Source organism: Symphalangus syndactylus, chromosome X (assembly GCF_028878055.3).
Source record: "Symphalangus syndactylus isolate Jambi chromosome X, NHGRI_mSymSyn1-v2.1_pri, whole genome shotgun sequence".
NCBI lineage: Eukaryota > Metazoa > Chordata > Mammalia > Primates > Hylobatidae > Symphalangus > Symphalangus syndactylus.
Genome location: NC_072447.2, coordinates 155,503,381 through 155,574,380, shown reverse-complemented (window position 1 = coordinate 155,574,380; position 71,000 = coordinate 155,503,381). Strand labels below are relative to the sequence as shown.

The 71,000-nt window shown below is 49.6% G+C and overlaps 3 protein-coding genes and 1 long non-coding RNA gene across 5 annotated transcripts in view; 1 reads left to right on the top strand and 3 right to left on the bottom strand.

The window, feature by feature from the left end:
* Nucleotides 1-5,080, top strand: part of LOC129475440 (PWWP domain-containing DNA repair factor 4-like) — a 5,604-nt gene extending 524 nt beyond the window's left edge. The window contains 2 exon segments of the mRNA XM_055267479.2: nt 1-958; nt 1,187-5,080. The exon segment at nt 1-958 is cut by the window's left edge and continues 524 nt beyond it. Coding sequence (XP_055123454.1) covers nt 1-958; nt 1,187-4,625 — 4,397 coding nt within the window. The 3' untranslated portion in view covers nt 4,626-5,080.
* Nucleotides 5,081-42,094: 37,014 nt separating this feature from the next.
* LOC134736023 (uncharacterized) lies at nt 42,095-50,343 on the bottom strand. Its single transcript, XR_010119683.1, has 5 exons — nt 50,095-50,343; nt 47,871-47,947; nt 45,098-45,285; nt 42,617-44,607; nt 42,095-42,467 (listed from the first exon to the last, which is right to left on the bottom strand). It is a non-coding gene; the product is annotated as an uncharacterized lncRNA (long non-coding RNA).
* A 60-nt stretch (nt 50,344-50,403) lies between these two features.
* Nucleotides 50,404-53,850, bottom strand: PNMA6A (PNMA family member 6A). Its single transcript, XM_055267924.2, is given in 5 exon segments — nt 50,404-52,274; nt 52,276-52,484; nt 52,487-52,996; nt 52,999-53,286; nt 53,598-53,850. Coding segments are annotated over 4 exon segments (1,194 nt in total). The 5' UTR covers nt 53,159-53,286; nt 53,598-53,850; the 3' UTR covers nt 50,404-51,959.
* Nucleotides 53,851-62,219: 8,369 nt separating this feature from the next.
* PNMA3 (PNMA family member 3) lies at nt 62,220-66,324 on the bottom strand. Of its 2 annotated transcripts, XM_055268576.2 has the most exons (3): nt 66,014-66,290; nt 64,316-65,726; nt 62,220-64,194 (listed from the first exon to the last, which is right to left on the bottom strand). In XM_055268576.2, the coding sequence occupies exons 2-3, from the start codon at nt 65,618-65,620 to the stop codon at nt 64,132-64,134; spliced, it is 1,368 nt and encodes a 455-aa protein (XP_055124551.1). In that variant the 5' UTR covers nt 65,621-65,726; nt 66,014-66,290; the 3' UTR covers nt 62,220-64,131. The 2 variants fall into 2 exon arrangements, with proteins under 2 accessions (XP_055124551.1, XP_055124550.1); XM_055268575.2 differs by having other exon boundaries at nt 62,220-65,726; nt 66,014-66,324.
* Nucleotides 66,325-71,000: the final 4,676 nt, after the last annotated feature.

Below are 71,000 nucleotides of genomic sequence, written 5' to 3'. Positions count from 1 at the left end.
CACAGGAGCCCACAGCCATTGCCCCTACTCCAGGCACCCTGCCCGGGGACAGGTCAGGGGCGCCCAGGGCCATTGCCCCTACTCCAGGAGCCACGCTCAGTGGCAGGTCACAGGCACGCAGGGCCATTGCCCATACTCCAAGTGCCCTGCGAGGTTACAGGTCTTGGGTGCACAGGGCCATTGCCCCTACCCCAGGCTGCCTGGACAGTGACAGGTCACAGGCGCACAGGGCCATTGCCCCTGCTCGAGGCACCAAGCGTGGTGGTAGGTCACGGGCATGCAGGTCCATTGCCCCTAAACCAGGCTCCCTGTGCAAGGACAGGTCACAGGCGAGCAGGGCCATTGACCCTACTTTAGGCGCCAGGCGCGGTGGCAGGTCACGGGCTTGCAGAGCCATTGCCCTTACTCCAGGTGTCCTGCGTGGTGTCAGGTCACGGGTGCCAAGGGACATTGCCCCTACTCCAGGCGCCCTGCGAGGTTACAAGTCATGGGTGTGCAGGGCCATTGCCCCTACTCCGGGTGCCCTGCGTGAAGACAGGTCAGCAGCACGCACGGCCATTGCCCCTACTCCAGGTGCCCTTCACAGGGACAGGTCACGGGCCCGCAGCGCCATTACTTCTATTCCAGGGACCCTGCGGGGAAACACGTCATCTGCGTGCAAGGCCATTGCCCCTACTCCAGGCGCCCTGCGAGGTTACAAGTCATGAGTGCGCAGGGCCATTGCACCTAACCCAGGCGCCCGGCGCGGTTACAGGCCAACGGCAGGCACCGCCATTGCACCTAATCCGGGCGCCCTGGGCGGGAACATGTCAGCGGCTCGCACGGCCATTGCCCCTACTCCAGGCGCCCTGCGAGGTTACAGGTCATGGGCGCGCAGGGCCATCGCCCCTACTCCAGGCACTCTGTGCAGTTACAGGTCACGGGCACGCACGACCATTGCCCCTACTGCAGGCGCCCTGTGAGGTTACAAACCACGGTCCCGCAGGGCCATCGCCTCCACTCCAGGCACCCTGCGTGGTGAAAAGTCACGTGGGCACACCAGCCTTGCCCCCACCCCAGGTGCTTTGCGAGGTGACAGTTCACGAGCACGCAGGGCCGTTGTCCCTACTACATGCGCATTGTGCGAGTTAGGGTCACGGGTGGGCATAGGCATTGCCCCTACTGCAGACACCCTGCGTGGTGACAGGTCACTGGTGCGCAGGGCCATTGCTCCTACTCCAGGTGCCTTGCACTGTGACAGGTCACGAAAACGCACGGCCATTGGTTCTACTCCAGGAGCCCTGCCCGGTGACAGATCAGGGGCCAGCAGGGCTACTGCCCCTGCTCCAGGCGCCTTGTGCAGTGAAAGGTCCCACGCACGCAGGAGCATTGCCCCTACTCCATGTTTACTGTGCGGGGACAGGTCACGGGTGGGTATGGGCATTGCACCTACTCCAGGCGCCCTGCTTGGTGGCAAATCAAGGAAATGCAGGGCCATTGCTATTACTCCCGGCGCCCTGCATGGTGGCAGGTCACAGAAACGCAGGGCCATTGCTCCTACTCCAGAGGCCCTGCACGGTGACGGGTCACGGACTTATATGGCCATTGCTCCTACTCCAGGTGCCCTGCACGGTGACAGCTCACCAGCGCACACGTCCATTATTCATTCTCCAGGCGCCCTGCATGGTGACAGGTCACCAGCGCACACGGCCTTTCCTTCTACTCCAGGCACCCTGCATGGTGACGGCTCTCAGGCACACATGGCCATTGCTCCTACTCCAGGCACGATGCACGGTGACAGCTCAACAGCGTGCACGGCCATTGCCCCATCTCCAGGGGCCCTGCGAGGTGGCAGGTCATGGAAATGCAAGGCCACTGCTTCTACTCCAGGTGCCCTGCACGTTGAGAGGTCACCAGCACTCAGGGCCATTATTCCAACTCCAGGCACCCTGGGCCGTGACAGCTCACCAGGGCGCACGTCCATTATTCCTTCTCCAGGTGCCCTGCATGGTGACAGGTCACCAGCGCACACGGCCATTGCTTCTACTCCGGGCGCCCTGCACGGTGACAGCTCTCAGGCGCACACGGCCATTGCCCCTACTCCAGGCATCATGCGCGGTGACAGCTCAACAGCTCGCATGGCCATTGCCCCATCTGCAGGGGCCCTGAGAGGTGACAGGTCATGGAAACGCAAGGCCATTGCTTCTACTCCAGGTGCCCTGCGTGGTAACAGGTCTGACAGGTCACAGAAACGCAAGGCCATTGCTCCTACTCCAGGCGCCCTGGGTGATGACAGCTCAACGGCCATTGCCCCTACTCCAGGGACCCTGCGAGGTGACAGTTCGCCAGCAAACACGGCCATTGCTTCTACTCCAGGCACCCTGCGCAGTGACACCTCTCAGACACACAAGGCCATTGCTCCTACTCCAGGTGACCTGGGCGGTGACAGCTCATCAGCGCACAGGGCCATCGCTCCTTCTCCAGGTGCCCTGCATGGTGACAGGTCACCAGCACACACGGCCATTGCTTCCACTCCAGGAGCCCTGCATGGTGACGGCTCCCAGGTGCACACGACCATTGCTCCTACTGCAGGCGCCCTGCGCAATGACAAGTCATGGAAACGCAAGGCCATTGCTCCCACTCCAGGCACCCTGCACTGTGACAGCTCACGAACGTGCACCGCCTTTGCTCCTACTCCAGGCGCCCTGCATGCTGACAGGTCACCAGCGCACCAGGCCGTTACTCCTACTTCAGGCGTCCTGCACTGTGACAGCTCAAGAGAAAGCAGGGCCGTTGCTCCTATTCTAGGCGCCCTGCACCGTGTCGGCTCTCAGGCACACAAGGCTATTGCTTCTAATCCAGGCTCTCTGCGCAGTGACAGCTCACCATTTCACACAGCCATTGCACCTATGCCAGGGGCCCTGCGGGGTACCAGGTCACGGAAACGCAAAGCCATTTCTCAGACTCCAGGCACCCTGCGTGGTGACAGCTCAGGAGAACGCACGGCCATTGCTCCTAGTCCAGGCGCCCTGCACGGTGACAGGTCACAGACACATATGGCCATCGATCCTACTCCAAGCGTCCTGCGCTGTGACGGCTCACCAGCGTGCATGGCCATTGCTCCTACTCCAGGTGCCCTGGGCAGGGACAGGTCACGGGCGCTCATGGCCATTGCTCCTACTCCAGTTGGAATGCAAGCACATGTGTTGCAAAGCCCCCGAGCCTGCCAGGATTCCCTGACACTTTCGCGGCATGTTTGTGAGAAAAAGGGGAAGAAAAGGGCAAACGCCTCAACTCTTATGTCCCTGCCTCCCGCAGTAACGGAGGAGGGTGCATCTCGGCCCCCAGGTCTCACCAGGCCTGCGCCCCCCGCTCTGAAGGAAGAGACACTGGACGACCGCCCGAAGAAAACCCTGACTGCTTCCCCGGAATGTTCTCCCTTCTCGGGGAGCATTCAGGACCCTGGAGAGGGTGCCTGGAAGCCAGGCTGGGCAGGTATGGCCGCATCCTCTGTGTCCCGTCAGCACAGGCTGCCTTCTTCACTCCGGCTTGCCAATAGAAAAAGGAAGCGTCCAGGTCCAGATTTTCAGAGGAGACCTCAAGGACCTCAGACGCCTGGTGACGCTAAGCTTGCTAATCCTGTCACCACCGTTCAAAGGGCTGACGGTAAACAGGATGGGCAGCCCGCCAGCCTTGCTTTTCCACAGGAGCCACGTCCCATTGAAAGGGGCACGATGGTCTGGTTCAAATTTCAAGATCATCCGTTTTGGCCAGCAGTGGTCAAGAGTGTCAGCAACACAGACAAGACCGCGAGGGTGCTCCTGCTTGAGGCCAACCTGCAGCACGGAAAGCAGGGCATTCGAGTTCCTCTTCGAAGGCTGAAGCACCTGGATTGTAAGGAGAAAGAGAAACTGCTGAAGAGAGCCCAGAAGGCCTACAAGCAAAGCGTCAACTGGTGCTTCTCACTGATTTCCCACTACAGAGAAGGACTGGTCCGGGGTTCTTTCCAGGGCTCTTTCCTGGACTATTATGCCGCAGACATCAGCTACCCAATCAGGAGAGCCATCCAAGAGGGAGACCTGCAGATTGACTTTCCAAAGGTGAATTATGGCGACCTGGAAGACTGGGAGGAGGAGACCTCCCTGGGCGGGAAGAGGCCTTGCAGGAAAATCCTCCCGGACCGGATGAGGGCCGCTCGGGACCGAGGCAACCAGAAGCTGGTGGACTTCATCGTGAAGAGAAAGGGGGCCGACCCCCACCTTCTGGACATCTTGCAAGGCAGGAAGCAGTCCAGGTGGCTGACCGAGTTTCTGAAGCCACGCAAGGACTTGCGCTGCATTGAAACATACCTGGAGGATGACGATCAATTGGAAGTCGTGGCCAAGCATTTACAAGAAATCTACAAGCAAATTGACAAGACCATGCTGACTCTGATAAGGGATGACAAAGTCAATTTTGTGCTGGAAGTTCTTCTGCCGGAAGCCATGATTTGTGCCATCGCCGCGCTTGATGGGCTGGATTACAAGGCAGCAGAGGAGAAGTATCTGCGAGGACCACCTGTGCATTACCGGGAGAAAGAGCTGTTTGACAGAAATATCTTAAAGAAGGCAAGAAGGGAACCAGCAACCACGCGTAAAGCTAATTAGCTCCCCCCTCCCCACTCCCTCCCGCACCCATACCTTTGCAGGGAGCTGCCTCCTTTCTAGAATTAATGAGAAAGCCTCCTCCCTTCCCCAACGCGTGTAAGTATGTTCTGGATATTCGAGACTTTGGGAACGTGAGGAATTCATTTGGGGCCCATCTCTCGCATGTGGTGGTGGCACATTCGTCACCATGTCTTCATCGCAAACTCGTGAAGAGCTATTTTGTTAAACGATTGCAAACCCTTGCGATTCCCTCAGCGCCTTTGGATGTGTAGTTGTCCCGATAGGTTTGAAAGACAAGAGCATTGATTTTCATAACATGTCTTTTGACTGGACTTGGTACTTTCATTTAGGACCTATATCCTTTTACACAAAAAGCCACTGGTATCAGCTTTTAAACAACAATAATTTTTAAAGCCTAATGTATATTTTTATGGAAACATCGGTGAGACTTTTCATTCTTTTGGCGATACGGGGATAGAAACTATCAGATCCCTTTTTTGGATAATTCCTGCCTTTTCCCTGCTATGCCTGTTTATTTTTTGAAAAGTAGCCCCAAGAGTTGAATCCCATGAGAGAGACATTTTCTCCTATGTTAACACGACCTTCCGATACTTTTTCAAAAAGCAAACTGCAGGCCAAACATGAAGTTACCGAATGGCTTGCACGTAGTCCATATGTGCATGAGTGAAATCTCAGTGTGCAGTGAGCGTCTTGTCAGCTTCACGCAAGATTGTCGCTCTGCATTTCCCTGAAATTCCACACCCTCCTTCAACAGCTGAACTGTTTCCTAGAACAGGCTTCAGGCTGTCTTCACAACTGACAGTGATGGATCTTCTCCCTCTAACTGTCGGTCCCCTGTGGAGGGCAGCTAGAGCCATCTCCTTCTTGGCCTGGCTTCTCTCCACCTATGTGGCTGGCCCAGCTGCTTAGGAGCCCATCTACCTGCCCATAAATTGGAGGAAAGCCAGCTCCTTGTTCTGGATCCAGAGTCCCCCAAGACCTGGCCATTTGTCTCAGTGCCACTGAGCTTCATCTTCCGACTTATTCACGGGCTAGCTCCAACAGGTCCCAGCAATCTAGACACAGGCTGGTAAGCCATTCCGGGCTGCTAGAGAAGGAGAGGTGCCAGGGCTGGGAGTTGGAAAAATGGGTCACAGAGGCAGCCTTCATTCCGTTAAGTGGGGCCGGCCCTTGGTGGAATAATATTAAACAGATGCAATTCAGACCTAAGTTGTGAAGCCCACCGATTGCTAGGCTAACTTGAAACAAGATGGTTTTTGAGGATAAATGCTATGGAAAAGCCAGTTTGTTTTTCAAACTTGATGTTAAAATAAACGTGAAGGCCTTACCATGAACCTGAGTCCTTTTTTAGTTCTTAGAGGAAGTCACCCGTTCTCATGAGACCATGTTATGTGTTCACATGGCCATGTGTTTGGGTAACATTGGCACAGGAGCTGTTTGGAGTCACCTTAAAACCACTGTGTCTCTCACCTTGAACTTCAGCTGTGTCATGCTTGAGACTGTCCAGCTCCATAGGTGGAGTGTCTAGGAAATACATAGACACACTTCCAAAGCAATAATAGCTTGGAAATTCTGACGAAATTTCAGAAGAGAGACTTCCAAGTGGCGTATACATCAGTCCCGACGGAACCCTCTCTAGACTCTGCCTGAGTGTGACCAAGACTCCTGGACACACTGCCTGGACAGTCCATGTGACATCCTCATAGCCCCGGCAATTATTTGGAAACAGACCGTCACCGTGCTCTGTGTGGACCACACACACCGAGACAACACACTTTAGTTACTCCACAACACTGTGTCTCCAACACATCACCTGCGTTCAGCTTTCTCGTGGAGCCACGTTTATCCCTAGGTTCTAATATTACTTTACTACCCCATTCATTCATTCCTGACCTCATGCTAGATCGGGAGAGCAAGTGAGGCGTGGTTGAAGGCTCTGCTCTGAAGACCGACTTCAGGTGACATAGAAACAGATGGGAATGTGGTGATTCAGGCGACAACCTAATCTTTAAGGTAACAAGGATGCACTGCTTCCTCCTGTCGGTGAGAAATTCTCACCAGTGTCATGGGCCGACAGCCTGTTTTTGAGAGCACAGCCCCAGGTTCACCCAACTATGTGAGGTCATAGGTGCCTGTTGGCTTGGGGCGAAGGGAGGAGACCTGGTCTCTCTTGGATGTCACTGACACCTGGGGCATCCACTGAAGAGAGCCAGACGTGCCTCGGACATGCATCTATTCTCCTCCTCCTTGAATCAGGGTCACTGAAAGGCATCCGGGGCATGTGGGTGGGTTGAGGGATATATAGACTCTGAGATCCTTTCCAGCCTGAGCAGATGCTGCGGCCCCTCCATGATTGCCCTGAGCTGGATCTCCATCACATGTGCCTGTGTGTTTGATGACAGAGCCCAGCCTGTCACTCATCCTGACCCGCTAGGTTCAGGAGAATGGAGAATGGAGAATGCCTTCTCCATTCAGAAGGCAGACTGCTGCACATCAGGCCCTGATCTTAACTGTTGCTTGGCAGAGCTGCACACACAGAGACGGCTCACACCACATTCCTAGGTCTCTATGTCCAAGTAAGCAACTGACGGGGAAAGAGGGGAACCCTCAGATTTGTAAGGGTGACGACCATGAGAATTTTGAATACCTAGAATCTCCTGAAGCCTCACCCTGGCCTTAGCAACCACCTAACCCTTGCTAATTGGGGAGTGATCCCCTTATTCACGGAGGCTCTGTAAAGACCTCGTCCAAGGGAGCTGCTGTAAAAGAAGTTGCCTTCGAGCCTGTAATTCCAGCACATTGAGAGGCTGAAGCAGGAGCATCGCTTGGGTCCAGGAGCTGGAGACCAGTCTGGGCAACATAGTGAGACTCTGTCTGTACAATAATAAACATTTAAAAACTACACAGGCGTGGTGGTATGTGCCTATAGTCCCAGCTACTCGGAAGGCTGAGGTGGGAGGATTGCTTGAGCTCAGGAGGTTGAGGCTGCAGTGAGGTATGATGGCACCCTCGCACTCCAGCCTGGGAGACAGAGCAAGACCCAGTCTCTAACAAAAAAATTGCTTGTCTTACCTAACATCCATCCCGCTAACTTTCATCGCTCTGAGAAGCGCAAAGTTTGAATAGGAAAGATCACAGCACAGAAGAGAAATACGGTTTCTGTTTGGGTGGGAAATACCTCATATTCAGATAAGCTGCAGAAGCTGGCTAGTTCGCCCTGGCATGACCTGGGACAGCATAGGTGGGAATGGATTTTGAGCATGTGGAACCAGCAAGACAGCAGACAGAATACAGTTCAATATGGGGGAGTGTGTATTTACATGGGAGCACAGAGCTATAAGGTGGGGTTCCCTGTCTTGGGGCCGGCCTCAGATCCTGCTGGGCTGGCAGCTTCACGTTTGGGCAACAACAGCCTACAGTAAATGACATGGAGTTGTGGGAACTGCCTTGGCAGAATATTGACCAATTGGTGAAATGGTTGAGCGGAGAGCAGTATTAGATGTGATTCATTATGTGAGACCAGTGGCCCTACCTGTGAATGTTGTCCCCTTCGAGGGCTGAGAAGACACTCTAAAATGAGGAATTTGCTAGTGGGGTGGCCCCGGCATCTTTGAGAACCTCTGCTTTGACTCCTCTCAAAACAATGGTTGGAAGCAAGCGACGCCGCCGTGGAACTGGCAGGCAATGGGAGGATTCTCAAATGGCAGGGGCCAGACGGTGACACAAAATTATCAGGGCTCAGTTGGGCACCATTGTCGTACTGGGCGGCACAATCAGGGTGGGGTCAGGCTCATTTGATGAACAGGGACCTGTGGCAACGTTACAGATTGTAGTATCTCAGGGTCTGCATGTAGGGACAGCTGACTGGACTATTACTTGATTTTTATTAAAAGACTAACATGAGCTGGCAAGCAGAAGGCTGATGTTAGCAGCTGCAGTGGAAAACTGTGGTCCCCCACCAAGGGTCCAGATCTGTCAGTTCATAGGCCCAGAGCTTATTGATGGAAGTGGAGGTCAGAAACACTCAGCCACACATTCTCCCAGAAAACCTGTAGCTATTTACCAAAATAAATAATGCAGTTCTGTCTAAAGTTCTTCTAACCGGGGATCCAATAGTTCTTTGGACCCATCCCAAGTTTGTTCCCCTCAGGACCCAGTTGTCAATGATGTACTTTGGATGTTGCATCAACTTCATGTTGGTTCAAGCAACATTACATAGAAAGGTACATATGGGAGCCTACTAAGCTGCTCCCTCTTTACAATACAGGAACATAGAAGTAATACCACTTCTATAGTGAAAACAAAGAGAAGACCCAAATTTCTAAATCTGAAATGAAAGCAAGGACATTACTACTTACCTTACAGGGATTTAAAAAAAGACTCTAAGAGTATATCATGAGCAATTTTACATTAAGAATGAATCTAGAGGAAATAGACAAATTATTAGAAGCACACAACTAACAAACTGGCTCGTAAACAAAGAGAAATTCTCTATAGACCTATGACAAGTAAAGTAAAGAGATTGGTTTTGTTATCAAAAATCTCAGAACAAATAAAAGCCCAGCACCAGGTGGCTTCACCAGTAAACTCTACCACACCTTTAAAGAAGAATTAACATAACTCCTTCTCAAACTCTTCCAAAAAATAAAAGAGGAGGGGAGTCTTCCCAACTCCTTCTATGAGGCCAACATTACCATGACACCAAAGGAAGAAAAAGACACCATAGGAAAACTACAGACAATAACCCTTATGAAAACAACGTTTAAAAATCCTCCAAAAAATGCTAGCAAATACAGGAGGCTGAGGCAGGGGGATCTCTTGAGCCCAGGAGTTTAAGACTGCAGTAAGCTATGATGGTACCACTGCAGTCCAGCCTGGGTGACGGAGTTAAATGCCATCTCCAGAGAAAAGAAAAGTAGTAGCAAACAAAACTTGGCAGCATAGTGACAGGGTTATGCACCATGACCAAGTGAGATTTATTGCAAGTGAGATCAGTGTGAGGGTGGTCCAACACAAAAATTAGACAATGTAATACACCACATTAATCAAATGAAGGAAGCAAACCATGTGATTATCTCAAATGACGTGGAAAAAGCATCTGAGAAAATCAAACACTCCTTCATGATAAGGACACTCAGAAAAATAAGAAGAGAATTTCCTAAACATGAAAAGGGTCATTCATGAAAAATCCACAGCTAAAATCACACTCAATGGTGAAAAAATAAAAGCTTTCTCCCTAAGATCATGACCAAGAAAGATGTTCACTTTCACCACTTCTAGTCAACAGTTTACTTGAAGTTATAGCCAACGCAATTAGGCAAAAAAAAAAAAAAAAAAAAAAAAAAAAAAAAAAAAAAAAAAAAAAACAAGAAAAAAGAAAAGAAAAAGAAACAAAAGACATCCAGTTTGGAAAAGGGGAAATAGAATGACCTAGACTCGTAGATGGCATGATCTTATATATAGAAACTCCTCAAGAATCCACCAAACAAAGCCATCAGAGCTAATGACAAAGTCAGCAAAGTTATAGGATACCAGATCAATACACAAGATCCATTTGCATTTCCACACATTATGAACAATTTGAATAGGAAATTAAGAAAACACTTCTATTTACGATAGCCTTAAAGAGAACAAAATACCCAGGAATAAATTTAGCCAAGGAGATGTACACTGAAAACCACAAAACACTATTGAAAGAAATGAAAGACCTAAACAAATGGAAAGCCATACTGTGTCCATGGATTGGAAGATGTAATGTTGCTATAATATAAAATTGCTATTGTTTAGGGAGATGAAAATACTCCCCCAATTTACCTAACTATTCCATGCAATCCCTCTCAAAATCCCAACAGCCCTTTGCAGAAATGGAAACGCAGACCCCAAATTCCTATGGGATTGCAAGGGACTCTGAAACCAAAACAATCTTAGAAACAAACAACAAAGTTGGAGGACTCGCACTTCCCGATTTCAAAACTTACTATGAGGGTATGGCAGTCAAGACAGTGTGGCACTGCCATAAATCTAGGCATATAAATCAATGGCATAGAATTGAGAGTGCAGAAATAAACACATCCATGTGTGATCATTGATTTTCAGTAAGGCTGGCAAGGCTACTCAGTGGGGCAAAGGGTTTACGTGTGTGATGAGCAATAAGGTTTCATAGCAGGCAACTGGGCAGGGCAATGACATTCAGTGGAAGCCTGTCAACATTTGGTAGCCACTGTCTTGAGTAGGCACCCTCCTGAGGCTGCAGGGGAGGAATAGTTCTCCTCCTTGAGCTGAAGTGGAGTCCATGCATCCTCCAGATGAGACAGCCTCCCAGTCTCATTTTGGAGAAGCCCAACAGAGCTCAGCATCCTGTTGCTGAGAGCCCCGTGTCCTGCCACAGACTGGCCCCCCAGCCTTGGCACCTGCCAACATTCCTGGAAACTCCTTTCTGTACCTCCCTTGCATGCTGTCATGGAAGCAGGACTTCCCCACCCCCACCCCCGGATACCGCATCCTCTGAGCCCTTTCCAGCAGGGCGATTCTTGTCCACCCTCCTTGGAGCACAGGGCCTGGAGGTGGCATAGGTGACCTCCTTGCTTCTCACAGTGGCTTCCACATCATTCTCCCTCAATCCTCCCTGAAAAATACCCAGTCCCTTTGAAGTGCATGCTCTCAGACTACACTGCTAGGATTACCAGATTTAGCAAATAAAAACACTGCAAGCCCAGTTAAACTCGAACAACCCATTAAGGATGGCTATCTTGAGTAGAAGGGGTCCCATGCGTTTGCAAATTTAACTGGGCATGACCACTGCCCCTCCTCACCCAGGCCAGGCTCCTCAGCCCAGAGCATGGATGGCCCTTGCCCGTCTCCTTACGGTATGCTCACCTAGTTCAGCCTCCACTTTGCAGATGCAATGAGACATTCAGGACCTGCACCAGAGTTGAAAATGGGACCCACTTTTCGTCCGGTCCTGTGTTTTGAGCCATCTGCCGGGATGCTCTCTGTGAACTGGAACCCAGTCAGTATAACTCAACCATTCCTTCTTTTTTAAACCATATAAATCATAGAGACCTCCCTTCTCCCGGCCCTTGACCCCATCAACAGCAGAGAGCGATACATCCAGCTGGTTGTCCACCTCTTCCAGGAGAAGGTTCAGGCTAAGGTCGTTGTATGTTAGATACCCATGCGTCATAGAAACCCAACACCCGCAGCCTGTTCTTCATCACCCAGACTCTTTTCTGCATAAAGCACCGCATATGCTGCCCTTAATCTGGCTGAGATTCCCACTGCCCCTTGCTCAGGCATGTGCTGGGAAATGCTAGAGCCTGCCAGCCACAAACGCCTCTGTCGTCACCTTCCACTGCGCCCTTCACCTGCCTCCATGCCTTGACTGTGTCGTCCCCACTGCAGCTCTCTTGGGCCCACTAATAGCTAGAGTGGCCTAAGTGGCTTCTGAAGGGGAGGGGAATGCTGGGGGGCGGCGGGGCTGGACGGTGAAGCCACAGAGGTCAGAAAGGCCTGGGGGCAGAGAGGGAGGGAGAGGGAGGGAAGGAGAAGCAAGTGCCACACTCCCTTGCCTGCAGGTGGGCCCCATGGTGACTTGGGCCCCCAGCAGGCCTCGTGACAAAAGGCCTTCCAGGGCTCTTGGATAAACCTGCTCAGGGGTCGGGGAGCAGAGGGTCAAGGAGACCTCGGGGAGGTGGGGGAGGCCTGTTTCTCTCATTTGTTACCAAGGAGGGGCCCCTGGCTTGAACGAGCCCTTGCTCCAGGAGACAGGCACGTGGTGAGTGGGGCTGGTGGGCCAGTGTCTTCACAGACATCTCAGGGTGGGATCAGCCCCTGTGCCAGCCACCGGGCACACAGAGAGGTAGGGGCCAATGCCCCCACTATCCAGGAGCCCACAGTCTCCCAGAGGAGGCGCAAGGGAGGGCTCACCATCACCCTGAAGGTCTAAAGGCGCTGAAACAGACTGGACCCAATTAAGTCTCAAATCTTCCCTCCAGGACAAAGGCCCCCACAGAGCAGAAACTTCTGGGAATAGAAGACCCATAAAGCAAGACAGGCACAATAGGGGCAAAGAAAAGAGAAAGTCCAAATCCCAATGGAGAGGGAGAACAAACGGAGAACGTATAATAGAAAGGAAACAGACAGATGGTCACAGTTCTCACAGTCACCAGAAGAGAGTGCCCTTCATACTTGAAATCAGAAAACCTAGCCTCTCCCACCCTCCCACAAGTGCAGAAGGACTAATTTCATGGGAAAACCAGTTGACAAGAGGATCAAAGGCAAATTTCGTACAAAGTCACTAAAAGAAAGAAGAGAATAAGGAGCGGAATAACATCCCTCCAGACGAAAAAAGCATCCCGGAAAGACGTGCACAGAACAGGTGAAACTGAAATCCTTTATTTTAAAGCACGCTAAGGACCTTCAGAAAATGATTCAACACATGAAAGAGAAACGTAAATCAGAATGATAAAAACAACTCAGAAATGAGGCGACAGACTCGGGAAAGCATGGTAAATTTGAAAAGGCCTGGGAAAGAATTATAAATAAAAGATTCTTGAAATGTTCACACATTAAGACCTTTTTGTAAAAGGCCCCCAAGAATGACTACATATGGCATATAATGCCCTAAGATAAATAGAAAAAGAAAAGAAGGGCATATGTTTAAATAAAAAGATGAATGAATAAAGAGGCGAAGAAGATTTGAGAGAAAACGACAAATATAGAAGGCAGGCAACATAAATTTAGGGTGCATGTAATAGGAGTCCCCAAAGATAAAAGCCAAAGCAAAGGAAAAGAGGAAGGGCTAAAATGCGTAATTCAAAATAAATAAATGAATAAATGAAAACACCTTCCTGGGGAAAAAGGATGAAACCCCAAATTGAAGTAGCACACGATGCACATGGGGAAACCAGCCTAGAACAAGCAAAACCAAAACATGTTCTAGCACAATGATTGAAATTTAAAGAAAAAAAAAACTCTGTGGATAGTCAGCCACAGAGAATATGTGTATAATAGAAAGAAACTTAGATTATCCCCAAACTGTTTGTCAGAAAGCCTTCTTCTAGAAGAAAATGTAAGATAATAAAGAAAGAAAATCTGAGCAAAGGATTTTGTACCCAACCAAGCTGACTTTCAAAGTGTAAGTGCAGCAAGTTCTGACCGACGTGCAAAAACTTGAAGAACGGTGCTGCAATGACTCCATTCTTAGGAATCTCCTAGAGCAAAATGACTGGAGGGGCATCAGTGAAGGCTGGTGGTGAGTGTGAAATACGTGTTTCCATGCAGGATCAAAGAGGACCCAGGGCCACAAGGGGGTGAGGGGAGACTTGAGCAGCGATCCGTTCCTCAGCCAGGCGCCGTACAGTGCAACTGGACAATGAAAGGGGACAGGGAAAGAGCAGATGCATCTCTTTAATTATTTTTCAAACTCTCCTCTGTAATCACATTCATGAAAGGCTGGTTTTGTTGCTTTTTTAAATCGACGCATCATAATTGAACATTATTATGGGCACAGAGTGATGTTTCGATACACATAACTTATAGTAGTGATTAGATCAGGGTCGTTAGCATACTGGTCATCTCAAGCATGTATCATTTCTTTGTGTTGGGAACATTCCATGTCCTCCTTCTAACTATTTGAAACTCTCCATCACTGTTGACTACTGTCATTCTACATTCCTGTACAATGGCTCTTGCCCATCTCCTTACGGTGTACTAGAGCACTAGAACTTTTTCATCCTATCTGGCTTTAATTTTGTGTTCTTTAACAAATGTCTGCCTATCTCCCACTTCCCCCTACCCTTCTCAGCCTCCAGTACTCTCTTTTTTACTCTTTACTTCTAGGACATCAACTTTTTTTAGCTTCCACATAAGAGTGAGCACATGTGGGGTTTATTCTTTCTGCTCCCGGCTTATTTCACATAACATAGTGTCCTCCAGGTCTATTGACGTTGCCACAGATGATAGGATCTCTTTCTTTTTATGGCAGGATAGTACTCCATTGTGTGTAAGTACCACATTTTCTTCAGCCCTTCATCTGACCTTGGCTATTGTGAACAGTGCTGCAACCAACATGGGAGTGGAGATATCTCTTCGATATCTTGATTTCCATTCCTTTGGATATATGCCCAGTGGCGGGATTGCTGGTCATTCTAGTTTTAGTTTTTAGTTTTTTGAGGAATCTCCGTACTGTTCTCCATAGCAGCCATACTAATTTACATTCCACCAACAGTGTACCAAGGTTCCCCTTTCTCAACATCCTCGCCAGCATCTGTTATTGCCTATCTTTTCGATACAAGCCATTTTAGCCGGGAAGAGATATGAGCATGAGGTTTTGATTCACATTTCCCTGATGATTAGTGACGTTGGGCATTTTTTCATATATTTGTGGGCCATCTGTATGTCTTTTTTTGAGAAACGTCTGTTCAGATCTTCCGCCTGCTGTTAAATCAGATTGCTTTGTTGTTGCTGTTGTTGTTGTTGTTGTTTTTCGCTATTGAAATATTCGCGTTCTTCATGTATTCTGGATACGAATCCCCTGTCAGATGAGTGGTTTGCAAATATTTTCTCCCATTTTGTGGGTTGTCTCTTCATTCTGTTGATTATTTCCTTTGCTGTGCAGAAGCTTTTTAGTTTGATACGCTCTCAGTTGTTTATTTTTGCTTTGGTGGCCTGTGGTTTTGTGTTTTCATTCATAAAATCTTTACCCAGAGCAATGTCCTGAAGTGTTCACCCTATGTTTTCTCCTAAGAGTTTTAGAGTTTCAGATCTTACATTTTGTTGTTCTGAGAATGTTTTGTGTATAGTGTGGGGTACAACAAATGAGGATGTTGTATTCTGATGCATATATAACATATGTAAAATAGATAAACTCACCGTGTAGTCTTGAACATTGTTGGAATTATCATCTCTATAGATTATGAGACATTTTATCTTTAATGTGCACGCATGCCCAGGTGTGTGTCTGTGTATAATTCCTAGTGCTGAACGCTGAAGAGGTCTAGAAATAATGATCAAATCAGCCGCAGTCAGCCTCCATGGCCTCCAGATTGTCCCTGAAATTCCACTCTTTACTTAAGAAAAAAATTTCTCAGAAAACCAACAAGAGTCCTTGGGAAAACGAGCGTACCACAAGACGAGGAAGCTCAAAGTCTGCCCGGCTGGCCTTAAAAGGTCTTGGGAACCAACCTGAAGGGGCTCCCGCTGGCCACAGATGAGGCCGTTTCAGCATCAGTAAGAATAAGAACTGAAATTGATTAAAACACATAAATAGGTCTAAATCCACACATTCCAAGTGATAAGAAAGAAAAACAACATCTGGTCACTTTTGGAAAATGCTGGGGCATCAGCGCCTCCGTTTGAAAATTGGTAAATAGAGGGAAAGGCTCCAGCACGCATCAGGCTGTCTCTGACCATTTGGGCTGCAATACCAAAATACCATGAGCCGGGTGACCTATGCAGAACAGAAATTTACTCTTCACAGTCTGCGGGCTCCAAAGTCCAATCTGAAGGACTGTGCCAGCCAAGATCTGCGCCAGCGGACTCTGTGTCTGGTGAGGAGGGCCTGCTTGTCATAGATGGTGCCTTCCTGCTGTGGCCTCACAGAGTGGAAGGGACAAGCAGGCTCTCTGAGGCTTTGTTTATGAGGGCACTGATCCCATTCATGAGGGTGGAGCCCTCCTCACATAATCACCTCCCAAAGGCCCCACCTCCTAACACCACCTCTTTGAGGGTTAAGATTTTAACATAGGAATCGGAGGGGGACACAGACATTCAGACCATAGCACAGACCTTTCCCATACAAGTTGTAGGTGAGGGGAAGAGTCCTCTATAAACCTATTCCACGAATAAATGAAGAAGGGGATAGCCCTGAGTTATTAACATTTGCAACCTCTAGTGAATTAAGAAGGGAAGCATTAAGAATGAGTGGCTGATTTCTGTTGCTCTCTCATGACTTAGGCCACCTTTGTTTAAGCAAAAGATTCAAGCAGAAACGCAAAAACCCAACTATAGTGGGAAGGAGGACTTGTATCGTGAAAGTGTCAAGGAAATTAGAGAGTGAGTGCCTTAAGAGTCAGAATGGGGGCTGTCCTGGGGTGGAGGGGTGATGCAGACAGATTCGTGTCCGGGGGAGCACGGGAGGATTTCTGGAGTGGCTGGCAAGCTTCTAGTTCCTTCCATGGAGCCACGATGTTTCCAAGGGTGTTTGACCTAAAACGATTTTTAAAATGTACCTTTATCAGATTCTGTTTTCTCTCCGTATTACTTTAACAATATGAAGGGGGTGTTTTAAGGACGAATGAAAGGAGATGGATTGGAGGCAGTGCATCTACTGAGAATTTTTGCTGTAGAGGGAAGAGAGAAAGAGGACAGTTGCCAGAGAGGAAGGTGAGATCAAGAGAAAAATTGTTTTTTGTGGTTTTAGATGGAAAAAGTCACAGCATGTTTGTGTGTAGCAGGAAATTTTCCAATGAAGGGGGATGATGCCGGGAGAAGAGGGAAGAAGTGCCAGAACAATCTCTGAGTAGGTAAAGGGGGATGGGATCGCGCAACCAAGTGGCAGCACTGACCTTGGATCCCAATGCAGTTGTTTGTCGTGGTAACTGGAGAGGCTGAGGATATGGCAGGTGCAGGTAGGCGGGGAGACACGAGGGTTGGAGGCAGTGAGAGAAGCAAGGCAGGCCGGGGTATGCACAAGGACGCAGCGGTAATGACGGAGCAGAACGTTTCACCTGGGTAATCAGAGGACAGAGGACTTGAGGGGATCATGGGGGGTGAACAGATGATAGAGCCTGGAGAGAGGATGGGGTGGCCCGAGGGTAAAGTCATGCACTTGAGCCTAAGCTGGGCTCATGTCTAGGACTAGGGCATGGCCACTGGAAGGACTGGCTGAGGTATGAGGGACAGGGCAAGGTCATTGGAAGAGAGGAGGGCAAGCATCTGACAGGCCAGGCTTTAGAAGGCCCTACTGTGTGTGTATCTGTGTGTGTGTGTGTGTGTCGGTGTGTGTGTCTGTGTGCATGTGTGTGTCTCTGTGTTTGTGCATGCATGTGTGTGTGTGTGCATGTGTCTGTGTGTATGGGTGTGTCTGCCTGTGTGTGCACATGTGTGTGTGTCTGTGTGTGTGTTTGTGTGTGTGTGTCTGTGTGCATGTGTGTGTCTCTGTGTTTCTGTGTGTGTGCATGTGTGTGTCTGTGTGTATGGGTGTGTCTGCCTGTGAGTGTGTGCACATGCGTGTGAGTCTGTGTGTGTGTGTCTGTGTGCATGTGTGTGTCTCTGTGTTTCTGTGTGTGTGCATGTGTGAGTCTGTGTGCATGTGTCTGTGTGTATAGATGTGTCGGCCTGTGTGTGTGTGCACATGCGTGTGTGTCTGTGTGTGTGTGTTTGTATCTGTGTCTGTGTGCATGTGTGTGTCTCTGTGTTTCTGTGTGTGTGCATGTATGTGTCTGTGTGCATGTGTCTGTGTGTATGGGTGTGTCTGCCTGTGTGTGTGTGCACATGCGTGTGTGTCTGTGTGTGTGCTGAAATCACCAGCAGCACAGAGATAGCAAGCAGGAGCTAAGATCATCAAGAAACGATGGTGAGTAGTCCAGGCTTCATTACTCAGCATTAACAACCACTGGGAGTGGCCGATGCCGTGGGAAGCCTTTCAAAACTGGGCTTTGTGTTTTCGTTTCGGGGAGGAGGAAGGGGAACCGTCTGGAGCCTGCAATGAGGAGCATGGACAGGACGTACCCCACCTCCAGGGCCTGTCAGAATAAGTTACATGAAAAGTTTGCACTTGTTTGTAGGTGCAAAGTGATCCCAAGCTTGAAACTATTTTTTTCACAAAGCATCGGTCCGCAACCGTCTTTCCTTCCCGCGAGGCAGCGGCCTAACGGATCGCCTCAGCACTGCTCCGTCACCACACCCTTTTCTTGTCTTTAGCCTTAACGTTAGCCTATGGAGTCGAGTTTGGTACGTGACCAGGGCAATCCTCCACTTCCTAACATGACTGACGTAAAGGTCGAATGCTGGGTTTCACTTCATGTCAACTGGAAAACCACCACCTTTGCCCAAAAGCCATCCTTGATGCTGCCGCCCAAAGGTGGACTTCTAGTCGACTGAAATCGTGTGATCTGTGAGAGTACGGTGGGTTTCCCATCTTTTCCTTCAAGAAACACAAAGATCATTCAGGGTCCAGAAAGTGTCGTAGGGGTGGTCAGTAGAATAATGTTCCCCACCCACGCTCAAAGGTGTCTATGTCCGATGCCTGTTACCTGACATAGCAAAAGAGGTTTTGCAGGTGTGATTAAGTTAAAGATCTCCAGATGGGTGCTTCTCCTGGAGCATCCAGGTGGGCCCAGAATCATCACGAGGGTCCTCAAATGATGAAGAGGGAGGCAGAAAGCTCAGAGTCAGATATGTGACCACAAAAGGACAGGTTGGAATGATGAGGCCATGGGTCAAGGACTACAGCAGGAATCTAGAAACTGGGAAAGGCAAGGAACAGAGTCTCCTCCAGGGCCTCCGGAAGGAACGCAGCCCTGCCCATAGCTTGATGGTGGCCCAGTGAGACCCATGCGGGACTCTGGCCTCAAGAACCGTAAGATTTTACATTGGTGTCATCTTAAGACACTCTATCTGTGGCAATTTGTGACAGCAGTGACAGAAAACTAATACAGGGTCTCTTCAGAGAAGTGATTATTGATCTTCTACTTATCTCAAGATGTATCAGGTGATCCTGAGGGCAGAAGCAAATCCATGGTGCCAGCCTTTCCCTGGCACCCGGCACAGGGCCTTACACATTACCAGCCTGAATCAAGTGCTGAGAGTATTCTAATGAAGGTGAGTGGAGATTGCATTAGAATAAAGCGATAGGTATCAATGGGAAACATTCCTCTATTTTCCCTAGATGTATTGTATTGTCATCATCATTATTATTATTGTATACTGCCTTGTGGGCTTCCCTCTCGTATCACGACTTACCTTGGATAATGTGGTTTAGTTTCCTTTATGTCCATCTTACATCCCCAGTGAATTGCTCGCTACTCCCTGGGTGGGGCAAGAATTCTTACCTGCACTTCTCAGCACCTCGCAGTATGGAAGCATCGTGCTCCGTAAGCTCCTGTACGGGCTTCCCGGGGCTGCCATAACAAAGTACCAAAAACCGGGGGACCCCACAGAAACAGATGGCCTCGCCGTTGTGGATGCCAGAAGCCTGAGGTCCAGATGACGGCAGGGTGGGTTCCTTCTGAGGTCCAGATGACGGCAGGGTGGGTTCCTTCCGGGGGATGTGAGGGCAGCATGTGCCCCAGGCCTCTCTCCTTGGCTGGTAGGTGGCCATCTTCTCCCTGTGTCTCTTCGCATCATCGTCCCTCTTTCTGTGTCTGTGTCCAAGTGTCCCCTTTTTCTCAGGACGCCAGTCATATTAGATCGGGGCCCACCCTAACGGCCTCATCTTAATTAGTTACACTGGCAATGACCCTATTTCCAAATAAGGCCACTTTCTGAGATACTGGGGATTAGGACTCCAGCATATCTTTTGCAAGGGAGGATGTGTGGGGGTGGGGGTGGGGGGGTTGCACAATTACACCCACAACAGCCACCAAACAGTTGCTGATTGTAGTCACTACATCAGCAGTGCGGGGATATAATTATTGCCTTCCATATTGGAAATCCAGTCTAATTCCCAACCAGTGCACTTCCTTTTCCTGGAACATGGGTCATGTTGAGGGAAAAGGGGAGTCCTCACCAGATCTCACCCCCTCACACACACACACATACACACACTGTGCAGGGGCTCAAGGAATGGCTGGCAAATACATGAATGAAGTCTGTCGTGTTCAAACAGTGGTGACTGCACACCCAGGGTCACTGACAGGCTGAGAGGCGAGAAGCTTATCAGGATGTCGGGCCCTGAGAGTTGAGCAGCCGTGGCTCTGACACAAGGCCAGGCCTTGGGGCAGATGGGAGGGACCCCAAGCCTGGGCCTGACGGAGGCGTCCCTTAGCCCAGCACGTCCTCAGCCTTGGGGATCATGAACCCCTTTGAGAACCAGAAGGGGGCAAGGGCCCTTCCCTGGAAACAGACATGTATGCACAAGACCCCTAGAAGGGTGCCTTCTCTGGCCGGGCAGTCACAGGCACCCTGGCCCCATCTGTGGTCCCAGCTGGAGCCTGACTTCTGAAGGTGAGCTCTATGTTATTTCCATGATGATACCTTGTCCTTGTAATAGGACCTGGGGAAGAATCAGAGCAAAACAATCAATCACTTTGTTCAGTAAAATAATTTTATTTTCTATTTCAAAGTTGGGGAGGGATTTGGTTATTTTTATTTTATTTTTTTTAAAAAAAGCAAGCAAATATTATGATGGCTCCTCAAAAAATGAAACATAAAATTACCCAGCAACCCCACTTTTAGGTAATACCCTCCAAAATTGAAAGCAGAGTCAAAGGGGTTTTTGAACATCCATTTTGACAGCATTTATTATTATTGTTATTATTATTATTGTTATTATTATTATTTGAGACAAGCTCTCACTCTATTGCCCAGGCCCAAGTGCAGTGGTGTGGTCATGGCTAATTGCAGCCTCCACCTCCTGGGCTCAGGTGATCCTCCTGCCTCAGCCTCTCAAGTAGCTGGGACTACAGGCACACATCACCACACCTAGCTACCCGTTTTATTTTTTGTAGAGAGGATGTCTCAGTATGTTGCCCAGGCTGGTCTTGAACTCCTGGGCTCGAGGGATCCTCCCACCTCAGCCTCCCACAGTGCTGGGATGACAGGCGTGAGCCACCGTACCTGGCCGATAGCAGCACTATTCGCAGTAGCCAAAAGGTGAAAGCAGCCCAAGCTCCCATCCATGGATGGATATGCAAACGTGCTCCACACACGCAACAGAATACGATTCAGCCTTCGAAAGGTAGGAAATTCTGAGCCAAGCTACGAGATGGATGACCCTTGAGGACATTATGCTATGTGAAGTCGGCCAGATACAAAAAGACAAATACTGTAAGATTCCACTTCCATGAGGCCCTTAGGGTAGTCAAATTCATAGAGACAGGAAGTAGAATGGTGGTTGCCTTGGGCTCAGGGGTGCGGGGAGTTGGTGCTGAATGGGGACAGGGCTCTAGTTTGGGAGGACAAAGATCTCCGGTGACAGATGGTGGTGATGGCTGCACAACACCGTGAATCTGCTGTACGCCTCCTAACTGTCCATTTCAAAACGGTTAAAGTGGTATATTAAAGTGGTATGTTTTGTGTGATGTGTATTTTACCACAATTAAAATTGTAGAAAGGAAAAGAAAAGCTGGCCAAGCATCTTAGTTTCGGCACACTGACACTCATGTCACAGCCAGAACGAGGGACTTCCACCACTGGGATTTCAGACCCTGAAGACGCTGGCCACCAGAGAGAGTCACCAGGCGCCAATGTCTGTGGCCCACAGCCCATCCCAGAGGCGAGGCCCTCGGTATCCAGGGCCGGCTCCACCAGTGGCCCGCAGCCAGCCCCCTGCAACCACAGGGAGGAACCGAGAGAGGCGAGAGGGCCTTCGGAAACAGGCACCTCGCTGACCTGCTAGAAGTTACTTGAGCACATCCATTCCTTGGCAATCACGGAGAAGAAAGTATTTTCTTCTAGCGTACCCAGAATGCTCAGCTGAGCTATCTGACCTGACCTGGCCCGGCTCACGGCCCCAGCGTGTGGATTTGGAACCTACAAGCACACTGGCTCTGTTGGCAGCCCCAACTCGCACACCCAGTCTCGTCTCCCCGGCGGAGCTCAGCGCTGCTGCGTGGGCCTGTGGGGACTCCTCTCTGCTCTCCCTCTGGCTGCAGTGTTAATAAATCCCCCTTCCCCCAACGCGGTGCTCGGTGCTGAGTAAAAATATACACACGCACGTGGAGCCCAAAAGCATATTTGTCCTGGGGATTGGCTCATGCTAGATGGGAAGAATAATCGGAGCGTACACAAGCAGGAGCATCTGCTATTTCTTTTCCAGTCTATGATGAAGCAGCAACGTAAACTGAGTTACTCTAGTCGGCCACAACGTGGAGTTCTGGTGTTTATCTAGCTGAAAGCCTATGTAATGTGAGCACAGAGACACATTCAGTCATTCAAGAAGCACTTTGGGAGCACCCACGCTACGCCAATAAGACGGCTGGCAGCCGGGATTACAAAACACCCCCAGTCAAGGTGTGCCACAAAAGATGACAGCCCCCCAGAGGGGATCCCGAAAGCAGCAGCCCGAAGTCAGTGGGATGCGTGCTAAGATCCCAAACGGGGGAAGCCACGGGACTACAGGAGGCAATGGCAAGGGCGCCTGCCCCTACCGAGTGGGCAGGGAAGGTGTCCCGTGGGAACCGTTTAAGCGAGAAAGGCACTACGAGTAGGAGTTACCCAGGCTGAGGACAGGGGTGGGCAGGGAATACCAGGCAGGGACAAGCACTTCCAGACAAAAAGGAGCAGAGTCATTGGAAGGCGGGGGATGGCAAACATTTTCTGGGCAGGGCCGGAGGGTCAATATTTTCAGCTTTGCGACCTCAGCTCTGCCGTTGTGGCACGAAAGCCGCCCCGCAGGCGCAACGCAGAGATGAAGGATCATGGCAACTTGATTCCTGGACAGTGACATCTGCATTTCCACCACTGTTGCCTGTCCTGAGACAATATCACTCTCCCTTTGGTCATTTAACTAGTCTCCCTGGGCTGGACACTTGGAACTTTCCCAGTCTTATGCTATCACTAGCTATGCTGCACTGAAGAAGATCTTAAACATATTTCTTTCATCTATGAGAGGGTTCATCTGTCGGCTGGATATTCCTCCCACACAGTGGAGGGATCAAAGGCTCTGTGCATCTGAATTTTTAATAGATCTTGCCAAACTGCCCTCCATGGGAGGTGTGCCAGTGTCTACTCCTGCCAACAGCCAGTGGGGGCATCTATGTCCCATCAGGCTCACCAACACTGTGTGACCTGACATTTACAATTTAGCCCATTGAATCAGTGAAAACAAACAAACCAACAAACAAAAAGTGATTATCTCAGTGTCTTTTTGATGTGCATGTCTGGGGCTGTGCATCTTTTCATAGGTTCAGGAGCCTCTTGTATTTCCTTTCTTGTTAACGGTCTGTTCACATCCTTTACCCATTGTTCCCACTGGGTGGTTCATCCTTTTCTCTAGGTAAGAGTTCATTGGGTATTGAGATAGGAGTTGGAGATATTTTTCCCTAGTGTGTCATTTGTCCTTTGACTTTGCTGATTGTATTAGTCTGTTCTCACATTGCTATAAGGAAATGCCTGAGACGACTGGGTAATTTATAGAGAAAAGAGGTTTAATTGGCTCATGGTTCCGCAGGCTGTACAGGAAGCATGGTGTTGGCATCTACTCTGCTTCTGGGGAGGCCTCAGGAAACTTGCAATCATGGCAGAAGGCAAAGGGGGAGCAGGCACGTCACCTGGCCGGAGCGGGAGCAAGAGAGAGAGTGTGAGGTGCCACACACTTTCAAACAGCCGATCTCACAAGAACTCATCACTATCACGAGGACAGCACCAGGGGGATGGTGTTAAACCATCCATGGAAAATCCACCCCCAGGATCCAATCGCCTCCCACCAGGCCCCACCTCCAATACTGCAGATGATAATTCAATATGAGTTTGGGAGGGGACACAGATCCAAACTACATCACTGATGATGGATCGCTTTGCCACTCACAAGGTTGGGCTTGGCTTTGTACCTTTCTGTTACAGAAGAGACTTTCTAAATCTCATGAAGGAACGGGTGTCAGCGGTGGCAGAGATCCGAGTTACCCCGAGTTACTGGTGGCCAATCTGTACGCGTCTGCGGTAACTGCAATTCTTGCCTCCTCAGAAGAAAGCATTCAACTGAGGGGTATAGGGCAGAAAAGGGGACCAAGGTGAGTTCCAGAGCAGGAGTGTAAGTTTATTAAAATAAGGTTTTAGAATAGGAAAGAACCCTTGGAAGAGATCCAAGTGGGCACCTGAAGGTCAAAGAGAAAGAGAAAAAAGGGCCTTTCCCCTTGACCCTGGGACTTTATAGGCTCACATCTTTCCCATGATTCTTCCCTTAGGGTGGGCTTTCTGCACGCACCATGTCCTCCTTACCCCTGAGAACTGCGCCTGCCCAGTGTGTTTAGGGGTTTGTACGCATGCCCACTCAGGCTTTTTCCCTTTTTCCGGTGGCGTGCATCCGCAAGATCATAAAATACTTCAGCATTTTTGTCTCTTAATGTGCGTGCCCAGGAAGTTGCTTCTCCCTTGGGGCCTGCCTTTAATCGACACTTTAATGTTAACAGGTGCGGACCATCAGGAACTGGCCTCTCCCTGGCGCCGGCACTACTTTTAGAGAGGCGATGTGAGAACTGCTGAACCATAACCCAACATTTCCAGGGGGTAGGGGGAAGAGCCCTCACCTGCCCCACTCATGGCTAGCTACCTGTATAACACAGGGACTTGACCCTAAAGGCAATGGAGGGCTGACACACGGAGGTGTTTTCAGCAAGGAAGTGACCCGGTCATGGGTCCATGTTATTTATGAAGCTCATTCTGGCTACAGGGTGGTGGAGGGACTGGAAAGGGACTGAAATGGCCCCAAAGAGACCAGCTGGTGGCCAGGACCAGGGTGTGGAAGTTGGGGCGGGCCAAGAAGCATTTCTGAGTGGAGCTATGTGATGGGAAGAGGGTGCAGTCCAGGAGCAGGCCAGGCTTTGGGCTTGTCCAGCTGGGTCACTGTATGGATGCCCACGATGAAGCCATGGAATGCAGAAGGAAGAGCACAGCTTCCTTTTCCTTCCTTCTTTTATTGGGATGCAGGGGAGACAATGAGTTCTGCATCCTACAGGGACCCTTTTCTTAAACCCCACAAGGAGCTGAGTGCCACACCTCTGTGCTCCAGGGCAATGGCCTGTGCAGTGCCTGTTTCCCTCAAGAGCCTCCCCCAGGGGCAGGGACGATGCTTTAGCCGTATGTGGATCCCTAGTGCCTAGCACAGTGCCAAGCACTGAAAAAATACTAAAAAATAATGCTTACACCAGAGGAAGAGAGCTCCCCAGGGGAAGATAAATCCAAGTCATTAACAACAGCTCAGGCGACGGGATACATGCTCTGGAGGTGGCACCATAGGCCCACAGGCGGAGCTGGGCCTGGAGAATGAATGAACAGATAAGTGACTGAATGAGGTACCAGGCAGAGAGGAGCCCTTTCTCCACCCCCTGCCAGTGTCTCTCGGGCTTCCATCCTTCCTTGGCCCTGCTCTTCTCAACAGGCCACGTCCCACCCTCAGTTCCAAAGGCCACTTGCTCGTTCTGTGTTCAAACTTCAAGGTCAGTGGTCCACAGAAAGGAATGGCGGGTGATGCATGGGTTGGGGGCAGGAGAAGAAGGGCCATAGAACATCCGTTATTCCAACACCACTTTCTGAGTGTCTCGTTTGTGGATGTTTCATAGAATAGTAAGTACCATATTACAGCAGTGACGCGTGTGATTTAGACATATCTAGGTGTGCACTTCTTTGTGGGGGAGGTGTCTGTTGGGTCCTCTAGGGATGCCAAAAGAGGCTTAGGAGTGCCAGTGTCTGCCAGCCCACAGCGGGAGATGGAAGCAAAGACGGCCCCTTGGAGGGGTCCCGTGGTGAGCAGAGATAAGAGGTGCAGGCTGGGTTGGGGGGATGTTTTGTGGCAGGCAGCATCATTGATATATGATGAGCTGGGCAAGGAGGAGCTAGGCCATCTCCTTCCTCCCGGGGAGGAAGGAGGGGCAACCATGGTGCAAATGTGAGAGAGACTTAGTACTAACCAGGCCTGCGGTTAGATTGGGTGAGGGTGGGAGAGTGGGGAGGAAGGATGGAATCTGAGAAACAGCAAGGGCCCATTGACAGATGTCACTTGGCTTGCCACCACACAGAAGCAGTTACAAATCCGTAAGCTCTGCCTCAAGCAGCAGTAGACTCAGCACCCGTTTGCTGAGTGAGCACAATGTGGCCAGCAGTGTTCAAGAAGGAGAGTGGCATGGCCCTTGCCCCCAGGAGGCTTGCAGCAGGGAGCACCCCTCTAAATACACCTGCCTCTGTGTGCTTCCCACGGCTGCCATAAGAAAGCACCACAAACCAGTTGACCTAATCACTCCACAGAAAGTGATTCTGTCCCAGTTCTGGAGGCCAGAAGTCTAAAACCAAGCTGTCTGCAGGGCCGTGCTCCCTTGGAAGCCTCCAGGGGATGATCCTTCCTCGTCTCTCCCAGCTTCCAGTGGCCCCAGGCGTCCCTTGGCCTGTGGCCTCCTGGCCCTAATCTCCACCTCCTTCTTCACGTGGCTTTCTCCCCTGGGTCTCCATGTCTGCGTTTCTCCTCTGTTTGGTTCCTATAAGGACTTTTGTGATTGGATTTAAGGCCCACTCGGGTAATGTGGGATCATCTCCTCTCAAAATGCTCAACTTCATGATCTCTGCAAAGACCCCTTTTCCAAATAAGGTCACATTTGCAAGATCAGAAGGTGAGGATGAGGCCATGTGTGTTTTTTTTTTGGGGGGGAGGTGCAGGTGGGGGGTCACAATTCAGCCATGACCCTGGCCCTGTCTGAGCTTGTGCATGGCTGTGCTTCTCAGAGGTTGCCCCCTGCCTTGGAGTCTAGCCCAAGAGGCAGCGGGAGGCTTTGCCACACTCGCTGCGTCTGGAGGATTTCCCTCGGCTAGAAAGAATGTGATGGGGATGAAGAGCTGACTGCCTGGAAGTCTTCGCATGCTCAGTGCCCTCGTGGGCACCTCCTGGGTCTGAACTCTGATATCCCTGCCCTGCCTTACAGTTCTGGAGGTCAGAAGTCCAAAATGGGAAGTTCTAGGGGAAGAATCCTTTTCCTTGCCGCTGCATGGCCAGTGAGCACAGAAGTCAGGGAGAGCAGAGACGAGAGCTCCTGGCCCAGATTAGCAGAGCCTGGCCTTTGCCTGGGGGCCCCCAGAATCAAACAGGGAGCCATAAGGATGCCAGAAGTATCTCCTCACCTCATCTGCAGGACCCAGCCCTTGAGCAGGGTGCACAAGACTCAGCTTGTTACTGCCTGTGGTGGCACAGTTACAGCCCCCAAAGATGTTCGTGGCCTAACCCCTGGAAGCCGCACATGTTACCTTACATGACAATAGCGATCGGGCAGATGTGAGATGGGTGGGGAGATTATCCTGGATTGGCCAGGTCCTTACACTTGAAGGACAAGGGTCCTTAAGTGAGGGAGAGGGAGGAAGAAGAGTCAGTGTCAGAATGATGCCGCCAGAGAAGGACTCAACCGGACATTGCTGGCTTTGAAGACGGAAGGAGCCAAGAGCCAAGGAATTCAGGCAGCCTGAAGATGACAAGAAAGGCAAGGAAAAGGGATCTTCCCCTAGAACTTCCCACTTTAGACTTCTGACCTCCGGAACTGTAAGACGATAGATCTGTGTTGCTTGAAGCAGGCGGGTTTGTGATAATTTTTTACGGCAGCAACGGGGAACGAAAACACCACCTGCCTGCAGATGCACATCTGCACCACACTGCGGGGGGGAGGGGGGTTGCTTTCACTGTGGTAAAATAGACATAACATTACATGTACTATTTTAACCACTCTATAGTGTACAGCTCAGTGTCATTAAGTACCTTTGCAATGTTGCGCAACCACCATCTCTACCCAGTTCCAAAAAGAATTTCATCATCCTCACAAAGACTCCTCCTCCCATTAGCAGTCACACCCCATTTACTCCTCCTCCCAGCCCCTGGAAACCACAAATGCACTTTCTGTCTCTATGGATTTGCCTCTCTGGGCGTTTCATAGAAATGGCTTCCTGTAATATGTGAATCTTTGTGACTGACTCCCTTGTCTTTTTTTTTTAATTGTAGTGAACTACACATAACACAAAATTTACCGTTTTCACCATGTGCACACACACACACATGCACACACAGACACAACTCTAGTGAATAACTGTTAGCCATGGTGTCATTTCTTGCTTCCTCATATCTTAGAAGGTTTCATATAGTGCTTTACTTTAAGTACCTGCCCGCATGTCACTTACCTATAAGGTAAGTATTATTGTTCCTGTTTTACGAATCGAGAGAGAGAGAGAGAGAGAGAGACTTAGAAAGGTTAAGTGGCCCAGGGAACCAGTTACTGAGAGATTCTTCAAGATTGCACTTTGCCTCCCTGGGACACTTAACCCCTGACCTCAAATGATTTGCCTGCCTTGGCCTCCCAAAGTGATGGGATTACAAGCATGAGCCACTGTGCCTGGCCTGTAGTTCCATCTTGAGAGAGATGACCCTCTTTCGTGAATCACAACAGGTGCAGGAGGCATGTGGCAACATGGAAAAAGAGAAATAGAATAGCCAAGAAACTGATACTCAGAAGATCATAGAAGAGGGCTCCAGTTTCTTGGTTCCAAAGACTCCCTGAATAGCCCCAGGACAATTCAATACCAACATGATGAAAACCAACTCATCCCTCCACCATGTGGTTTCTCCCATAGTCCCTGCCTCTGTTTGTGGCACCTTCCAACCCAAGTGCCAAGCTAGAAACAGTAGAGTTATCTGTAACAATCTCCTTTGCACTGCCAACCACATCCTATCATCCTCACTGTCTCCAGTGATGGGAGGGGCTTCCATGAAGACCTCTGACATGCACTGGAGACATATTCCCCCTTGTCTTGGGGATTAACATATAGCTCCTTGTTACTTATGCAAATTTCTGCAGCCAGCTTGAACTTCTCCTCAGAAAATGTGTTTTTCTTTTCTATTGCATCAGCAGGCTGCAAATTTTCCAAACTTTTATGCTGTGTTTCCCTTTTAAAACTGAATGCTTTTAACAGCACCCAAGTCAACCCTTGAATGCTTTGCTGCTTAGAAAGTTCTTTCAGCAGATACCCTAAATCATCTCCCTCAAGTCCAAAGTTCTACAAATCTCTTGGGTAGGGCAAAATGCCACCAGTCTCTTTGCTAAGATATAGCAAGTTACCTTTACTCCAGTTCCCAACAAGTTCCTCATCTCCATCTGAGACCACCTCAGCCCAGATTTCATTGTCCATATCATTATCAGCATTTTGATCAAAGCCATTCAACAAGTCTCTAGGAAGTTCCCAACTTTCCCACATTTCCCTGTCTTCTTCTGAGCCCTCAAAACTGTTCCAACCTCTGCCTGTTACCCAGTTCCAAAGTCACTTCCACATTTTTGGTTATCTTTACAGCAGCACCCCACTCTACCAGTACCAATTTACTGTCTTCATCTATTTTCACACTGTTGATACAGACATACCTGAGACTGGGTAATTTATAAAGAAGAAGAAGTTTAATGGACTCATAGTTCCACGTAGATGGGGAGGACTCACAATCACAGCAGAAGGTGAAAGGCACATCTTAAATGGTGGCAGGCAAGAAAGAATGAAAGCTCCAAGTGAAAGGAGTTTCCCCTTATAAAACCATCAGATCTCGTGAGACTTATTCACTACCACGAGAACACAATGGGGAAAACTGACCCCATGATTCAATTTTCTCCCAACCAGGTTCCTCCCACAGCACATAAGCGGAACACAACACTTAAATGGAAGCTACAATTTAAGATGAGATTTGGGTGGGGACACAGCCAAACCATATCAGCATCCCATGTTCATGAACTGGAAGAAACACAGACAAGTCAGTGTAGATTCTTTTAATTGCCCCAAGGAACCCCCAGAATTTACCTTCTCCCACGCCAATCCTATTTTCCACCCAACCACTGAGGCTTCAGAAAAGCAAATCTTGTTGACATACAACTGCTTCAAAGCCTTCCAAACATCTACACTGCCTATGGGACACAAGTCCCAAATCTTGAATATAGTCTCCTTAGTTCTTTGTGATTTGGAACCGCACTCCTCCACAGCTGTCCCCGGAAGCCACCATGCTCTGTCACTCCTGTAGACCTCTGAAAGCAAGCTATCCTTCATCCTATCCATTTATTTCACAAAGCTCTACTGAGTGCCTACTATGTGACAGGCACTGTGCTAGGTACCATCCTAAAGAGTTTACCAGCTTCTGATGTAGGTAGTGCTCTACAAAGGACAGGATGCCAAGGGGGCACAGAACAAGAAGGCAGAGGTTGGAGATGGGAAAACAGGAAATTCAGGAGAGCTATGTGGACCCTGGGAAAAGCAGGTGGGATGAAAAAGATCCCAGGTAGTGTCCAAGAGAGAGTTTTTCAAGACACATTAGAGAAATTTGTAGGCTATAAGTGGGTGATTCACTTCTCCACAGACATAAATACATCCATGGGACCTGCCAGGGATTGTAGATAAGATGCAGAAACACTAGGTGATTATGAAGTGTGGGAGGGAAGAGAGTCAACCATTGAATAGGGTGGATGTGGAGAAAAGCTTAAAGGAAACACCCTGTCCCTGGCATGTGTTATACCAGAATTGAACCTGGGGACATGAGGAAGGAAATCATGTCCATTTGGGAAAGTTCTTTAAGGGTGTTAAAGAAATGGCATCTTCTAAAACTGCAGCAACTTTGTTGGCCCACCTCCCACCCCATAAAGGTGTCAGGATGGTCCTGTGTGATGTCTAAGTCCCCTCCCCAGGACTAATGTAGGCCTAGGGTGTGTTTTGCTGACAGAACAGACCCTAGGTGTGTGGCTACTCACTGTCCAGGTGAGGAGTATAGAAAAGGAGGCCATGGGGCCTGGTATAGACCAATGGGAGGGTTTGACATGGCAATGGTGACAGGGAAACCAGAAGCCCCTTGCACAGTTACCAAACAACCAACCCTCAACACCAGAAAGGAAAGAAGAGGAACACCCCTACAAGCCAGGCCCATAGATAGGGTCAAGGTAAGACAACCCAAGCCAAGCTCCTCCTCTACTTCCCCATTGGCTTCCCTCCCACAAGACTCTTTCCCTGTCCTTACCTGGACCAATCCTTCTTCAGCCTACACCCAATCTCATAAAATTTTCCTGATTACCAGAGTAATTCAGGATTGTTAAAAACATGTTCAAACCCCACAGAAGCACACAAAATAGAAAGTAACCATCTTCTGTCACCTCAGCAATAACTCCAACCAATTATTGGATACAAGTCATTCAAAAGTTCCTTTTCTCTTTGTACCTGTATTAATGCTGGCACACAATGCCTCTAGCTAGGTCTACAGCTTTCATCCCTAATACAGCATTAGCTGTCATCCCACACAGGAATTTGGTTTACAAAACCCTTCTTTATCTACCCTTTGCCCTTCCTTTTTACACTGGATGTCACTGAAATTCTGCTTCCTGAGATGCTGGTAAACAGCAGCATGTGTATACAATTTGAGTCAAACAACTGTGGCACTGTTACCTCCATGTAACCCTAGGTCTTGCAAAAGTCTGAAGAACACAGCTCTGGTCTGGATAGTCCTTAAGGTCATGTGCTCTAGCCTACTCCTTCTTAGGTCCCCCATGATGTGCCATAGACATAGTGTTACAATGAGGTGTTGACTTTCTGCTACATACTCTAGGGTGTGGCCAAGCAACCACTGATGAGGAGATTAGTATGGATAGAAGGAATCCAGGTACTATTCATCATGACAATGGGAGAATGACTGCAAAGGCATTTCAGAGATTTTCAAAGCTGCCCCTCCAATCAGAGGCCCAGAGGACCAGGGCCTCAATTGAGGGCAGAATGGTTTAAAGTGAGGGGCCCTGGGCTCCTGTGGAACCTCAGGGCTCACTGTCCAGAGGTGCCTCAGGTCTCTGCTCCCCAAATTCCACTGTGGTGCACCTAAGCCACCCCAGCTGTGGCTGAAGCATGTCCATGTATGACTCAGGCCATCACTCTAGAGGGGACAAGTAATGACCCCTGACAGTGTCTACATGGAAGTGACTCTGCAGGCACACACAGCATAAGAGTTGTGGAGGCATGACATCCTCCACCTAGATTCCATAGAATGTCTCAAACAGCCTTGGGGCTCAGGCAAGGACCAGCCAAATGCATGGAACCACCATAGAGAGCTCCCACTAAGGCAAAGCCTAATGGAGCTGTGGAAGTGGGGTCACCCCTGAGATCTCAGAACTGTAGAGCCACCAGAGTGCAACTCTGGCTGAGGAAAACCACAGGCATGCAACTTCAATACATGAGAGCTGAAACATGCTCTGTTCCCAGCAAAGTCATGGGAACAGGGCTGCTCAGGACCTTGGAGACCCCACCCCCACATCAGTGTGTCTGGAAAGTGGGACATGGAGTCAAAGAATATTATTTTCAAGCCTTAAGATTTACAGTTGTTTTCCCTGTTGGGTTTTGGACTTGCTTGTGGCCTATTACTCCTTTCTTCTCTCCTATTTCTCCCTTTTGGGATGGGAATGTTTATCCTATGCCAGTCCTACCATTTTATCTTGGAAGTACATAATTTGCTTGATCTCACAGGCTCATACCTGGAGAGAAATTTACCTAAGGATGAAGCATACCTTAAGTCTCATCTATATTGTCAGGCCTCTGAGCCCAAGCTAAGCCATCATAACCCCTGTGACCCGCATGTATACATCCAGATGGCCTGGAGCAACTGAAGAACCACAAAACAAGTGAAACAGCCAGTTCCTGCCTTAACTGATGACATTCCACCATTGTGGTTTGCTCCTGCCCCACCCTAACTAATCAATTGACCTTGTGACATTCCTCCCCTAGACAATGAGTCTCAGGAGCTACCCACCAAGCACCTTGTGACCCCCTCCCCTGCTAACAATAGATAAACACCTTTAACTGTAATTTTCCACTGCCTACCCAAGTCCTATAAGACTGCCCCTCTCCTATCTTCCTTTGCTGACTCTTTCTCAGACTCAGCCCATTTGCACCGAAGTGAATAAACAGCCTCATTGTTCACACAAAGCCTGTTTGGTGGTCTCTTCACATGGATGTGTGTAACATTTGGTGCAGAAAAACTGGAACAGGGGGACTCCTTTGGGAGACCAGTCCCCTGTCCTTGCCCTCACTCCATGAGGAGATCCACCTCTGGTCCTCAGACAAGCCCAAGGAACATCTCACCAATTTCAAATTGGGTAAGTGGTCTCTTCACTCTCTTCTGCAGCCTCTCTTGCTACCCTTCAATCTCCCTGTCCTTCCAATTCCAGTTCTTTTTCCTCTCTAGTAGAGACAAAGGAGACACATCTTATCTGTGAACTCAGAAACCCTGACGTCGGTCACAGATTTGGGAAGACAGTCGTCCCTTGGTGTCTGATCTCCACAGGGACACCTGCCTTGATCATTCACCCACACTGCCCTGGTGGCAAGCCAATTATGGGGACGCCTGCTTTGGCTGCTCACGCACATTACAGCCCAGGACTCAGCCAGGGACACCTAGTGAAAGCCTGGTAGCTGCCCACCTCGCCTTCTCTACATCTCTACCTTTCTCTTCAATTTTACCTCCTTCACTATGGGCAACTTTTCACCCTCCATTCCTCCCTCTTCCCCCTTAGCCTGTGTACTTAAAAACTTAAAACCTCTTAAACTAACACCTGATCTAAAACCCAAAAGTCTTATTTTCTTCTGCAATACCGCTTGGCCCCAATATAAACTTGACAATGATTCCAAATAGCCAGAAAATGGCACTTTCGATTTCTCCATCCTACAAGACCTAGATAATTTTTGTGAAAAATTGGGCAAATTGTCTGAGGTGCCTTATGTCCAAGCATTTTTTACACTTTGCTCCCTCCCTAGTCTCTACTCCCAATGCGACTTGTCCCGGATTTTCCTTCTTTCTCTCCCGTCCACTCCTTCAGTCTCCACCCCAAGCTCAGAGTCCTCTGAATCCTCCTTTTCCACTGACCCTTCTGACCTCTCTCCTCCTCCCCCGGCTGCTCCTCACCAGGCTGAATTGGTCCCAATTCTTCCACAGCCTCCGCTCCCCCACCTTATAACCCTGCTATTACCCCCGCTCCTTGCACCCAGTCTGGCTTACAGTTTCATTCCATGACTAGCTCTCCCCCACTTGCCCAACAATTTCCTCCTAGAGAGGTGGCTGGAGCTAAAGGCATAGTCAGGGTACATGTGACTTTTTCTTTATCTGACCTCTCCCAAATAAGTTAGCGTTTAGGATTGTTTTCATCAAATATAAAAACCCAGCCCAGTTCATGGCCCGTTTGGCAACAACTCTTAGATGCTTTACCACCCCAGACCCAGAGGGACCGGAAGGCCGCCTTATCCTTAATATGCATTTTATCACCAAATCCACTCCTGACATTAGAAAAAAAAAAACCCAAAAGTTGGATTCTGGCCCTCAAACCCCACAACAGGATTTAATCAACCTCACCATCAAGGTGTTCAATAACACAGAAGAAGCCGCCAAGTGGCAACTTATCTCTGAGTTACAGCTACTTGCCTCCACTGTAAGACAACCCACAGCCACGTTTCCAGCATACAAAACCTTCAGAACATCCAAGCCACAGCTCCCAGGGGATCCTTCAAAACCTCCTCGTGGACCTTGCTTCAAATGCCAAAAGCCTGGCCACTGGGCCTCGGAATGCCCACAGCCCGGGATTCCTCCTAAGCCATGCCCTGTCTGTGCGGGCCCCCACTGGAAATCAGACTGTCCAACTCACATCGCCGCCACTCCTAAAGCTCCTGGAGCTCAAACCCAGTGTTCCTTGGCTGACTCCTTCCCAGATCTCCTCAGCTTAGTGGCTGAAGACTGATGCTGCCCGATCGTCTCAGAAGCCCCCTGGACCATCACGGATGCCAAGCTTCAGGTAACTCTTACAGTGGAGGGTAAGTCCGTCCCCTGTTTAATCGATACAGGGACTACTCACTCCACATTACCTTCTTTTCAAGGGCCTGTTTCCCTTGCCCCCATAACTGTTGTGGGTATTGACAGCCAAGATTCAAAACCCCTTAAAACTTCCCCACTCTGGTGCCAACTTGGACATTATTTTATGCACTCTTTTTTTAGTTACACCCACCTGCCAGTTTCCTTATTAGGCCGAGATATTTTAACCAAATTATCTGCTTCCCTGACTATTCTTGGGCTACAGCCACACCTCATTGCTGCACTTTTACCCAACTCAAGGCCTCTTTCACATCCTCCCCTTGTATCTCCCCACCTTAATTCACAAATATGGGATACCTCTACTCCTACCTTTGCGACCAATCATGCACCCCTCGTCATCCCATTAAAACCTAACCATGCTTACCCCACTCAGTGCCAATATCCCATCCCACAGCAGGCTTTAAAAGGGTTAAAGCCTGTTATCACCCGCCTGTTACAACATGGCCTCTTAAAGCCTACAAATTCTCCTTACAACTCCCCTATCCTATCCGTCCAGAAACTGGACAAGTCTTACAGGTTGGTTCAGGATCTTCGCCTTATTAATCAAATCGTCCTTCCCATCCATCCTATAGTGCCAAACCCGCACACCCTCCTATCTTCAATACCCCCTTCCACAACTCACTATTCTATTATTGACCTCAAAGACACCTTCTTTACTATCCTCTTGCATCCCTCCTCCCAGCCTCTTTTTGCCTTTACTTGGACTGACCCTGACACCCACCAATCCCAACAACTCACCTGGACTGTTCTGCTCCAGGGCTTCAGGGACAGCCCACACTACTTTGGTCAGGCCCTTTCTCATGATCTGCTTTCTTTTCGCCCATCTGCCTCCCACCTTATTCAATATATTGATGATCGTCCTCTTTGCAGCCCCTCTTACCAATCTTCCCAGCAGGACACTATCCTGCTTCTTCAACATCTCTACTCAAAGGGGTACCGAGTATCCCTCTCCAAGGCACAAATTTCTTCCCCTAGTGTTACCTGTCTCAGTATAATCCTCCATCAACATACACACACCCTTCCTGAAGATCTTGTTCAGTTCGTCTCCCAGACCCCAATCCCCACCACCAAACAACAACTCCTTTCCTTCTTAGGCATTGTTGAATATTTCCGACTCTGGATACCAGGCTTTGCTATCTTAACCAAACCACTTTACAAGCTCACAAAGGGTAATTTAACTGATCCCATAGACCCTAAGTCTTTTCCCCATTATTCCTTTCACTCTCTCAAAAAGGCCCTGGAGACAGCTCCCACACTAGCACTCCCCGACTCATCCCATCCTTTTTCCTTACACACAGCTGAAATACAAGGCTGTGCTGCTGGAGTCCTCACACAGGAGCCAGGCCCATGACCTGTTGTCTTCCTATCAAAACAACTTGACCTCACAGTTCTGGGCTGGCCCTCATGTCTGCGTGTAGTGGCAGCTGCCACTTTAATACTTCTAGAGGCCTTCAAAATCACAGGCTATGCTCCACTTACCCTTTACAGTTCTCACAACCTTCAAGCATTAATATCCTCCTCACACCTTTTACATTTATTGTCTGCCCCTCAATTCCTCCAGCTCTATTCACTCTTTGTTGAAACTCCAACAGTAACTATTACCCATGGTCCTGATTTCAACACAGCTTCTCACTTAGCACCCAAAACAAGTCCTGAACCACATGACTGTATTCCCCTAATACGCATAGCATCTTCCCCTTTTCCTCATATTTCTATTCTTCCAATTCCAAACCCAGACCACACTTGGTTTATGGATGGCAGTTCTTCTAAATGCAATCAATTTTCACCAGCTAAAGTGAGATATGCTGTCATGTCCCACACCTCTATTATCGAAGCTGCTGCACTTCCTCCCTCCACCACTTCCCAACAAGCTGAACTGATTGCTTTAGCTTGTGTGCTCTCTCTCGCTAAAGGAATGCACATTAACATTTATGCTGACTCCAAATATGCTTTCCACATCCTCCATAACCACGCTGCCATCTGGGCCAAAAAAGGCTTCCTTACCACACAAGGCTCTTCCATTATCAATGCCTCCCTCATAAAGGCCCTCCTTAAGGCTGCTCTCCTGCTGGCCAAGGCTGGAGTCATTCATTGTAAAGGACACCAGAAACCTACTGATCTTACTGCAAAAGGAAATGCTTATGTCGACAGGACAACAAAAGAAACAGCCAATGTTTCCACACCCACTAATATCCCAGCCCCCACTCCAGAGGACCAGTATTTTTCTTTCTCCTCTATCACTCCCACCTACTCTGCTTCTGAAAACCTGTGCTACCAGTCTTTTCCAACTCAGGGCAAGTGGTCCTTTGATCATGGAAAATTCATTCTTCCTGCCTCACAAGCTCAGTCCATTCTTTCTTCCCTTCATGACCACTTCCATGTGGGATACAAGCCTCTGGCTATCCTCCTGCAGCCCCTCATCTCCTTCCCTTCATGGAAATCCATCCTTAAGACCATCACCTCTCATGCTCTGTCTGCCATGCCACCAGCCCCCAAGGCTTTCTCAGGCCTCCTCCTTTTCCTATGCTTCAGGCTCGTGGATTTACTCCGACACAAGAGTGGCAGATTGAGTTTACTCATATACCCTGTGTCCGTAAATTTAAGTATCTCCTGGTTTGGGTCGACACCTTCACCGGATAGGTCGAGGCCTTTCCCAGTAGCTCAGAAAAGGCTACTGCAGTCTTCTCTTGCCTTCTAACAGATATAATTCCCTGATTTGGCCTCCCTACTTCTGTGCAATCTGACAATGGTCTGGCTTTTATTAGTCAAATCACCCAAGCAATTTCTCAGGCTCTTGGTATTCAGTGGAACCTTCATATCCCTTACTGTCTTCAGTCTTCAGGAAAGGTAGAACGGACTAATGGCCTTTTAAAAACACACCTCACCAAGCTCAGCCTCCAACTTAAAAAGGACTGGACGGTACTTCTACCACTTGCCCTTCTCAGAATTAGAGCCTGCCCTTGAGATGCTACAGGGTACAGTCCGTTTAAACTTTTATATGGACGCACTTTCTTGCTCAGCCCCAAACTTTTTCCAGACACCAGCTCTCTAGGTGACTGTCTTCCAGTCCTTCAGGAGGCTAGACAGGAAATTCGCCAGACTGCTAGCTTCTCTTGCTTACTCCAGATTCCCAGCCATATGAAGACACCGCTACTAGTACACCCTCTCACCTTTTCACTTTGCACTTCCAGTTTTGCCTTACACAAGGTCTCTTTTTCCTCTGTGGCTCATCCACCTACATGTGTTTACCTGCTAATTGGACAGGCGCATGCACACTAGTTTTCCTTACTCCCAAAATTCAATTTGCAAATGGGACCGAACAGCTTCCTGTTCCCTCATGACACCGACACAACAAAAAAGGGTTATTCCACTAATTCCCTTGCTTGTTGTTTTAGGACTTTCTGCCTCCACTATTGCTCTCGGAACTGGAATGGCAGGCATTTCAACCTCTGTCACAACCTTCTGTAGCCTCTCTAATGACTTCTCTGCTAGCATCACAGACATATCACAAACTTTATCAGTCCTTTAGGCCCAGGTTGACTGTTTAGCTGCAGTTGTCCTCCAAAACAGCTGAGGCCTCGAATTACTGCTAAAAAAGGAGGACTCTGCATATTTTTAAATGAAGAGTGCTTTTTTGTTTTTTTTTTTTTTACCTAAATCAAACTGGCCTGGCATATGACAGCATAGAAAAACTCAAGGATAGAGCCCAAGAACTCGCCAACCAAGCAAATAATTACACTGAACCCTCTTGGGCACTCTCTCATTAGATGTCCTTGGTGCTCCCATTCTTCGTCCTCTAATACCTGTTTTTATCCTTCTCTTATTCAGACCTTGTGTCTTCCGTTTAGTTTCTCAATTCATACAAAACGGCATCCAGGCCATCACCAATCATTCTATATGACAAATGCTCCTTCTAACAACCCCACAGTATCACCCCTTACCCCCAAATCTTTCTTCAGTTTAATCTCTCCCGCTCTAGGTTCCCACGCCACCCCTAATCCCGCTCGAAGCAGCCCTGAGAAACATTGCCCGTTATCTCTCCATACCACCCACAAAAGTTTTCACAGCCCCAACACTTCACCACTATTTTGTTTTGTTTTTCTTATTAATATAAGAAGACAGGAATGTCAGGCCTCTGAGCCCAAGCTAAGCCATCATAACCCTTGTGACCAGCACATATACATCCAGATGACCTGGAGCAACTGAAGAACCACAAAACAAGTGAAACAGCCAGTTCCTGCCTTAACTGATGACATTCCACCATTGTGATTTGTTCCTGCCCCACCCTAACTAATCAATTGATCTTGTGACATTCCTTCCCTGGACAATGAGTTTCAGGAGCTCCCCACCGAGCACCTTGTGCCCCCCTCCCCTGCTAACAATAGATAACTATGTTTAACTGTAATTTTCCACTGCCCACCCAAGTCCTATAAGACTGCCCCTCTCCTATCTACCTTCACTGACTCCTTTCTCGGACTCAGCCCACTTGCACCCAAGTGAATAAACAGCCTCATTGTTCACACAAAGACTGTTAGATGGTCTCTTCACATGGATGTGTGTAACATAAATCTGATTTGGATGAGATTCTGGATTTTAGACTTTTGAGTTGATGTTAGCACAAGTTGAAGCTTTGGGGAATATTGGGATGAAATGAATGTATTCTGTATGTGAGAAGGACATTAATTTTGTGGGCCAGAGGTGCAATGCTGTGGACTGAATGTGTTCCCCCAAAACTCATGTGTTGCAAATAATCCCCACTGCAACAGTGTTGGGAGATAGGACCTTTTGGACGATATTTAAGTCATGAGAGCCTAATGGATTAATGTCATTATATAAAAAGGGTTTGTGAGAATGGGTTTGTGCTGTTCTGTTCTTCTGACATATGAGGACACAGCATTTGTCCCCTTTTGCCCTCATACCTTCCACTATATGCTGATGCAGCAAGAAGGCCCTCACCAGATGCTGGTGACTTGAGCTTGGACTTCCTAGCCTCCAGAACTGTGAGAAATAAATTTCTGTTCTTTATAAATTACCTAGTCTTAGGCATTTTGTTATAGCAGCAAAAAACAGACTATGACAATAACTTATAGTTTGCATCGTGTTACTAACTTCAAGATTGTCTTATTATAATTCAGTTTTGCACCACATTTTGGCAAGAAAATTTAACTTTGGCAAGGAGATAGGAAATCCCTCTTCACTTCTCCTCAGGCTAGGAAATGTCTCACATATAGTTCTAAAGCCCACAGCTCCCAGTGTTTACTGTCTAAGCTGCCCCACTGGTGACAACATTCAATTATTACAAGGCAATCCCTAAAAGGACTATGTGTCTTCTGAAGTAAGCTAAATCAGTAGCAGGTGTATGACAGGCACAGCTGGTGAAGGCAAGGGGACCAAGGAGCATTTAGAGGAGGCCCAGAAGCAGGCAGAGCTACAGGGAGCATAGTAGAATGTGACAAGTGTATACCAGGCAAACAGAGCATTTTCAAAAAAAAAAAAAAAGCCTGCATTCGTCCAACTTGGTAGAAAGGCACAAGAGAACAAAGTTGAGGGCTTGTCATTTGGGATCTCTTTCAGGGACTGGGTCAGACGCTGAGTACACATTTGCAGAATCCTCAAAATAAGGAGACACAGTCCTATTAATCAGAAGAAGAAAGAGGACCAAACATGCAGTCCTGATTCTGATGGGAGGCAAAGCAGGCATAACTTCAAGAAGAAGAGGTGACAAAAACAGGAGAAGGCAGAATAATTTGGGGGGTAAGAGTCTGAGGAGGAAGTAAGGATAAGCTCCTGCTATGGAGTGAATATTTGTGTCCTCCCAATTCATATGTTAAAATGCTATCCCCCAATGTGATAGTATTAGGAGGTGTGGCCTCTGGGAGATTATCAGGTCAGGAAAGTGGAGCCCTCTTGAATGTGATTAGTGCCCTTACAAGAAGAGGCAGGAGAGAGATCTCTCTGTCTTTCTGTCATGTGAGAACACAGCAAGAAGACAGCCAGAAAGTGGGCCCTCACCAGACACCCGATCTCCTGGCATCTTTATCTTGGACTTCCCAGCCTCCAGAACTATGAGAAATAAATCTTTTTTTTTTCTTTAAGCCACTTAATCTATGGTAATTTGTTCTAGTTGCCTGAGCTAAGATAGCTCCTGAGTGCAAATAGAAGGGTATGCTTTAGAGAGGAAACTATAAGGAGTTGGTGAGTCTAGATATCCAAGTTAAGGGCCTATGATCCTGCAGAACCCTGTCATTAAAAAGGGATTCTAGGAAGGAAAAAAAAAAAAACAAGAAATGGACAATAAACACTTGGAAAGAGATTTTTTTTCAACTTTTTAGAAATAAAAAATCAGTTTTCCCCCTTTCAAATTGGCAGAGATTAAAAACGTAGTACATGCTGCTAGGGTATGGTGAGATATATATTCCAATGCTCTGCTATAAAAGTATGAACTGGAAAAAACTTTTTGGTGAGCAGTTGGTAATATTGGATCAAGCACCTTGAAAATTCCTATTCTGGGATTTATTCTAGAAACATAGAGCTGTGCAGAGAGATGTAAGTAGAAAGATGTTCATAACAGTGTGAGTAGTCACTGTGAAAGGGGGAAATTAAAAAGTCTGACAATAGAAAAAGATTAAATAAATTATATATCTAGATGATGAAATAGTCCACAGTCATTGTAGATCATGATTTTGAAGAATTTTTAATGCCATGTGAAACCAGTTATGATATGAAATTAAACAAAAATTAATATGCAAAATTATATACAAGTACATGGCATGATCTTTTCTTCATAGTTTTATGTATATAACTATACATACATATATACTTATATATGTAAGTACTGGAAGGGAATACATCAAAATATTAGTTACTTTTCTCTAACAGGTGATTTTATTTGCTTTTTTCTTCTTTTCTAAAATGAACACAAGATACTTTATGATTAAAACAAAACCCATCAACAAGAGACATTATTTCCAAATTAGGAAGAGGAGTTCTGATCTTCTCCAGCCTGAAGGTTAAGACTTCTTTGAAGAATTCAGCTCCACTCAAATATTCCTCATTGCCTTGAACAGAGAAGCAGATGAACCCTTGTCCTGGGATAAGTTGGGTGAGCTCAGCCTTGAACAACCAGCAGGGGGCAGGGATGTGGGAACAGAACCCCATGGCAGCCCTAGAGTATGCATTCACATACAAGAAAAGGAGTATGTCCTACCAGACAAACACACGAGGCATCTCATCTTAATTCTTCAACTGAGATGATGGGGGAGGAGCAGATGCCACTGGCCGGTCACAGAAGCGGATGGGTTAGGATGGTCTAGAGCATGCAGCACCTGTGTGGACACCTGTGTGAACTGGTGAGAGAAAGTACATTGGCTGAGGTGTAGCTATGAGCCTCCATAGTCAAGCTGAATGGGTTTGGCTCCTGGCTCAGCCATTTACTTGCTGTGTAAACTCAGACAAACTACTTACTCTCTTAGAGACTCAATTTCTTCACCTATAGAGGGAAGATAATGAAACCTGCTACGTAAGGCTCTTTGGAAGATTAACTGAATTATATTTGAAAAGCAGATATGATTCTGCATGCCTGGCACACTGCAAATGCTATGCAAGTGTTTGTTGTTGTTATTATTTGTTTCCACGATCGGACATACTAACATGGGACAACCCAAAATACAAAGAGTGAAGGCTAAGGGCTAAGGAGCTCAATGCTGAAATAGAGGAAACCCTCAGTCTCTCAGGAAGGCCCGAAGGAAGTAGAAACAACAGAGAGACCCAAGCGAAGAGGAGGAAATTAAATGGATCCCCACCCTAAAATCGTGTTCATCTTCCTGACAGGCCTGATGGATTTTGAGAAAATGTTGCCAGTTAACTTTTAAGACCAAATCAACTTTCTTTTACATCTAGTTGAAATGACCCAGAATTGTTGTGAATGGAAAGGAAATAATGTATTTTAGATATCCTGCACTTCATCATTTGCCCACTCCTAGGAAGTTATCCAAAAGAAATAGCCTAACAAGTTTACAAATATGTAGTATAAGGTCGTTCATTGCAGGGTTATTTAGAATAATGAAAATCTGGAAACAATCTAAATAGCTATCAATAGTGGACAGGTTAAATAGATTATGATATGTTGATGCAGCAGAATACTACACAGTCACTAAAGAGAATGGATATTTGCCTATACCTATATATTATTAACTGACATGGAAAGATGTCCACAACATGTGATTGAGGACGAAATAACAGGCAGAGGACCACAGCACACACAATAGTGTTTCCACATCTCCACACATGATGGTGCGGAGCCAGCCTTGGAAGAATGCTCATTCAAACGTTGATAGTGATTGTCCCTGGGTGGTGGGATTTCAGGACTTCTGTGTTTTGTGTCTCTGTATTTTTTTTTTAATTTCTGAAATGAGCATATATTATCTTTGTAATAAAGCAAATCTTATTGGGTAAAAAAAAAATCCATTTGTTAAATGAATGAATGAATGTCTTAAAAAACACTAGATACACAAATAGTTTTGTCACCCACTTCTCACTCCTTTCTTTGGGGTTAAGCTGCCACCATTAAACATGCTATGCTTGAACTGGAATGTAAATGTCAATGTCCTCTGAAGGAGAATGCATGGAGAGCATCTCATCATGATAAATGGTGAATGTGGGTAAGTACCAAAGGCCAACAAAAAGCCCATGCAACATTTAAAATCCTTAAAATGTTAATTTTTTCTTGTAAGAACTGGAATTTAAAACCATAATTCAATCCAGGGCCCCCAAATGGACAATTTTCACTCTTTTATGAATGGGTCAGGTATGAACAATACAAAGCAAATAGAAAACCACTTTCACCAGCAGAACTTGAAAAAGCCCATGCACTCCTTCACTGACTAGAAAGGTGTTGACTTACTGGGCCTTCAGTCACTCACCTGGACAGGAGCCTCACAGCACTTATCTTTCCAGCATTCATGGTTCTTCTGCTCACTCTAACTGGGGTATCATCTCTGGTTTGGAAATTGGAATCTCTGCTTTGGGGTGGGTGGCGGGGGCGGGGGGGAATGGAGACTTAGCTCTTTGTGCTGGGACACAGTGGTGTCCTGGAGTTCCACTCCAGTCACTTGGTATTCAAGGGTAAATGTCATTCTAGGAGAGCCCAGAATGTTCCAAGATTATCTCCACAGGGCTGAATGTGATTTCCGAGAAAGGCTGGAAGAAGGGATAGGGATGAGCATGGCAGCAGGGTCTGGGAAACTGTCAGCTGCAAGGAACAACTAGATGTACCCTCCTGGACAGAAGCAGAATCTCAGGTCATCTCGGATGGATCTTTATAGGAGCACCCCTGGCCTAGAAGATCAGAGGACTGGGAGACCAAACCCTCCACAGCAGCTTAAGTAAGTTTATCAACAACTCCATTTGGCACTGGGCTTTCAACCAGAAAGAGAAACATAAATAATATGATTTTGGCTGCCAAGGAAATGGAAATCTGACCCCTAGTTCTACAGCCCCAGCTTGGAGGGTCGACGGGAAGGAATGCTGTCCTTCACCAGGAGGATCAGGGGCCTGTAGCTCACAAACATCCCATTCCTCCCTATAGCCTTTTGAGCAGGGCCCAGGTACAACCCTCTCCTGACAGAAGTCTAAGGGTACAGCTGTAAATATCACAGACTCCTAACAGGCCCAAAACATTCCTACTTACTCTGAGCCTCCTCAGGGAGGGCTGGAGTTGGCAGCATTGTAGGAAGAGGTGAAGATGGACAGGAGGTGGTCCAAAAGTATTCAAGGGCCCCTCTGCACCAGTTCAATGCCAACTGAGCATGTAGTGTGTGCCAGGCTGAGTGCTTCACTCTGTGGGAGCTATACAAAGGAGTAGATACATCTCTGCTCCTGAGAAGAAAGTCATTTCATTAGGAAGAAAAGAGTTAAGGCAGATTCCAATGATCCCCTACGTGCTAGCATAGGGACATGGGGAATTCTTTCAGAGGCAAAACAAAAAACAAAACAAAACAAAACAAAACAAAAACCTAGCTTGATTTGTCCCTGGGTGTATACTGAGTGCTCTAACCCTAGCCCTAGGTGTACACTGAGTGTTCCAGCCACAGTCTTAGGTGCACATGAGTACTCCACCCTAGCCCTAGGTGTACACATGAGTACTCCAAATTCAAACCTAGGTGTACAATGAGTACTCCAACCACAACCTTAGGTGTACACGGAATGCTGCAACCACAGTCCTCGGTGCACAATGAGTGCTCTAACCCAAGCCCTGGGTGTACACTGAGTGCTCCAAACCCAGCCCTGGGTGTACACTGAGTACTCCAGCCCCAGCCCTAGGTGTACACTGAGTGCACCAACCCCAGCCCTGGGTGTACACTGAGTGCTCCAACCACGGCCCTAGATGCACAATTAGTGCTATAACCCCAGCCCTGGGTGTACACTCAATGCTCCAACCCCAGCCCTGGGTCTATACCAAATGCTCCAACCCCAGCCCTAGGTACACACTGAGTGCTCCAACCCCAGCCCTAGGTATACACTGAGTGCTCCAACCCCAGCCCTAGGTGCACAATGAGTGTTCCAATCGCAGCCCTAGGTGTACACTGAGTGCTCCAGCCACAGTCCTGGGTGTATACTGAGTGCTCCCACCCCAGCCCTAGGTGTACACTGAGTATACTCCAGCCACAGCCCTAGGTGTACAGTGAGTGCTTCAGCTTCAGTCCTAGGTGTATGCTGAGTACTCCAACCCTAGCCCTAAGTGTATTCTGAGTACTCCAATTCCAGTCCTCTGCAACCCCAGCTCTCTATCTGCTTGAGACATGTTTGTCTGGTGAATGATAAAAGCAATTTGAGCAGGAAAGCCCTGAGTACAAAGTCAACCGGCTAATTTTATGGTACAGGCCGTATGGTGGAGTAAGAATGAAGGGAGAGAAGTGGGGTGGTGAGATGGTGATTCTGGGTGAATGAGAGTAGCTTGATAGAAGAGGTGTTCTCTTAAGGAGGGTGAGACTTGGATAGGATGCTTCATATCTTTGGTCCATGGCACCAGCAGTCCATGCAGAAGGGATTCAGTACCCTTCACTTCCGCTGCTCCAAGGGGAGCTATCCCAACTGCCCTGGGCTTCATCTAGCTTTCTATTGGATTACTGCCACTGCCTTGTGACTGCAACCTCCAGTCTCACGTTCTACCATTCCAATGTCTACATTGCCACCAGGGTGACCCTTGTGAAATGCAAACCTAGGCACAGCAGGTTTCTGTTGAACAACCTCTGTAGGCACACCTAGGATGAAGTCAAATTCCTTCAAGTGGCATTCTAGACCTTTCTCAGTCTACTTGTCTGGCCTCGTTGCCTCCCATTCCTGATCCTGTAGACCCTATGCTCTAGGAAAACTGCTTTTCACTGTTCCCTGAATACATTATGCTCTTTTATGTCTCCAGTGCTTTTGCACTCATCTTTAAAACCCTTCAAGTTCAAAGGCAATTACCATCCTGTCCTAAAAATGCCCCCACTGTCTTCTCAGGGATTTAAAACATCTAGAAACTCAAAATTATATGTATACAAGAAAAAAAGAGACTATGATGACAAAAATAGATATCCAAAAGGACAAAAACTAGAAGAAATACACAAATTTGAAATCACCCATGTTAAGTAATAGGGTTATGAACAATTTATTTTTCTTCTATAAGTTGTTAGTGTTGCTGAAACTAATTTTTTAATAATTAAAAAGGGCAGGGCAGGCGCAGTGCCTCACGCCTGTAATTGCAGCACTTTGGGAGGCCGAGGCAGGTGGATCACCTGAGGTCAGGAGTTCAAGACCAGCCTGGCCAACATGGTGAAACTCTGTCTCTACTAAAAATACATAGATTAGCCAGGCATAATGATGGGTGCCTGTAATCCCAGCTACTTGGGAGGCTGAGGCAGGAGAGTCATTGCTTGAACCCAGGAGGCGGAGGTTGCAGTGAGCCGAGATTGCGCCATTGCACTACAGCCTGGGCAAGTGAAACTCCATCTCAAAAAAAAGGAAAAAAAGAAAGAAAAAGGATAACAAGCACAACAAGCAATGACATACCAAATGAGAGCAAGGACTTAAGTAAAGAGGCCACTTTCAGGAAAAGTATTCAAGTGAAAGAACAAAGTAGATTGGATTGACCACAGACACCCTCACAGAAGAGAAGAGTCGTAAGCAGTGGGATTCAGAGGCAGGGGACAGGGGGTCTTAGCTAGCAGATGGCCTGAACCACGTCACAAAGGATGGAATGAGTGGCTGGCAGACAGACAATCAAGACTGCTGCCTATAAAAAGTGAATCAAGGCCCAGAACAGGCTGGCCCTAGGAGTATAGGCAAATGCATGGAAGTCAGACATCTCCTAGACAAGAGATGATCTGATCATACTTGGTATCTGGAATTGCCACCTGTGTGGTTGGTACCTGAGAACACACCTCAGGTGCTAGAGCCTTGGAGCTTCTAAAGGAGCTCACCTTTTCAGAGCTGCACTCTGGAGTCCCAGTCATTTCTACAGGAGCAGACAAGTAGTCCCGAGTTCAGGTCTCAGTCCCTGTGTCCCCAAAGGGCAATAAGTAAAAGTGAACAAACCAGTCCCCAAGAAGAAGGACTAAAGCTAGTGCTGTGAGGCTAATATTGGTCAACATGTTTACACTACACAGCTGAATTTTCTCATGGTATTATAAAAGCAATTGAAAACACAATTTTATACATGGGGATATTAAAAACTAAGGAGGCGTATCCTCTCTAGTCCATAAAATGCAACTTAACTCCATTTGTTCTAATGTCTGTGAAAGAACTGATTCCTTTACGCTACATCTCTCTCAATTTCTGTGTTTCGGGTGTGTAAGTCATGCTTAACAAATGAGCATCAATGATGTAAACCAATAATCTGTCTTATTCAGATGTCAGGGCCTCTTAAGTCCTTGCACCAGTTCATACCTCCAAACACAAGCAATGAAGATGAAGGAAACCTGAAACCTACTCATTTATTTTCTGTTCTAAATCCACTTACCTGGTTTTGAAAAATATCTCCTTACAGTGACATTATTAGGTTTGTAGATCTTATATACAATATGATTTTTTTAAGTTTGCTACTTTGAAAATTTACCTGAATTTCTTCATTTGAAAACTTACCTAAAATCTCTGGAACTAAATGCTTTCTTTATTGTGACTAATACAACAGTAAAAGATGAAAATCTCTCCCGCCTGTTTTCCTGATATTTGGTGAAAACAAGTAGCTGGCACCACAGAGTAACCAACCGTTTCCTTGGGGTCTCTGTACAGGCCTGAGCAGGCTGCAGCCCATTACTGGACTACAGAAAACCCTCCGGGAATCCAGGAGTAACTACCTGCGCTAACTGACCAGAAAAAAGTGGGGGCTTTTTGTCTTTTTTTTTTTTTTTTTTTTTCTTGAGACGGAGTCTTGCTCTGTCGCCCAGGCTGGAGTGCAGTGGCGCAATCTCGGCTCACTGCAAGCTCCGCCTCCCGGGTTCATGCCATTCTCCTGCCTCAGCCTCTCCGAGTAGCTGGGACTACAGGCGCCCGCCACCACGCCCGGCTAATTTTTTGTATTTTTTTTTTAGTAGAGACTGTCTTTTTTCTTTTACATATTGGCATGGTTCAGCTAATTCAATCTTTGAAACCTTTCCAATATGCTAAATAATGGATTATTGGAGGGCTTTCTAAGGCCCATTAATGGTTTCTCACTTAAGTCACATGGGGACTATCATTCTGCTAGCCTTCCAAGTAAAAACAAAACATCAGGTCACTTTAGATCTTCCCTCCTCCACACACCCTATAGTCTTACCCTAAATCACCACACACCCTATAGTCTTACCCTAAATTACCATCTGCAAATTTTCCCCACTTCTCAATGCCTACACTATTGTCCAGTGATACTGGTAGCCAAGGGTGTGGACACCAACTTTGAGGACATTGTACTCAGGACAAATAGCGTAGGATTCCACTCACAGGAGGTCCCTAGAGTGGTCAAATCCACAGAGACAGAGTAGACTTGTGGGTGCCAGAGGATGGGGGAGAGGTTGGGGAGTTGGTGTTGAATGGGGACAGTGTCTCAGTTTGGGGAGATGAACAAGTTCTATGGCTGGATGGTGGTGATGGCTGCACAACACTGTGAATGTGCTGATGTTATTGGACTGTACACTTAAAAAGAGTTAAGATGGTACATTTTATGTTATGTGTATTTTATCAAAATACAAACATTTTTTCAAAGGGTATAGACAGCACCTAGGTTCACTCTGTGCATGAAACCTGGACCTTTGCCCCAACACACCTTTGACCCTAGCCTGTCTTCTCACTAGTCCCTGAAAAGGCTATGCTCATTTCTGTCCCTAAGCCTTTGCTCTCCTCTAGCCTGGAATGCTGCTGCCTCTCACTTCCAAGTCTCCAAATGCAGCATGAATTTCTCCTTCTTTTGTCCCTGATATCACTTCGTGTTTAAACTTCTGATATGGGCAGTTAATTTTGCAGTTTCTTCTCATTTCATCATTTTATGCTCATGGCTTTTCCCACACCCCCTGCCTGGAAACACCCTAAGTTCCCTGATGGCCCAGGCTGGGTCTCACACTTCGCATAATAGAAAACTTTGAAGCACAGAGCAGCTCTCAAAGGTGTGATGAATGATCAAATGGCAGGTGGAAAGGAGAAAATTTCAGCCAGATGTTCTATTGTGCCCACCTTCCTCTGAGATGGGCAGTTGATGGAAGTGAGGGACTTGAGGCTTAAGCTCCTGGGGAGAAACTATAATAGCTCAGCAGACACTCCAGGGCAGGGGAGGACAGTGCATCCCCTAAGAGTTGAAGGAGTCCTTCAGGAGGAAAACCAAACCCCAGCTCAGCCCCGAACAGACTGTCAGCCCATCAGCCTTCCCTCTTCTGGGGAATGGTGGAATCCTTTTGGGGAATGCTGGGACACTGGGAAGGCAGTGCTGGAAGAGGAGGAAGAAACCATGAGCGATGAGTTATTGCAGAAAAAGAAGGTAAACTATCGAATCGGTAACTGTTTATACTGATCAGTCATTGAAATGATAACACTTTTGGATATGTCGAGTTAAATAAAACACATCGTTAAAATTAATTTCACCAGTTGCTTTTAAATAAGGCAAAATTCTTCTAAATAAAGCTACTAAAAGATTTTGAAAACACATAACTATCTCGCATAATGTTTCTATTGGACAATGCAGCCCCTGAGAGGACACTGCCCAGTACAACACAGTGTGGCAGCCTGACATCCCCAAAGCAACCAACGCCTTCTTCTCCCCAATACACACTCCTCCAGAGGGACTTCAATGAGTTGAAGACTGTGCCACAGGCAACCAACTGTGTCAAGGACCAACGGAGAACAAGCTCACACTTATTCAGCCCAGCAGGACCCTGAGTCTGGGAAGCATGGAGTGCCACATCACGTTGTCCCTCAGAAAAACTCTGCTAGCTGGGAAGGAGCCACCTGCACCTGTGAGGCTGCAGAGGGCAGGCTAGGGGCAGGGCAGGTTGTACGTATGCGTGCATGCGTGCGTGTGTGTGCGTGCGTGCGTGTGTGTGTGTTTTGGTGTGTGTGGGGGTGGGGCACAGCCAGACAGAAGCTGAGGAAGTACTGCTCCCCTCGCCCCAGGTAGGGGCAGCCAGCCAGGGAATGGCAGGGTCATATGGCAGGAGGCAGGTGCTAGCCTGGCAGCCCAAGGGCCTGTCGTGGGCTCTGGGCAGGGCAGAGAGCCGTCAGGAGCAGAATCAAAGAGGGCATTGGAGGAAGAAGCTTCTGAGCAGTCAGAGCAGGCCGAGGCCAGTGGGGAGCTGGCCCGAAGCCACAGATTGGGAAGCTTTGGCCCTGCCTGAGGTAGGACGGTAGGGAGGAGCCCCAGGCTCTCCCCGGAGGACACAAGAGGCCCCCGTTGGCCGTGCAGAGCCTGGGCCCTCGGACATCGTGGTGCACAGCAAAGAAGCCCTTCCTGGTTCAAGAGCAGACAATGCTCCCACTCAACCTGTGGAGGTTGTAAGGGACTCGTCCGAGGTCAGCCAGCTGGGAGGCAACCAGGTGGGGAGAAACACACACGGAGACCTCCTCTGCGTCCAGGCCTGTGTTGGAGGCACTCAGCAAGGCTAGCTGTCCTTGGGACTTGTTTCTCAAGAGCCAGTACTACAGCAGGTGCTCTACGGAGGCGTCTGGTCACCAAGCAACTCAGAGCCTTCTGTGAATCTTGATTGCAGCATCTCCAGTCAAGTGCCACCTCACAGTACAGTGCTTCCGTGTTTATCCCTTCAGGTGTCCAACATCTGCTGGGCACGCTGGCTCTGTGCAGTGCCTTCTGCTGGCAATCAGGGGGACCAAGCCAAAAAGATGGTATCAAATGTGGTTATCTGGGTCACCGGGAAGGTGTCACCGGGAAGGTGGTGGTGGGCAGGGCCCCTTGGGGAGAAGTGGGGGGCCCCTGATCCCGATGTGGGATCCAGAGCGCTGCTGCCTGAGAGGAAGAGAGGTGGCCCCGGGGCCCTCGGAGCCTATTTGCCTGGGAAGGACTCGCGCTGGGTTGCCTCCCCAGCCCCAACCTAGTTATCACATTCCTCCAGGACCGGCTTGAGCCCTTCCTGGAGGAGCCCCTCAGCCTTCTGGCCTCCTGCCTGGAGGAGGCCCTCCGGCTCCCGGCCAGGACCTCCTGGGACCGCCTCTACTTTAGTGCTGGCTCTGGCAACAACCTGGGCACCAGCCCGGGCACCGGTCCCTTCCTCTGTCTGGGCTCTCACGCTCCTGGCTAGACTGGCCTCCCATGCCTCAGACTCCCGAACGAGCCCCAGCATCTCCAGGAAACTTGGAGACCTCCCGGCCATTCTCAGCTTCCTCAGTGCTTCATCCAAAGGCTCAGTAAAGGTGGGCCCTGGTGAGCATCTGCCTCAGGCGCACGCGGTCGGCGGATGCTCTGGCTAGGGCCTCCTTCTCCATGGCCTTCTGCAGCAGCACTTTCAGCCGCAACACGAAAGCTGAGAGACGCTCACCTGACTGCTGCTGAGCGGTCAGACACTTCACCCGGATGGTCGCCTGGGACTCGTTGTCTCCAAACACCTGGACCATGGCCACAGACAGTCCTGTGCCGTCCTGGCGGAGTTCTCCGCCAGGAGCGCGTGCACGAGCTGCAGGGCGGTCCCACGCAAGGCTTCCAGCAGCCTCCTCCTCCTCTCCCTTTCCGAGACCCCCTGCCACACATGCAGCATGTCGGTGGTGTGGTCTAGCCAGACCTCAAAGGACTCCTCCCCTGGGGCTGGCTGGTCCCTCCCGGAAAACACGCCCAGGCTCTGGTATTTCACGGTCTCCACCCAGGGCTGGACCGCCTGACCGATGGATCGGAGCCAGCACACCCGGCGCAGCCCCACGCCCAGGGCGCCGGCCACGCTCTCCACCATCTGCCCCTCTTGCTCCGGGAAGTGGAACACACCACCGAGACCGAGAAACTCCTCGCCTGAGCAACGGGGCACAAAGACCACGTTCCACGGGCCCCCAGTGCCGGGGATTTCCCTGGGGACCAAAGCATAGTTGACTTCCCGGTCGAGCTCGACCAGGGCCGCGGTGGCATGATCCTCCTCTCGAAACACTTGCCTAGCAGTGTAAAGTGTCCCATAGGCCACAGGGCAGCCTCGAGGGACTCTTGGAATTCGGCATCATCACAGTCCTCCGGGATGCCCAGGATGAGCAGGGCCCTACGAGCGTTGACCCCCATCCACCTGCACCAGTCCTGCAGCATCGTCACCGCCATGCCTGCAATTCTGGCCAGTGCCGGGCTGACACGACGGGCAGGATAGGGTTCCCAGCGCGGACCAGGGTGGCACGGGGCGGCGGGGGTGTGGGGGGATGAATTGGGGTAGGAGCCCAGGTCTCCACAGCCTGTGAATGCGAGCGCGCGAGAGCAAGGTTAATGCCCGCCCCCTCCCCACGCCCACGTCCACGTCCACTCCTACCCCCAGCCGCCCTCCTCCCCTGGCCGCGCCTCTGCAGCCAGGCCCCGCCCCTGTCTCGCCCCGCCCCCCCGGGGGGTGGTGGTCCCTGCGGGTCTTGGCCTCATCCCCGCGCCACCCCCAGACCCCGGACCCCGGAGCCCTGCCCCGCAGGCTGCTTCAGTTCTGTTAGGGCGGACAGGCGAGGGGGGGCAGAGTCTCCCGGGACCCAGAGTCCCCCTCCCCGGGTGGGTCTGATACCTTTTCCCGAGACAGGGTCCCTCCTGGTCGGGGTCCCCACAGGGCGCGTCGGGGGCGGGGTCGGGCGCCCTTGGCTCCCCGCGCGGGCGTTCCCTCTGACTGTGCCTCTCCCTCGCTCGCTCGGCGCTTGGGCCAGTGCGCCGGCGCCTGCTCGCAGCCGCTCTTTGCAGTGCCGTCACGCGGCCGCGGTGCGGCGGCGGTGCAGAGCGGACCCCTCCGCGTCGCCTGCCCGGGAGAGCGCAGGGCCGTTGCCGCGAGCGGGTCACGTGACCTGGCTCTCGCCGCCTTCCGGAGCGCCCCAGGACCCCGGGTGACGTCACCTGCTCCTATCCCCTAGCCCCACCCCCACTCCCCTCGCGCCAGCGCCACAGGTCCCGGGAACACAGGCGCCAGCCCACCCCCGCCCCCACCGGGGTGTCCAAAGGTCTGTGGGCCGCAGGTCCCCGCGCCTTTGGCTCTCACCACAGCGGTTCCTGGTCCAGGCCTCTGCCCCTCCCGCACGTGCCCCGGAGGCGCCAGCGGGGCGAGGGGTCTGCACCCCTGCGTGCCCACCAGAGGGCCAGGGAGTGGTCTGAGGTGCACCCGGCAGCTCTGCGTTCTGGCCAGGGTCAGGGAACCGGGTACTGGGGCCTGTTCACCTGCTCTTGTCCTCCCCCTCCCCGTCCAGGACTGGTCCTCTGGCTGGCAAGGCCAGGCGAGGCCAGGGGCACCTGGTGCGGGTGCCATTCGGTGGAGGAGATGCCCCAGGCGCTCACGCAGCTCACGCACACCATCCTACGGAGGGTCTGCCATCTCCCCGCTGCCCATCCCGCTCCAGGGACCCGCAGCCCTCCTGCCGAAGCACTTTGCTGCCCTAGTGCCAGGAGCCAGCACCGAGGAGGGTGACCCAGCACCCAAGTATGCCCGGGCCTTGTCCGTTTTGCAGCCGCAAGTCCCGAGTCTGGGTCTCTGCCTGAGTGCGTGCCTGGAAAGGTAGTCCGCGGGGAGTGGGCTACTCCATTTGTCCCCTGCCCCCTGTGCCCTCACCAGCCTGATGGGCTCTGGGACATTGCTCTCTTGGCCCTGGGGGCAGCATGGGTGTTGTACCTCCCTGGAGACTCCGTCTGTCAGGGCCTGAGTCAGCCTTCCATAGGTCCTTCCCCAGTCCTCTGCTGCCGGGGCTAGACACTGCACCAAGGCAGAGCAGCCTCCGCTCAAAACAGAGATTCTGCGCCTGTGGATCTGACCACCCTGCACCTGACCCATCACAGGAGGCTGGGGCCATGTGAACAGCATCTCCACCAGGCAGGTGGCAAACAGGTTCCCACGGGGTCACACCTCTGGGTGTCGTTCCCTCATCCCCTTCTCTTTCCTTGTCTGACCTCCTGTTTGGCAACTTGCTGGCCAAGGTTTCCCCCAAGCGTCCAGCTCGCCCAAGCTCCTTGCTGAATCATAGCCGCAGAGTATTTGTCTATGACCCTGTGGATGGACATTCCGGTCCTTCCCACTGTTTGGCTGTTGCAGACACTGCTGCCAGTGGCATCCCGCGTGCCTGTCTGAACCACCACCGTCAGCCAGAAAGACTGGGGTGCACAGCAGGCAGTGGCTCTGCTGGGACTTGAGCTGTGCCCATCAACGCCACAACCGAGCATTGCTCATCTGTGACCTCCGGTGCGTGGCTGAACCCATGTTCCCTCGCACTGGCAGCATGGGAGTGGTCCTGGGTTCCTACAGCCCGAGCAGCCTTTGGTCTTGTCCAGCCTCGCCCGCCCACCACCACCTTCCCGGTGACACCTTCCCGGTGACCCAGATAACCACATTTGATACCATCTTTTTGGCTTGGTCCCCCTGATTGCCAGCAGAAGGCACTGCACAGAGCCAGCGTGCCCAGCAGATGTTGGACACCTGAAGGGATAAACACGGAAGCACTGTACTGTGAGGTGGCACTTGACTGGAGATGCTGCAATCAAGATTCACAGAAGGCTCTGAGTTGCTTGGTGACCAGACGCCTCCGTAGAGCACCTGCTGTAGTACTGGCTCTTGAGAAACAAGTCCCAAGGACAGCTAGCCTTGCTGAGTGCCTCCAACACAGGCCTGGACGCAGAGGAGGTCTCCGTGTGTGTTTCTCCCCACCTGGTTGCCTCCCAGCTGGCTGACCTCGGACGAGTCCCTTACAACCTCCACAGGTTGAGTGGGAGCATTGTCTGCTCTTGAACCAGGAAGGGCTTCTTTGCTGTGCACCACGATGTCCGAGGGCCCAGGCTCTCTCTGCACGGCCAACGGGGGCCTCTTGTGTCCTCCGGGGAGAGCCTGGGGCTCCTCCCTACCGTCCTACCTCAGGCAGGGCCAAAGCTTCCCAATCTGTGGCTTCGGGCCAGCTCCCCACCGGCCTCGGCCTGCTCTGACTGCTCAGAAGCTTCTTCCTCCAATGCCCTCTTTGATTCTGCTCCTGACGGCTCTCTGCCCTGCCCAGAGCCCACGACAGGCCCTTGGGCTGCCAGGCTAGCACCTGCCTCCTGCCATATGACCCTGCCATTCCCTGGCTGGCTGCCCCTACCTGGGGTGAGGGGAGCAGTACTTCCTCAGCTTCTGTCTGGCTGTGCCCCACCCCCACACACACCAAAACACACACACACGCACACACACACACACACACACACGCACGCATGCACGCATACGTACAACCTGCCCTGCCCCTAGCCTGCCCTCTGCAGCCTCACAGGTGCAGGTGGCTCCTTCCCAGCTAGCAGAGTTTTTCTGAGGGACAACGTGATGTGGCACTCCATGCTTCCCAGACTCAGGGTCCTGCTGGGCCGAATAAGTGTGAGCTTGTTCTCCGTTGGTCCTTGACACAGCTGGTTGCCTGTGGCACAGTCTTCAACTCACTGAAGTCAAGTCCCTCTGGAGGAGCGTCGGTGGGGCGTTGGTTGTGGAGGCCAGTGGCAGTGGGCTGGGTGGTGCCATGGGGCTCAGGGCACAACTGCATTGGTGGTCAGTCCTCTCTGCCTTGGTTCAGGATTGAAATGGCCTTCATAGCAAGCTCAGCCCTGTGCTTGCTCCCAGTGAGCTTGTGGGCAGCTAGATGCCATCAGCATCTTTCCTCCCACAGCTGCCTTCCAGCTCCCTTCCTTCCCGTGTGTGCCACTGGCTCTCCCGACCCATGGGGCACACTCACTCTCCTCCCGAAGAGACAGTGTCATCTGGGCATGGCTGGCCCTTTCTGCCAGGAGTCCAGGGATTCCTGTCAGAGGCCCCTGCTCCCGCTCTTTCTGCCCTGGAGCCTGCCGGGCCTCCTCACTTTGACTTTGGAGTTTGGATGGTGACTCAGCAGTCAACCAGCATTCAGGGGAAGGGCCACGGTTTCCGGGAGAGAAGCCCGCAGATGGCTGCAACCTGGTCCCAGGGAGTCGTGTCCCTGTCCTCTCCTGGAGGACTCCGGGGTCCTGGCTTCCCAGGTGCTATGTGTGTTGAACGGTGTCTCATATCACATATCAGAGTGAATTTTGGGACCATGGTTGCCAAGGAAATATCATGGTTTGGCTGGAGTTGGCCCCGTAAGTGTTCTGTGCTGTGTTTTTCTGTTGCCTGCTTCCAAATTATTCTGTGAAGTTCAGGCCATTCGTCTATGTCCTTTTGGTTGGTTCTGTGGAAGATAGTTTCCTCGTTGGTCTAGTTAGCCACAATAAAAAGATGCCCATGGTTTTCTCAAATCATGAGTTTGTGAGCACTGGGCAGTGATCAAGTTCCCTGGGGGATGCCACAATAAATTTTCCCTGTAGGCAAGACTTTAGGAGCAAACCAATAGGATAGCTCACAGTCATAGCTCACAGCAAGCAAGTTGCCTGCTTGAAGGATGGGCCTATGCTGTGAAAGTGTGTTGGAGCTGAGCATATCAGGGTTCCCTAAAGGGATAGAACTAATGGGAGATATATATATATATTTATATATATGGGAGTTTATTAAGTATATATATATATATATATATATATGTATATATGTGGGAGTTTATTAAGTATTAACTTACATGATCACAAGATCCCACAATAGGCTGTCTGTAAGCTTGAGGAGCAAGGAGAGCCTGAGTCTCAAAACTGAAGAACTTGGAGTCCGATGTTTAAGGGCAGGAAGCATCCAGCATGGGAGAAAGATGCAGGCTGGAAGACTAGGCCAGTGTCTCTTTTCACATTTTTCTGCCTGCTTTATATTCTAACCTCGATGGCAGCTGATTAGATTGTGCCCACCCAGTTTAAGGGTGAGTCTGCCTTTCCCAGCCCACTGACTCAAATGTGAATCTCCTTTGGCAACACCCTCACAGACACACCCAGGAACCATACTTTGTATCCTTCAATCCAATCAAGTTGACAGTATTAACCATCACACTGAGCTGGGCTGAACTGTGCCTCCTTGAGGACATACCACACTTTCTGGTAGAAATAAGGCTTTTAAGGGTGTCAGCTCAGAGGAGAGAAGGCAGCCAGCAGCACATGGCCTCCGGAAGATCCCAGGCCCTCCCTCTTGTGACATAATGTGACCCCGTGGCCTGGAGTTTTGGATGGGGGGGACGGGAAGAAGGTGAGTAGTGCTAGCTGACAAGAGCTACCTCTAGGGACTTTTTGATGATCAGTCAAAACTCTAGTTTCCCATGGGGAAATGTGGCTCAAGACTGGAAAGAGACCCTGTCCATCAGAAATCTCCTTGTCTCCTGGCTCTGGTGTCTCTCCAACCTCAGCAGATGAGAGCACTCAGTAGTCCCTGGATTTAGCCAACATCTCGACCTCTGTAGCCACCTCTGGTGTATACAAATGCCCCCTCCAAGCTATCTCTACCACTGCTTCCTCGCTGACTTTTCTAGTTAACAGACATGAGCAGGTCATTCCTATCCTTCACAAATCTCAGGGCAGTGGTCATTCCCTGAAGACCCAGGTGCCTTGCTGCACTTCTAGGGCAGAAGTCCAAAGTCGTTAGCAAAGTACTTAGCATTACAGACCCTTCGTGGCCCAGTCTGACCTCCCTATGGAGCTACTGTCTTCTCCTTGCCTCTCTGTCCATCACCCTGGGACCCAGCCACACTAACTTTCACTACAGCCTCCAAATATCTACAGATCATTCAACCCCATTCATCAAAGAGTGAGTGCCTTGGCTGTGGAGAGCTCACCAGGACTGCAAGTTTTGAGAGAAGGGAAACCAGTGATGTAGGGCCAAAGATCAGCCCAGATATTGGCTTAGAAGCACTTACAGTCTATGGCAAAGCAAAGGAAGAATGCAAACAGCATGTGGCACTTTCACTGAGTTGTGGGATTGAATGCCACTGAGGTTTCTAGAATTTGCAGTCACTATACAGAAGAGAAGGGAAATGAGCAAAGAAAGAGCTCCAGAGCACCTCACAAAGTTCCCACTGAGTCTTTGGCTGCATACTAAGCTCTGCTCAGATAGAGACACCACAAGGTTGAGCACAGAACACCTCCAAAGCTGTGAGCTGGACAACTGTCAAAGCTCACACAGTGTTCAGAGATGTTCAACTTCCCACCAGCCACAGTGGAGAGACCACATTGAAATAGCTGGGCATTCAGTACAGAGCCTAGAAATGCCACACCTCAGGAGCAAGTCTAAGGTAGAATGAGAACCCACATTAACAAAGTTTAAAAACAAGGCTTCAAAGGCTTATGCTGGTCTGTAAGTAAACAAACTGCCTGCTGGAACAACTCAACACAGAATTAATGGAAACAAGAAGAACAAGATATTTTACATCCTAACCTAAAATATCCAGCTTTTACACAAAAACTTCTAGACATGGGAAGGAGAAAAATGTGACCCACACCAAGAAGAAAATGTTTCAATAGGCCCAGAAATGGCAAGGACAAAGGGATTAGCAGATGAGAACTTAAAGACAGTTATTAGAAGTAAATGTATTGTTCCAGAATTGAAAGAGAAACATGAAAATGATGAAGAAATTATTAAGGAAGGATCTCAACAGAAAAACAACACCTATAATGGAGAATCAAATGGAAGCTTTAGAAGTGAAACATGTAGAAGAGAGGAGCCCTGTGATAGACCCACAGGTACAAAGTCAAACATTTTTTGACCAACACTCTAAATAAAATCAATGTCAAAAGGAAAGTCTTTTCAAATGCATCTTGACCCCACACCAAAAACTAATTTAGGTACTTTTTTTTTTGAGACAGGAGCTGACTCTGTCGCCTAGGCTAGAGCACAGGCTCAATCTCCTGGGCTCAAGAGATCCTCTCACCTCAGCCTCCCAAGTAGCTGGGATAATAGGCATGCACCACCACACCCAGCTAATTTTTGAGGTTGTTTGTTTGTTTATTTGTTTGTTTTTTGAGGCTAAGGCTGGTCTCAAACTCCTGGGTTCAGGCAATCCTCCCACCTTGGCCTCCCAAAGTGCTGGGATTACAGGTGTGAGCCACAGCATCCAGCCAATATAGGTATATTCTAAGACCTAAATGCAAAAGCTGCAACTACAGAGGTTCTAGAAGAAAACATAGATCAATATGTTTGCAAATGTGGGCCAATGAAAGAGATCTTAGGCAGGACCCAGGCAGTGGTCATTGTAAAAAGAAACAAATGATGCAATGGACTTCATTACAATTAAACCCATCTGCTTATGAACAGACACCATTAAGAATATGCATAAGAAAGACACAACTGGTAAAAAGTGTTCCCAGCACATATATCAAAGTACTTGTATCCAGAGTATTTTAACAACTTGCACAACTCTAATAAAAAATAAAAAATTTTAAGAACCCAGGTAAAAACTAGGCAAGGGACTTGAACAGGCACTTCACTAAGGAAGACAGATAGCTAATAAGCACACAAAAAAGTGCTCAATATTATTAGTCATCACAGAAATGCAAACTAATGCCACAGTGAGATACCACAATGAGTCACCCAACAGAATTGTTAAAAGTTTAAAGCTGGCAATACAAGATTTTTTGGAGTACCCTAAGAAACGGGCACTGCTCATTGGAGTATAAATTGTCACAATAGCTTTGGAAATCTGTGTGAAGTTTCTTATAAAGTTAAATATACCACTACACTGTGGCCCACCCATTCCGTTCCTAGGTATTTACTCGGGAGAAAGGAAAACAAAAGTCCACAGAGATTCATACGAGGATGTTTCTATCAGCTTTTTTTTTTTTTTTTTTTTTTTTTTTTTTTTTTTTGAGACGGAGTCTCGCTCTGTCGCCCAGGCTGGAGTGCAGTGGCGCCATCTCGGCTCACTGCAAGCTCCGCCTCCTGGGTTCACGCCATTCTCCTGCCTCAGCCTCTCCGAGTAGCTGGGACTACAGGCACCCGCCACCACGCCCGGCTAATTTTTTTGTATTTTTAGTAGAGACGGGGTTTCACTGTGGTCTTGATCTCCTGACCTCGTGATCCGCCCACCTCGGCCTCCCAAAGTGCTGGGATTACAAGCGTGAGCCACCGCACCCGGCCTCTATCAGCTTTAATCACACAATAACTGTAACACATATCTATTTTTAGATTAGGGACCTTAAAATAGATACTGCACTTGATCGTAGCCAAAAGGCCAAGAAGCCATGTGAACCTTAAAAATAGGAATGTGCCAGGGGTCAGAAATGGATGATTAGCTAGTAGGCCCAGCTCTAGGGCCATCAGCCTAGAGGCAACAAAAGTCTCACTGCTGTTTTGTGGCAAAGAAACTTCTACCTCTCTCTGCCTTCTTTCCAACTCTCTTGATCCCTTAAAGAAAAAAAAAAAATCACCCAACATTTACACTCACATGAAAATTCACACACCCTCTCATAAACTGTCTCATACACACTAACACACATACTCACACATACACCCACCCTTTCCACACATTCACGCATATGCACACACACTCAAACTCATAAACATTAACACACTCTGAAACACATATTCACTCATGTACACACTCAACAACACAGTCACCCACACATTCACTGTCATACACACATTCACACACCATCTCACTCACATATTCACATACTTTTACTAACACACATACACGTTAAACACATAAACATATTTGAGCACTAACACACACACACAAAAACTGATGCATACTTACACTCAAATACACACATTAACATATTCACACACCATCTCACACACGTATTCACACATTCACTGACATGTCACACACAAACTCACTCTCCTACACTCACTCTCACAAAATCACTAGTACACATACTCACACATATTCACCATCTCACACACACTCACAGAGATGGGCCTGGTTTTGATGCTCCAGGTGTGGAAGCCCTGAGCCCCCAGTAGTGATACAAGGGATCCTGGGGCCACTGGTCCAGCCTGCTGTCCCTCACCCTTCCTTAAATGTGTTATTCATTTCTGAGAAGCTCAACCAGTGCCCTGAGGACCCAACCAGCCACTACCTGGGCCTACCAGTATCCTGTCTACTGGGACTATCCAGCCTGCTCAGCTGGGTTTCTTTTCCTGGGTCCGTGGGCAGTGAACCCTAGCTCATGACCAACATGCGCAGATAGGGCATTCCACAATGCCTCGTAGACTGAGCCCCAAGTATACGCCAGTGTTAACAAAGCCACTGTGGCCCTCACTCCACCCCAACCCCATCCCCAGCCAACCTCATCCCCAGTTTCCCACAGCAGAGGTGAGGCCGGCTGGAACACTGAATGAAATTTATTGAAGAGAAACATGTACTGAAACCGTTGAAGAGAAGGGAATCACAACACAGAGAGAAACTGCAAAAGGCCACTACAGGACACAGGTCCCACACAGGTCCCGGGCCCCCTCCCCCTGAGGTTCCTGGCAAGATGCCTCATCTGCTCCTACTCCCGCTGCAGCCCCCGCTGCCACCTCCCTCCTTCCTGAGGGCCCCAGGGTCTGCCTCTTGCCAGGACGGTGGACTCTGGCAGTGTCCACTGGCTTTAGGGAGCCCCCTCCCAAGCCCATCTGCTAGGGCAGGGCCCTGCCCTATGGCCCTCACAGGACAGGCACAGGACACTGGAAAACACAGCAGGGAACACCCTAGCAGGTCAAGGAAACTGAGTCACGAGTAACAACAGGGGTGGAACACCAAAGCACGAAGCTCCTCGGGAGCCTCAGGCAGGGCAGCCCCACTCCGTCCTGGGCCCAGTTCTTCCTCCCACAGTCACGGTCACCATCGTGGTCACAGGGTGAGCATCCACCTTGCCCTGGCGCTTCCTTCCCGCCATCTCCTGGGACTGCGCTGGGGGCCTCCGGGGAGGAGCTGCTCAGAGAAGAACACGCAGCTCCACAAGAACAAGCAGCCCCTGGCCTAGACCTACACAGGGAAAGCAGAGGTGGTGCCAGGACGCGGGACAGCAGTGAGCAGAGCCTGGGCTCACAGGAAGCTCACAGCATGTGCCCTGGGCCCAGGGGCGGCCACCTGGGTGGGTGCATAGCACGCTACTTTGCGCAGGAACAACGGCTAGCGGTGGGTGGGCAGCTGCTGGATGCGTGGGTCACTACAGGGGCCTACACAGGTGAGGATGAGCTTCCTGGAACAGGGGGCAGCCTGTCCCGGGAACGGTGAGTTGGGGGACCCCTCTTGGGAGACCCAGGCATCTGGCACCCTTGAGAGGGCCTCTTTCTCCCTGTCATCTCCCAGCTCAGAGCTAGGGGAGTTTGGGACAGACATCTTCAGGTGCCTCCACCCAGGCCACAGCTGGCTGCTTAGGGGATGCCTCCAGGCTGGATTCCCCAAGGTGGCAGGGTTGGGGCTGGCCTTGGCATCGGCATCTGTTGAGTTGCTTTGGCCATGGCAGCCCCAGGTTCTCCTTGCCTGATCTCTCCAGGAGTCTGGTGGCCCTGTACAGAAACAAGCAGAAGAAACAAAACCCCACCAAGTCCTCCCTCTTCCTCCTCCTCCTTTGCAACAAAGACTTCCCTTCACAGCCACCCTGGTCCAAGCCAACTGTGAGGGCACTGGCCTGCCGGGTACCCAGTACCCCTGCTGGGGGTCTTCTCATCAATCTTTGGTCTCCTTGCCTGCACAACCTCTGGCTGGCACTGGGCTCCCAGGGCCTTAGGGTCTCCTGTCCTCACTGGCACAGGGCCTCCAGGGTGCTGCCTTCCTGGGGCTCCCCTAGTGCAGTGTAGATGATCCTGAAGACGGGATGGACCCTGTGGCCTCCCCTGCAGGGCTTTACCTCTGCCCCCCAGCTCTTCCTCACCAGCCCTGGCACCTTCTGGCAAGGGCAGGCCCCAGGTAGGCTCCTCCAGGTCCCATGTGGCCTGGGGGCCAGTGGGCATGTTCAGCTCAAAGTCCACAGGGTGGGTATTTAGGGGTGGTTGGATGAGCAGGACAGAACCCCCGGCCCCACCTTCTTCAGCATCTGCTTCGTTGGGGTCCCCATCTGAGGCCCAGGCACCCCATGTGCTGGATGCAGTGGCTCCCTGCTTTCCTCTCCAGCACCTCTTCGGGGACCTGGACCTGACCCCCACTGAGCCTGTTGCCAGTTGGTCTTGCTTGCTGAAGTCCCTTCCAGCTGGCAGAGAGTGACAAGGCTTGGCCTTGGTCTGGCTGCCCTGTCCCTCTGCCCCACTCAACTCATCTGCTGTTTGTCTGGGCTTCTCTTTCCCCTCCTTCCAATATCTCTTTTGTCTCCTTGGCCTGTGGTAGGAAATGTTGCCCTGTTCTCCCGAGCCTACTTGGCCTTGGACTTGGGATGGCTCTTGTCCCAAGCCCAGTTCCCGTTTCCCGACTCAATTGCAGCCTGTTTCTTCTGCTTTACCAAGAGCAGGTTGGAGGGGTTGATGCACTGTACCCTGATGTGGCCGTCTTCCCCACAGCTATAGCAGAATGTGTGGCGTTTCCGTTTTCTTGAGCCTCGGGAGCCAGCCCTTGCCACACCACCCCTTCGGTGTTGGCCTCTGCCCCTCCGGCGCCGGTAGCCCTGGGAAGGCCTCGCATCAAAACTGTTGCCAGAGGCAGGGAGAGGTACTGCCCCAACCCCAGTGATCCTGGCAGGTGGCCTCGGGGCTACTTCCAGCCCCTCCAGGCTCTCCCTATCTGGACCTAAAGTGGCCTCCCATTCCTCCTCCTCACGCAGGAGCTTCACCAGGGCCAGGAAACCAGGAGGCTTCCTTCGCTGTTTCATCAGCTTAAGCTTATCTCGGAGTTTGTCAGGAAGGGTGGCCCCACTTAAGACTCGTTTCAGGCGAGTCTGATTCACGTTTCTACGTGATACCACATTGTTTTCTACAGCTCTTTGGAGCAGGGGTTCCAAACGTAACACAAAGCTAGATACTTTCTCTCCTGCCTCCTGATAGGCCTTACACAACTTCACCTGGGCAATTTTATGGCTCTCCACAGGTCCGAACACCTGCTGCAAGGCAGCCAGGCACTCCTCCACAGTTATGGAAGCATTGCTGGCCCGGAGCCCACTGACCACCTGGAGAGCAGGGCCCCGTAAGCATTCCATCAGCCTCCGCCTCTTTTCCCCCTCGGGCACCTGCCACATCTGCAGCATCTCAGTGGTGTGCTCAAGCCAGGCATCAAAGGCCAGTGCACCTGGGATGGATATGGTGTTCCCAGAAAACACTCTGAGTTCTCGGTACAACATTTGTTCTAGCAGAGGCTGCACTGCTGCCCCCAGAGTCTGGGCCCAGGTCCAGAACTCTGGTGATATAGTCACTCTTGGAGCCGAACAATTGGTGTCCGACCCGAGGACTCGATTCATATCTGACACGGTCCGCCTCTCCTCCTCTAAGAAGCGGTTCAGTCTGTTGAGAAATTCCCCATCTGAGTTACGGGGTTTTACAATCACTTCCCAGGGCCCCCCCTTTCCTGGTATTTCCCTTGGGAGCAAAGCATAGTCGATATCTTGTGCCAGCTCCAGTAGAATCGCCTGGGCGTTCTCCTCCCTCCTAAACATCCTGCCAATCACCCTGTATCTGCCCAGGTGCCTGCAAGCCTCCTGGAGTGTCTCCTCAAACTCATCCTCGCCACAGTCCTCGGGGATCCCCAGGATGAGCATGCACCTCTGGGTGTTCAGGTGCTCCCCCCGACACCAGTCCTGTAACAAGGTCAACGGCATGTCCTCGAATCTCTGCAGATACTAATTTGGGGGGAGTGATCAGGGCGTGAGGCACATATCTGGATCAACTCCTAGGGTGATCGCAGAAGGCCCAGGTCTCCACAGCCTGTGAATGCGAGCAGGGCGACAGCGAGGTTAATGCCCACCTCTCCGCACCCCCACCCCCAGCCGCCCTCCTCCCCTGGCGGCGCCTCTGCAGCCAGGCCCCGCCCCTGCCCAGCCCCCCACCCCCACCCCCCGTGGGGTCTCTGCGGGCCTCAGCCCCCTCCGCGCGCCGCCCCAGGACCCTGGACCCCTGCCCTGCAGGCTGCTTCAGTTCTGATAGGGCGGACAGGCGAGGGGCGGCGGAGTCTCCCGGGGCCCAGCGTCTCCCTCCCCAGGTGGGTCTGTTACCTTCTCCTGGGGCAAGGTCCCTTCTGGTCGGGGTCCCCACAGGGCTCTCCGGGGGCTATGCGCGGCGGCGGCGGCGGACGGGGGTCGGGCGCCCCTGGCTCCCAGCGCGGACGTTCGCTCAGACTGTGGCTCTCCCTCGCTCGCGCAGCACGTGGGCCAGTGCGCCGGCGCCTGCTCGCCGCGGCTCTCTGCAGTGCGGACACGGGGCGGGGGCGCGGCGGCGGTGCAGCGCGGACCCCTCCGCGTCGTCCGGGAGACCGCAGGGCCATTGGCGCGGACGGGTCACGAGGCCGGGCTCTCGCCGCCGCCCCTGGGGGCCCCAGGTCCCCGGGTGACGTCACCTGCTCCTCTCCCCTAGCCCCCCCGCCACGGGGGCCCCCGGGCCCCCGGGCACACAAGCGCCCGCCCACCCCCACCCCCACCCCCACTGCGGTGTCCAAAGGTCTGTGGCGGCCAGTCCCCGTGCCTTTGGCTCTCACCACAGCGGTTCCTGGTCCCGGCTCCTGCCCCTCCCGCACGTGCCACGGAGGTGCCAGCGGGGCGAGGGGTCTGCACCCCAGCGTGCCCACCATAGGGCCAGGGGGTGGTCTGAGGCGCGCCAGGCAGCTCTGCATTATGGCCAGGGTCAGGGAGCCGGGTTCTGGGGCCTGTTCACCTGCTCTTGTCCTCCCGCTCCCTGTCCAGGACTGGTCCTCTGGCTGGCGAGGCCAGGCGAGGCCGGGGCACCTGGTGCGGGTGCCATTCCGTGCAGGAGATGCCCCAGGCACTCATGCAGGTCACGCACACCACCCCAAGGAGGGTCCGCCATCTTCCCGCTGTCCCTCCCGCTGCTGGGACCTGCAGCCCTCCGGCCAAAGCGCTTCGCTGCCCAGGTACCAGCGGACAGGTTTACCAGGACCTTTCCGGTTTTGCGCGCTGCAAATCTAGTGACTCGGGAAACCACTTCCAGGACTTGGAGCCCAATCCCTTGGACCTGCCCTTCCTTGGCAGCCGTGCACCGTGGGTTCTATTGTATCCGTTTGATCCCAGGGCAGCAGCCAAATGAAGAAGGGAGTGACTGCCCCTCAGGCAGTGGGCCCAGGTGTTCTGTGGGTCCTGCCTGCTCTGCCAGCCGCATGCTCAACTCTTATTCACACAGCTTCAGCTCCTCTCCAAACACACGAAGAGGGGCTTGTGGTTGATTTTCAGGCCAGGTTCACCCATCCAGCCAAGTCTGGGAGGCCACCTTGCTGTGAGTGGGGCACAAAACTGTCCACTGACTTCCTGCTCCACCCTGAGTTGGTCAATGTTCTGCTCGTCAGCCTGGCACTTGTCAGGGACCAAGAAGAAATGGCCCCAAGGGCTTTTTCCTGGTCAGACAGAATTCCTAAAACATCTTTACAGGAGTTATTTCATTTGCTCCTCATCAGAACTCTGAGGCAGGTATTAACATTATCCTGATTTGACTCATGAGGCTCAGAGAGATTAAGAGACATTTTCAAGGTCACACACCGTATTGAAGGTAGAATTGAGACTGGATTCTAAATCAGTGCCCATCGGTCTTTGGGTAGAATTGGGACTATTTCTCCTCTGGTTGCTTTATGCCTATTAGAATTGATTTCTCTCATTTTTGTCCATTCACAGTCCCTTGCTTTGTCACTCCAAGGGCTCAACCAGCTTCAGACTGAACCTTCATCTGCCCAACTTGCAGGGGTGGAAACAGAGGTTCAGAGAAGGGACACTACTGGCCCAAGGTCACACAGTGAGTAAATGACAAAGCTTGAGATGTCAAGGGGAGATGCCAAGTATTAGTGCCAAGGCAGAGGGGCATGTCTGGAATGTCTCCGGAAAGAAGCCTGTGAAGTTCCCAGACAGATGCAGTGATCTGTGGATGTTCTGGGCATTGGGAAAAAAGGATTTGGAAACACTGGTATCAAGACAATAGATGTGAATATGTCCAATTTGAAAAGTTTTAGAACTCCTTTATATTGGAGTTAACCTTTGCCCTTGAAACCAGTGGAAATGTCTTAATTACTTTTGCTTCCCCATCTCCTTGCATGGTAGATAACACAGCAGCACCAAAGTTGGGGAACTGATGGATAAACATTATTACTTGTAAAGTGAAAAACGTAATAGAGCATGAAGGAAGCAACCTCCACCGGGGTGGCCTTGCCCTGGCTTAGACCAGTAGTGACTATCAGGGTCACAAAAGGGGCAGATTCATGGGCCCCACCTCTGCAATCTGATCTGCTGAGTCTGAAACAGGCCTGGGAATTTTTTAAAGAGTTTCTGGTAATTAAATACTCTATAAAATACATTCTGCAATATTTAACATACAAAACGTACTTAAAAAGTACATCCAGTATTCCTGAAGGTAGTAACTGGATGAAGACATAAAACACTGCCAGTGAGGGTAAGCGCCTGCAGATTCCTTCCCTGTTGTCTCCCACTCTTGTCCTCCATGTGCATTTCTTTGTGCTTTTTCTGCAAATGACTATATCCCTAAAAAATTGTCTTTGTCTCTTTTACACTTGGTAGAAATGATATCATACTATTCATATTCATCACTGTATTAACTACTTATTGTTTGTGAGAATCACCATTTTGATATAAGCAAATTTTATTCCTCAATTTTCACTTCTGTATAGTATTCCATTGTGTGTGTGTGTACCAAAATTTATCAATCCCATTGACAGATATTTAAGTTGTTTCCCATTTTTACTATCAGAAACAATGCTGCTTTAAATATGATTGGAGAGTTCCTCTAAGTTATGTACCTAGCCATGGCATTGCTGAGTCAAAGACTATCTTCAGTATTCAGAGACATTGCCAAATTGTCTTCTGGGTTGCTGTACAAATTTATGTTTACATCAAGCTCTATATCATCACTAACATTTCATATTGTGTGACTTAAATGTTGTTAATCCTAAAGAATGTCAATTGTTGTTGTGCTTTTATGTAGAATTTCTATGATTATGAATTAGATTTAATACCTTGGTTGGGGGGCATTTTTTATTCCTCTTACTTGAAATTCCTATTTTTGTCTCAATTCTCAACTGGGGTGCTTCTCTTTTTTAATTCTTTCATAGGAGTTATTTATTTACTTTGGACATTTCTTCCCATTAAGTTACTATTCCTGCACAACCAGTTACCCAAAACATACTGGCTTAAAACAACCATTTTATTCTGCTCACAATTTTGTAAGTGAGAAATTGAGAGAAGGTTTAGCTGGGCAGTTCACTCATGGGATCTCTCATGTGGTTGCAGTGAGATACGAGTTGAGAATCGAGTCTAAAGACTCAACAGGGCTGGGCACCCAAGATGGTTCATTCGTATGGCTGGCATTGAGTCACACTTTTGGTACTTGCAGCCCAACGCACGCTAATTTTTATAGAAGCTCAGATAACAATAGCTCCTCTGAATCATCATTATTGGATCAATTAAGTTTTTTATTTGGACTTTAAGAAATTTCTCTGGGAAAATACACAAATGGACAGAAATTACTCCTCTTAATTTAAGACTGTTAGGGATTGAATTATGTCTCCCCACACCTCAATTCATATGGTGAAGTCCTAACCCTTAGTACCTCAGAATGTGACCTTATTTGAAAATAGGGTCATTGTAGATGTACTTAGTTAACATGAAATCATGCTGGAGTAGTGTGGGCCCCTAATCCAATGTGACAAGTGTCCTTATAGCAAGGAAATTTGAACACAGAAACATGAAGATGCTCAGGGAGAACACCATGTGAAGATGAAGGCAGAGATTGGGGTGATGCTTCCACAAACCAGTGAATGCCAAAGATTGGCAGTAAAGCCCCAGAAGCTAGGAGAAAGGTCCCTGAGCAGATTCTCCCTCACCACTCTCAGAAGGAACCAACACTGACAATGCTTTGATGGTCTTCTGGCCTCCAGAAATGTGAGACATTCCGTTTCTATTGCTTTAGCCACCTAGTGTGGTACTTTGGTACAGTAACCCTAGAAAACTAATAAAAAGATTAAACTGCAAATCTTCTAATGGTGAAAAATGCTGAAAGGTTTCTGAAATGGAATCTGGAATAGATGGCGTGACTATTTAATAATGAGGATACATGAGAGCCAGAGGAGAGCAAAGGAATGACTTATAAGATTAAAAAAAAAAAAAAAAAAAAGAATCTGGAAGTAAAGAGACAAGAACGACTCCCGGGAGTGGCCAAAGCCCGTTCACCACTGCATCCCTCCCTCAGAGCCTATGTCCCACCACTATCGCCACTGTCCCCAAGAGAAAGGCTGAAGAGGATGCTAAAGGAGATAAATCCAACATGAAAGACAAACCACAGAAAAGATCCAAGAGGTTGTCTGCTAAACCTGCCTCTCCAAAGCCAGAGTCTAAGCCTAAAGAGGCCCCTGCAAAAAAGTGAGTGAAGGTACCCATAGGGAAAAGGGTAAATGCTGATGCTGGCAAGGAGGGGAATAACCCTGCAGAAAATGGACATGACAAAACAGAACAGGCACAGAAAGCTGAAGGTCCTGGAGATGCCACGTGAAGTGTCTGCATTTTTGATAACTGTGTACTTCTGGTGACTAAAGAGTTTGAAATACTATTTTTTTATCGAGTTTTATAAAAATTCAGAATTTTGTTTTACCTTTTTTAAGCTATGTTGTTAGCACACAGAGCACTTCATTGTTGTTTGGGGGGAAAGGGGGCATAGGTCACTAATAGAATGTCTATGAAGCTGGATTGATGTGGGGAAAACACATTTCCCTTCTAGGTTTGAGAGACTTCCTGTTGGTTCCCAAGAGGAGGGATTCCCTGACTTTGACACACATGGCCACCTTGGCACAAAAGCCTTGGTATGGAAAAACAAATTGTTTTTATGTCCTCTTCTCCCTTTCCACCTTTCATCATAGACTTAACTCACTTAAACCCAGACACCTGTTGGGACCTGAACCCAAATAATTGGTTACCAGTGTGTCAGGCAATCTGGACTTTCCAGTGATGCCACTGAGATGGTGCCCCTCAAAAGAGC

Coding starts and splice junctions, on each gene's coding strand:
- PNMA3 (XM_055268575.2), bottom strand. CDS start 65,620: ATGCCGTTGACCTTGTTACAGGACTGGTGTCGGGGGGAGCACCTGAAC.